Genomic DNA, 72,089 nt, shown 5'->3' with positions numbered 1-72,089 from the left:
CGCAACTTGCAAGAATCCATCGGTTCAACTTGCGGGTCAGCGGCGAACGGATCGTTCGTGGCCATTCGAAGAGTAGGTCAAGCAGAGGCTGATATTACGATCAATCACAAAGGTATTTTTATATCTTATATATTTGTTTGAATCACCATCAGATCATCTAGACCCTAAGTTCCTAGGTTAACGGGCGAAATCGATGAGAAAAGTTTTGGTCTACGCGATTTCTAGTTCTGCTGCGTGTAGCAATTTCACCTAGGGGTGTAAACCCTTCCAATAGTTTTGAACCCAGGGCAATTGTTCTTATACCATTTGAAACAACCAATTACTCAGAAGGCTTAAGCCATTGGAGAAAGCGTTATTTAATCTTTTAAACTTTGATAATGCATTCGAAATCAATTTAGCTAATATTTTCATGAGTGTTTATATGGTGACCGAGCGAGCACGCTCGTGCAAGAGGCTCCACCTCTGCTGCTATTGGATCAAATATGAAGGGCGGTATGCTCGTTATACTATTTGCACAAGCATGACTGCTCGGACACCTTATAATTTCTTTATTTTCATAATCAACCTTTTTTATTATTTTAACAACGCACTGTATTTAGTTAATAAAAAATTTCTAATCTAATATGAGAGGTTACTCGGGTCGGGTTCAACCCGAAAAAGTCGGATTGGGTTGAGATCGGGTTAGGTTCTCGTTCGGGTTGCATTTTCCAAGCCCGGGTTGAGTTCGGGTGGGGTTCGGGTGTAGGGCTTGGTCAATCCGACCCGACTGAAACACGACATTTTTTATCATTTTTTTATAAGCTTAAAAAATCAGGTTGGGTCGGGTTGTGTCGCGCCCCCAAACCGTATACACGGTTGAAAACTGAAATTCCAAGGGTAGGCCCGAGTACTATTCTAATGGCAACTTATGAGGAGGAAAAATTAGGTTTCTAACAAGTTTTAAGCTTTTGAAAACTCTAACCCAATTTTGAAGATTTAGGAGATCAAAAAGGCAATTAAGCATACAAGTTAAATCCAAGTGCAATGCAAATGTAAAGCAAGAGATAAGAGAGAGTGCACCCGAGATTTAAAGTGGTTCGATCCTCAAAACGCGAGGCCTACTCCACTCCACCAACCAAACCCGTTGATGGCTTCACTATGTTGATCTTCTTAACTTCGGTGAAAATCGGTGCCAATTACAATTCCAACTGCCTTTAACCTTGGTGGCAATCCTCACCACGGAGAGTGGGCTTTGCTTCTCCGAACACTCGCCCGAATACAATCGTTTGAATAAGAAAGAAAGAACAAAAAAATCCCTCACAAGGGTTTACAAGGTTTGTAGAAGATGTACAAATTTGAGCCTAATGATCCAAATCCTAATTTTAGAGGATGAGAGGCATAAACAAGCTTGATTCACTCTTAGGATGTTCAAATAGAGTTTTTGAGTGTTAGGATGCATTATTAGGAAGTTTAGAATCCACATATATACATAGAAAACCCAAATATGACCGTTTGGGGGCATAGTCGTAATTCTGGCAAAGTTCCCCAACGGATATATTTTTTCCCGTTATAGTGTTCTCGGAGTTCCGAGAGATTTTCTCGGAGTTCCGAGAATTGAAACAGAAGATGGAAAATGTTACTGGACCAAATCTTGGAACTCCGAGAAATTCTCTCGGAGTTCCGAGAAACCTATTTCCAGCAGATTTTTAATTCTTGTTTCTTAATTGTTTTGGGCTTCCAAATCTTCACCAAGTGGGATTGTTATGAGGGTTCCAAATTGTTGGAACACCACAAGGACAACCACTTAAGCATTTAGGGTGTGTGGATACTTATTTATGCCTCTTAAACTTAAGCTAGGATTGGATCAATACAAACTAAAAAAAAGACTTAAAATGGTCTTCACTTGCAATGATTCAAGTCTCAGAGTCTTGGATTTTCGACGACTTTGGCCTTCCGAATGTGGTCAAATGAGTGCTTCTTGGCCTCAATCCAAGTAATCTTGTCTTAACACAATCATGATCTATAACTTAGACATTCAAACACATTAGTGATATAAAATCACTTGTGTATTGGAATCATCAAAAGAAGATGGGAATGCCAAGGTGGGAACCATTGGGCTTACAAGAACATAACAGCACCGTACACCTGCAAAGTAAACTCTACAAGAATACAAGGCTACAAGACAAATATCAAAGCCATTCACAACTATCTAATTCATAATAATATTAAAGATTCAAAATAACTAAAAACTTAACAATCTTTTCTCTCTCTCTCTCTCTACCCATAACAATAAATCAATAAAGTCTTAATCACATATTCAAATCAATACTCACTGTCTAAATCAAAATAAATAACTACTAAACGAATTGTGGAAATATCCTATGCTTCCACTCCCTCGCCAACGTCACGAGGTTCCAAATCTATAAATTGTTTAACCACAGTAAGCCGAAGCCCAATACATATTAAAAGCTAATAAAGTGCGGAATAGCATGCCAATAAGATCAAGAAATAGTGAATGCGAGGAAGTAACGTCCAAATCTGAGGCTCTCATATGTTCCAAACTTATCAAAGGAGACTCAAGTTCAAAGGTCATTATCGAATAGGAGAAATTCACAAGCGCAAATGTCACAGTTCTTATGGACCGAAGTTCAAAGAGATTCACCTATCAAAAGGGGTTCAAAGGGAGTCAAATTCTTATAACACTTTTTGTCACTAGCTTAGTCACATAATACAATAATATATACCACAATATAGCGTGGTTCTAATGACATGTTATTTTGCACGAACTATCCGCGATGTCGGAGCTAGTTCCTGGTTCTTTTTTACATACCTGTCGACAGGTTCAACAAATATCCCCCATTGGCGGGATCTAAGTTCTTATATTCACATGTAAGCTAGGGCCTTATTGCCCTTACTGGCTAGGGGCTTTTTCTGAAGTCACAAATCTAAGCCTCATGGAGTGTTCAATGTTCATAGGTTCACATGGGTATCAATTCATGGGTTCACATGAGTATTAAAAGCATGTCTTTGGTGTTCCAAGTTCTTAGTTCGAAGGTCAAACAGTTTGAAACATATTCAAAGTCGAAGGTTCTTGTGGACCCCGATCCGGGAGAGAGGTGGGGGACAAGCCCCCAGCGGCCTCTTGGATCATCCACGTGTGAAGGAGAGCTCTACCAAGGAACTCTCGAAACGGATGCCACCCTCATAGCATAGCACGAGTGGCGATATAAAAGAGATACCTTTCGATTCGGGAACAAGTCCGGATTCGAAACGTACCTAAACAAACTCAGAGTCGCCATCCATGGTATACGGCCATGGATCCTCAAACAAAATAGGCTCCGTATACCATAGATAACCAGAAATATATATGGGTCCGTGCCTGATTACGAATGGAGAAGGTCTTAAGAGCACCCCCAATTCGTCCGAGTGCAAGCACTTGGTCTCTTATGCCATCTATTATTAACTTCAAAGAGTTTCGGGCGAAAATCATATGAAATAGGAACAACCTTCAGAAATCGTCTACCTAAGCATGCATTTCCTGAAGATAAAGAAATAAGCATACACAAAATGAAATGAAGAATGTGTCACCTAAGCAAAGCTATGTTATGAGTGACATGCCTAATGGGTGTCTAAGTTCTGGTGGACATGCACAGGCAAGCTACAGCTAAAGGTATAGTATCAGTACAAGAAAGGAAATCTAAAATTAACAGTTGATCATGAATAGTAAATGAAATAAGGAACAAACAAAACTGCCAGGCAAATAATAGAAGAATGAAATAAAACCTATGGCGTGCACATAGCGCCTATCTACAATGGGGCGAATACGTAGCGCCTAATATAAAATCCTAACACATCCCATCTAGAAAGCAGTAAATGACAGATAGAAAATGCAGAAATAAAAACCTACGGCGTGCACATAGCGCCTATCTACAATGGGGCGAATACATAGCACCTAATATAAAATCCTAACACATCCCATCTAGAAAGCAGTAAATGACAGAGAGAAAATGCAGAAATAAAAACCTACGGCGTGCACATAGCGCCTATCTACAATAGGGCGAATACATAGCGCCTAATATAAAATCCTAACACATCCCATCTAGAAAGCAGTAAATGACAGATAGCAATTGTAAAAATAAAAACCTACGGCGTGCACATAGCGCCTATCTACAATGGGGCGAATACATAGCGCCTAATATAAAATCCTAACACATCTCATCTAAAAAGCAGTAAATGACAGATAGAAAATGTAGAACTACCGTAAAGTGTTACAACTAAGAAGATAAACCTGCGCAATGAGCAAACATCAGTGGACGATAGTAAAGGATAATAATCAGTAACCTAATAAAGATAAAGAATTACAGCTAAACATGCGAGAACTACAGCTAAGCAGGTAAGAACTACAGCTAAGCAGGTAAGAACTGCAACTAAGCAACTAGGTAAAACATATAAGCAGGTAAATGTTACAGCTAAGTACGTAAGTAAGGAAATGCACACACGCTACCATGATCTTACGCGAAAATCATCAACAAAATACAAACACAAACCCTAAAGTACTATTAACAAAACCTAAGACTCTAATGCTTCAGCCCGAGTCTTCGGATGATCTGATATTCATCCAAAGAAGCCTACGTATCCCCGCCTCCACGAGAATTAAGGCAACGTAGTTCTTCGCACCTATTCTAAGCTATGATGCCTAAGACACCTAGACCTCTATCCTAGACTCGATCTAAAAGACCAGACTAGTTATTAAAGCTTCATGAGCGATTATTTAGATTCCAGTGAATTGTGGATTTTAGGACACCCTATATGCCCTAACTAAATGCATATTAGCCCTAAACTAATGCAGGTGGTTCCTACAACCTATGTGTAACTAGGCTGTATTTCCTAAGAAAAAAAAATGGTTGACTAACGCATCCTATTCTAGTCATCAGTCGGCGATGTGGATCGCCAGCTGATCGGACGGAGGCGCTCCTATAACTCTAGAACAAACCCTTAACTCTAAAACAAACACACAACAAACAAACAACCAAACAACATATCAAAAGAAACTCCTAACTCTAAAACTCTCTAGGAGAAACTCCTAACTCTAGAGGAAGAGCTTTTCGAAAACATGTTGTATAAAAGATTTTGTATTTTTAAAAGGTTTGAAAGATTTATTTTACAAAATTTGGCTGGACTTGGGATGTGGATCCCAAGCTGCACTACGTACCTCGTGGAAGAGGATCAAGCCAACGTAGTTCGAAACGAACTCTCCTAATTAAAACCTAACAATCCAAAAGATTTAAGGTTTTTAATGTTTTCAAATGTTTTTTTGACATTTTTAAAGTTTTCAATGTTTTTGACATTTTAAATTTCTGATGTTTTTGGATTTTAAAATATTCCAATGCTTTTAGATTCTTAAATGTTTTCACCCTTCAAGGGAACACGCAAGCATAACCACAAACTAGGGCAAAGCCCTAAATCAAAAGGGGAAACCCCGAACAAACAACAAGCGTCTCAAAGAGACGAACCACAACACGTAAAGAAGTTAGTGTCCCAAGAACAATGAAAATGATCTAAGATCCCTAGCAGGTAAAAGCATCTTAAAGGATAAACTCCTATCTAACAGACGAACCAAAAAAGCTACGAGGCAAACTCCTAACATATAGGATAACCAACTCTAAATGGGAAGCCAATGAGTCCAAGACTCTCTATTGCTTTATAAGGGAGGGCAAATGAGTCAAAGACTCGCTCTAAAAAGGAGAGCTCTAACATGAGGCTAGATAAGCCTTCTAAAAGGAAAACTCTCTAAATGAGACAAGACTTGTCTCCAAAAAGGAAAACATTCTAATAAGACAAAGCATGTCCCCTAAAATGAGACTCATGGAATTTGGAAGGTCTAGACATGATTTGGAAGCGATCCTAGAAGTTTAGATGTCTAGGTTGACATATAGCACGGGTTCCACTCATTTAGGATAAAAAAAATAAAATTTGAAAGCACTCTGCACAACATGCAATTTTCGCAAATAAGGCTCTAAAATATAAAGTAAATCATGAAAATTGATCAATATATGATTTGTGACTTGCTAGCATGCTCATCATGTCTCATACAAGCATTAGAATCAATATAGGCTCAAAACAATCTTAAAAAAAAAAAAAAAAAGGTGAAATTTCCACCCAACATGTAATTTTCACCAAAAATGGTCAAAAATGCCAAACAAATCATGGGAATGATTCAATATATGATTTGTGACTTGCTAGCATGCTCATCATATCCCAATACAAGCATTAGAATCAATATAGGCTCAAAACAATCTAAAAAAAAAAAAAAAGGTGAAATTTCCACCAAACATGTAATTTTCACCAAAAATGGTAAAAAATGCCAAACAAATCATTGGAATGATTCAATATATGATTTGTGACTTGCTAGCATGCTCAAAACATCCCAAACACTCATTAAAATTGAATAGAACTCATATTGTCCATGATTTTCAAGAAATGACACAGTTATGTCATATAATGTGAAAATTGCAACTTTGCACTGACTTTTTGACTCCTCAAACATCAAAACCATCGAAAACTCTACTAATCAAAATTGTAGATCTCAGCATGAATGATCAGTTGACCATTTCGTTTGGATCTGGCCAGAAGTGGCCGGAAAATGGCCTCTTCCGATCCATCGCCATTAAAAGACATATTAGCGTTTTTACTGAAAGCTCGGGCTCAGTTTTGACACTCAAAACCTCACTTCTAGAAAAATTCGCTCAAGGACAGAGTATTAGAAAATCTTGTGAAGAACACTTTTTCTTTGTATGGCTTCGGACGAAACAGACCTGGAATAGCCTAAAAATGGCCAACAAGCTGCTGTTGCAGAAATGACAGTTTTTTCAGAAAAACTGAAGCTTGCAAGTCATTTTTGACATATTAAAAAGCATTTATGGAAAAATTTGCTCAAAAAGACAGTTTTAGGAGATATTATAACGAACACTTTTCCAGTTGACAGTTTCGAACAATTCCGAGCAGTAGCAGCCCAAAAGTTACTCGACACGATAATTTCTAAGAAACTTGAACAAAAACATCATTATGGACTGAAAACTTTAAACGGGCATAACTCTCTCGTCTTTTGGCCAAATTTGGGCCGCCATATGTCGAACTGACCGGCTCGACGAGATCTACAAGATTGAAATGTTTGTTTTTGGTGATTTCAAGCTTTAGAAATCCGAAAATAGAAAACAAAGGGCTGGACAGCAAGCATGTACAGTTTTTTTTTTTTTTTTTTTGAAACATGATTTTAGATTTTGTGCATTCTAATCGTTGTGTAAGAAATTTGAAGAAAACAAGATATTGCATGGAAGCAAAGAAAGAAACATCACAATGCCCTCTATATATCTACTGCAAAAGCAATCAAAGAAATGAAAAGATGCTCCTGAAACCAAAGAAAGGAGAGTCCATGTTCTCACCTCGTATTGACAATGAGCAACATTGTCTATCAAGTTGCATTCCAATGTCTGCTTTCGATTCCTTTGAACTTAGATTTTGCTCACTTAATGGCATAGATCTTTGCCAACCAGCAACATTGACATTCTCTGAAATTATCTGAGATGTGATTGCAATCCCTTACGCATTGACTCGGAATTTTCATAATGTTGATCTTTGGGCTGAAATTCCCACTCGGTTCCAATTCTCGCTGTTGAGGGAACTGTTGAGGAGACTGCTGAGACCACTGTTGCTGATACAAGAGGAATTGCTGTGTTTGGGTCTGATTTACATGAGGCTGAGACACTGGTGCTTGCCTGGACGGGTCCAGCATTTGGGGCACATATTGTAGCTGATCTTGTTGGTGCTGTTGTGCCTGAGGTGGCTGAATTGGCAATTGGGTCTGCGAAGAATAGTAGGCATTTAGTTGGGTCTGAGCATGAATGGATAGAGAGGGAGGTGGCAGTTGTTGAATGGGTAGTTCTTTGTAAGACTGACTCAGCTGTCCAACGGCTCTGACTGGGAGAGAGGTTGGTGTGGCTGCTTGCGATAGAAGGGCAAGAGCTAACTGTTGATTTTGAGCATCTGCCGAGTTGTCATGTTTTCTTGGATTGGACGCAGATGATGCAACTCCATCTTCAATTTGATTGGAATGTGTCATAGTGGTAGACTCTTTTTGCACAAGGTGAAGCTTAGCCAGTTCCTTCTGAGTATTAGCAAGCTCTTGTTTATCTCTCAGGATTTGTATAGACCTGTGGACTTCTGGAAGATGCTCCTCAAGTGATCTAAACTTCCCATCTGCGTTATCATGACCAATAATATACTCAGATCAAAGCTCTCCAATTGATCACTCGAGATCTCAGCAATACAATTCCAGCTGTGATACACGTCTTCTAATTCCCTCGAGAAACTGGAGTATACTGTCAGCACATTTCTTCATGGTCTTTTCAACAGTAGCAATCACATCCTTGAAGCGAGAATCATCTTGCTGGTTATACACATCAAAAGCTGGATCCAAAGAAGGATGAGATGAAAATGATGAAGTCGAAACCCTCTCTCTTGTACCTCACATCCGATCCCTTCTATGAGTGTTCTGCTATAGAATTCTGAAGTGATAATGGTGATAATAATGAATAACTTCGCCGGATTTTGAGAATGTAAATGATTGGATTTCTCTCTTCATCTTTTCTTCAAATCTCAGACCAAAGGAACCCCTGTTTATTTCAACAAAATCTTCTCCCTTTCAAACACTTTCAATCTCTTAGATCTCATAGATCTCTCATTCTAAAATCTATCAGCTCTCTCCCTCTTGGATCTAGGGTTAAAACTGGTAAAGAGCTTGGATTCAAGACTTTTAGCTTTGGATCTTGAAATTCTGAAACGGAGATGAAATGCCGGCGGCAATTGATCGGTCCGCAGAAAAAAAGATGACCGACGGCCACTCTCACTCTCTTGCTTAGAAATCTGTAAATGTGAGATTGCCGGAGAAGATGATTCTTGGCCGGAAAATAGGGAGGTAAGGACGGATTTGGGGGAAAGAAAGTGAAATTCTTCAGAGAGAATGATCGGATCTTGCCTTTAATGAAGGATCGTGAATCTCGATCTGGTTTGATCTCTTGAAGCAGAGACATCTCTTTCTCTCTCTGTAGCTTCAGATCGGAGATGAAAGAGATGCGGTGTCTAGCCGATGGTGAAGAGATGATTGGAGGTAAGTATGGGTAAAATGTCCGACGGATTTGCCGGATTCCGATAAGAAACTCGCTGGAAGAGACGATCGGTCGGATTTCTCCCTCTCTCTTTCTCTCTCTTTCTGCGAGAAATCTCAGATCCCCCTTCTCCTCCTTTTTTTTTTCGTTGGTTTTTTTATATATACTAAAACTGGACGGCTGATATTGGCACCCTCCAAATTAATAGGCGCACAAAAATCCAATTGGCGCACGAACTTGGCTCAAGCTCAATCGGGACAATCTACCCCCCTTTTATATGAAAATGATATTTTTATCTCTTTTTTCTCCCATGGACAGCCCCTACCTCGATTAATTCAACCCCCATATACACTTATACTACGATGCTCTCGAGGCTCGTTCGCAAGGCAAATCAATTCGGATTTCGACGAAATTTCGCAGGAGCCATGGTGAGACTTTAAGCTACCCCGGGGTTCAATTTGGGACCCCAGCTAACTGATTTGACGAGGCTTTGCCCAAACGACACGAACTTGGGTCCGGTCAAAATGGGGTGTCTACAGTTCTATACACTGCTCAAGAGTGATAGTCAAATTCTATTGAATTCAATAATTGAACAAACTACTGCAAGAATAGTCAAAGAGAAGTATTCATGTGATTTACAACAAATAGGGTCTCATCATGATGGCATGCTAAAAATCATGCAGTCCTAACTCAAAGCTTCTCAAGGTCTCTCATGAGGGTCCGAACATAATATCAAGGAATTGAGGTGAAAAACACAGAGAAAATCAATTACACAATATTAGTATGTTATCACGTACCTCAAAGTCGATTCGTATGCTTTCCTATTCGGAGAGCTAATCGCCTAGTAAAGTATTCAATAAACATTGCTTAAGGGTCTGAGGAGGTACCCCAAAACGAAATTCAATTTCTCATATTTTAGTCTGTTCAGACGCCCGATCATCACAGTTTGGATGTCCAAGTGACCCTTCAGACACCACTTTCGGAAGTCTCAGATTTTTCCAAATTTTCCAACTCTCGGGTTCCGTTGTTTTGGCGCCCGAGCCGGGCATTCGAGACCCCCCTTCTGACGTCCTAATACATAAGTTCAGGCGTCCGAACTTCACGATTTGAGTTTTTACCATAGACTCGTGAGTTCGCAATTTTTCACCGAATTTCACAATCTTTAGGGACCCGAATCTTCTTCGTTTAGGCTCCGAATTGCATAAGGTTGGATCTGATAGATTCCTTGTAACGAAAGGGTTCCATTAAACCCAATCTAAGTGCAAAAGAATCGTCAAACGACGATTTGAAAAGAAAATAAGATCTAGAGCAAAAGTCTCACAACTTTCAATTATAATGGCCAAACGGATTGATCTTGGGTTCGTTGGGGATTCAAGAACGTAGTGAACCACAAGGACTCCAAGATCTATCACAAAGATCACCACAAATACAATTGTATTCCCATAACGAACCTCTTCCTGAATTCGCAACACAATCTTAAAATTTCTAAAGACCAAAAACTAAATCTAAATCTTAGTTCTTACCTTGGATCGCGTTCTCATTCTCCAAGGCGGCTCCCGATCTCCTTTTCTCACTCACGATCTCTTTGGGCTAAGAAAACGTGTGACTTTAGGGTTAGGTTTCCCAAAAGACTGCTTAATGATGTACTTATAAGGAATTAATTAAATCCGTAATCTTTTATCTTTCTCAAAAGACAAAAACGCCCTCTCTTGAAGAGGGGGGCAAATTTTCGAGTGAGGGGTAGTTTGGGGTATTTCATTCCACCCCCCTTACAAAAATTTCATCCTCAGAATTTAATGCTTCACATACCTGAGTCATCAAATAGGAAGGGATTTTTCTCCCTCATTTTATCTTCGTGTTCTAAAGTAGCCTCTCGTTCAGAGTGGTTCCGCCATTGCACTTTCACATTTGGTATCATATTGTAGACACCCCATTTTGACCGGACCCAAGTTCGCTATGCTTGGGAGAAACCCCATCCGATCATTTCCGCCATGTTTCGCATTTTTCCGTGAGAGGTTGAGAGAGATTATTCATAAGAATCCAAGCGAGGGAGAATTTGGACCCGTTTGGTGGGGCCGCATTGAACATTTGTTTAAAATTCGAATCAACCGAGGGCCCACATTGTGGGGCCCACGTTGTGGGGCCCGCGTTGTGGGGCCCACATTGTGGGGCCTCAGTAGGGCCTCTTGTGAGGCCTCTTATGAAGAACAATAATGATGGATTCTCCACTAAAGAAACATGATGGGCCCTCCACTAAGAACAATAATGATGGATTCTCCACTAAGAAACATGATGGGCCCTCCACTAAGAAGAATGATGATGGATTCTCCACTAAGAAACATGATGGGCCCTCCACTAAGAAGAATGATGATGGATTCTCCACTAAGAAACATGATGGGCCCTCCACTAAGAAGAATGATGATGGATTCTCCACTAAGAAACATGATGGGCCCTCCACTAAGAAGAATGATGATGGATTCTCCACTAAGAGGGACAACATGATGAGCTCTCCACCAACACATCTCTCTCTCTCTCTTTCTCTCCCTATATATATCTTCCTTCCCATCCATAAGAAAGGGGAGAAAATGAGAGATTTATCTTCCATTATCTTTTTCTCTTCCATTATCTCTTCCAATCACTCCCTCCAATCCCTTTCCCTATATTCTTCTTCCATTATCTCTCCCAATCACCTCCCAATCCTTCCCTCTAAGAGAAAGTGAAGACGGCGGAACGGATCGGCGGCAACATTTTTTTTGGGGGTTTTCTTTGCTAATTGAAAGGGTAAGACAAAGCGTATATCCGAGGATTACTTACCCTAGAGACAAGGAGAGCTAGCAAGGTTGGTATTCCAAAACCCTCTTTCATATATCTTAAACTAGAAGCATGCTAGGATTGAATTTGTGATTTATTTTTATTTTTTCTTATTGTTATTCAAAATATGTTTTTTTCAATCTCTGAGTGTTTTGAACATTAAGAAGTGTAGAAATCTGGAATTTCGAAGAATTTTGACTTCGTTTTGACCGTAATTTGACCTTTTGAACTTTACCCTCAAAGGGGTAAAATTCTAAAGATTGAATTTAAGAAGATGTCAACATAGATCCAAAATCAATGAAAATTTAAACATAACATAATTGTAAGATTTTGAATTAGTACGAATTTCTTTATGAATTCTTGATTTGATTTAAAGGGTTTAAAAATTCATTTAACTCTAGGGGTATTTTTGGAAAAAACCAATTTTCAAAAACTCTATAATGTTTTCAAAAGTGAAATTTGGATGAAATGCAAATTAAATCTAATCTAATCTCCCGTGAATTTTTCAAGATTTTTGGTTGCTGTTGGATATTTGTTTATGATTTTTTACGTAAAATCATGCATGCTGTATTAAATCTGATAAAAATAGTAAATTGCAATGAAAACTTCTGAAAATATTTGTTTGATAATTACTACTGGAATTACATGTTTTCATAAAGTTTAAACTGATTTGGATTTGATTTACTATGTGTTTCTTTGTTAATTCATAATCTGGATGGATATTTGTAAAATCGTAAATTAATAGTAAATCATTTTTAAAATTTATGAAACTTTTACAGTAATCCTTTCTTATTGTAATACACATAATATAGAAATTTCATATTGTTTTGAATTGATTTGCTATACGTTACTGTGTTAATTCACAATCTGGACAGAAACTTTCAACATTGAAAAACTAATAGCAAACCACATTTAAAATCTATGAAATTTTTATTATAATCTTATATAATTAAGGAGAAGTTACTGTAAAAATTTCATCTTGTTCTGAAAAGATTTGTTATATGTTGATGTGTAAATCTACAATCTGAATTGAAACCTTTTAAAATCCTTGAGTAAATTGAATTAAAATCAAATTGTTTTAAAAATTTCCAGATCATAATATTCCATCACATATTCAATCATTAAATTATCAAAATAGAAACCTTAGGAATCACTGATTTCCTTTGTAAAATCCTGATGCTGTGATTAGTTTGTATGTTTTATTTTCTCATCACATTTACTCAAACTTAATCTAACAAAACCTGAAGGCATCATAGATTGCGCGAACTTATCGCACACACTTACATCACTTGCATCTAAACCCCTGCATCTCACATGCACACACGTCCTATTTTAGGAACCCGGAGTGTTATCTAGCATGGTTGACTGGGATTTCATCACCTGGTGCCTCTGTGCTAGAGAAGCATTCCACCCTTAGCCTAGTACCTTTATGGTACGTAAACGGATCTCTTGTTCACGTACTGATACGCCGGACACTGGTACAGTATATCGAACATGGATTCGCGCTAAGGGAACTCTTGGCCTTACCCCTAGATTAACCCACACATGCATGTAGTATACGAACACATGTGCATCACGTGTGTGAGCCTAGTTTAGGATATCCTACCCATTTGTGTCTAGATTAGGCCGTAGTCCATCTTCCAATGGCTACGATCGGTCCTAGGTACACAAACAAAGTCATGAGTCGAGATCCTCTCTCCACTCCGCTAGATTATGGTTAGGGTTGATGCCTTCAGGTAACACTGATAAAATGTGCGAAGATTAAAAAACTTTTCCTTTGGGGTTAGGATGTAAATCCCATTCATTTCCAAAGATCTCATAGGATTAGTCATTCATGATCCATCCGTTGAAAGCAATCTTATGCTATCTCATCTCATCTTGATCACAGATTTTCAATCTTATATTATCTGATTTGACTCGTGTTTTCATCTCTTTTAGAGAGTCTTTGACTCATTTATCCTTTAGTTGGTATTAGTGGAGTCTTTGACTCGTGTTTCTTTTCCTTTAGAGAGTCTTTGACTCATATATCCTTTAGTTGGTGTTAGTAGAGTCTTTGACTCGTGTTTTCATCTCTTTTAGAGAGTCTTTGACTCATTTATCCTTTAGTTGGTGTTAGTAGAGTCTTTGACTCATGTTTCTTTTCCTTTAGAGAGTCTTTGACTCATTTAGCCTTTAGTTGGTGTTAGTAGAGTCTTTGACTCGTGTTTCTTTTCCTTTAGAGAGTCTTTGACTCATATATCCTTTAGTTGGTGTTAGTAGAGTCTTTGACTCGTATTTTCATCTCTTTTAGAGAGTCTTTGACTCATTTATCCTTTAGTTGGTGTTAGTGGAGTCTTTGACTCGTATTTCTTTTCCTTTAGAGAGTCTTTGACTCATATATCCTTTAGTTGGTGTTAGTGGAGTCTTTGACTCGTATTTTCATCTCTTTTAGAGAGTCTTTGACTCATTAATCCTTTAGTTGGTTTTAGTGGAGTCTTTGACTCGTGTTTCTTTTCCTTTAGAGAGTCTTTGACTCATTTATCTTTTAGTTGGTGTCATTGGAGTCTTTGACTCGTGTTTCCGTTTTTAGAGAGTCTTTGACTCATCTGTTTTATTTGCAGTATTATTAGAGAGTCTTTGACTTCGTTATCTCATTTCAGTGTTATCAGTTGCTCTTATTAGAGAGTCTTTGACTCGTTTATCCTTTAGTCGCTTTTATTAGAGAGTCTTTGACTCATTTATTCTCCAGTTACTGTCATTAGAGAGTCTTTGACTCATTTGCTCTTATAATAGTATTATTAGAGCATAGTTGATTTGCCGTAAGTGTTTGATAGGTAGAGAGTTCGTTTCGAACTACGTTGGCTTGATCCTCTTCCACGAGGTACGTAGTGCAGCTTGGGATCCACATCCCAAGTCCAGCCAAACCTTTAAAAATAAAAATTTTAAATCTTTCAAAGTTACAAAAATATTCAAACCATTTTCAAAAAGATCTTCCTCTAGAGTTAGGAGTATGTCCTAGCTGTTTAGGTTGTGTTCTAGAGTTAGGAGTTTGTCTTGATTTGTATTGATATGGTATGTCCTGTCGTGTGAGTGTCCCTAGAGTTAGGAGGCCTCGAGTCGATCGGTTAGACATTTAGTCGAACCGATGGCTAGACTAGGCATATAGTCATCCCGTGGTTTTCATTAGGTTGCACGGCCTAGTTACACATAGGATTGTAGGAACCACCTGCATTAGCTTAAGGCTAATCAATCTGCATTTAGTTAGGGCATATAGGATGTCCTAAAATCCACCATTCATTGGAATTTAAATAATAGTTCAAGAAGCTTTAATAACTAGTCCGGTCTTTTAGATCGAGTCTAGGATAGAGGTCTAGGTGTCTTAGGCATCATAATTTTGAATAGGGCATCGAACTACGTGGGCTCCGATTCTTCCCGAGGCCGGGATACGTAGTGCAGCTAGGATGGATGGTCATTCTGGTCCGAGTCCAGTCTTGCATTAGAGTTAGGCATGTCACCCATAACCTAGCTTTGCTTAGGTGACACATTTTCATTTTATGTGTTTATTTCTTCATTCTCAGGAAATGCATGCTTAGGTAGACGATTCCTGAGGATTGTTCCCATTTCATATGATTTTTACCCAAACTTCTTTGGAGTTAATGAAAATGGCATAAGAGACCAAGTGCTTGCACTCGGGCGAATTGGGGGTGCTCTCAGACCTTCCCCATTCGTAACCAGGCACGAACCCATATATATTTCTGGTTATCCATTGCACAGAGGATTTGATTTTAGGGTTCCATGGCCTATCCATGGATGGCGACTCTGAGTTCTTTTTAGGTACATCTCGGTTTCGAGCCCTGGCTCCTGATCAGGATGTATCTCATTCGTTTTGTATCGCCACTCGTGCTATGTTGTGAGGGTGGCATCCGTTTCGAGAGTTCCTTGGCAGAGCTCTCCTTCACATTGTGGAGATCTTAGAGGATTGCTGTGGGGACCTCGCGTCCCTCGCCACACTCGTCCTCTCAGGATCGGGGTCCACAGGCTGGCGACTCTGCTGGGGAGTTCTTGAAACATTGCCTAACTCTTTAAAAATGCCATTTTTATTAACTTTGGAGAAATTTGAGCTAAAATCATTTTAAATGGGAACTCTATCGTTAGAATCCAGGGGCACCAGGTAGGTGCGTAATTAAAACAAAGGATTCACACACTGCACATCATGCATTGTCATATTTTTTTATTTTTTATTTTTTTTATTATTATTTTTCATTGTTTTTCATTATTGGCTCCATGGGATAGATTCAATGCGTGCCTGACTGGGATGTTATTACATCCTGATGGTACTGTTGAATCTATTTCCAAGCTATGCGCCAGCGCTGCAGCATATTAAGTATGTTTCATACGCATAGTACCCATTAGATTGAGTCTGGAGCCCTACTTTGTTTTATATATATACTTACTGACCTAGTGAAGCCCAACTAGGGAGTACCCGTGTGTATATTGCATTCATATAGGGTCGAACATCTGTTGCTTACACATGTGGAGCCTAGAGGAGCTTTGCCCCATTTGTAGACTAGGGTAGCTCATTTTTACATTGCTACAACACTGTCCTAGTACACTCACCAGTCTGTCTTGAGTCGAGACTTCATTGACTCCGTTAGATTAGAATTAGGGCTGGTGCCCCTGGTTAGGATTTGTGTGTATGTGTATTTACTTATATATACTGATTATGTATATTATGGTTCTCCTCTTAGTCAGAGATTCCTTATTCCTTTCAGTCGGTTATATCCATTCCGAATTTAGATCTAGATCTAGTCAGTGGATTTTGACCGTCATTACCTTGGCCGAGTTTAGCCCTTGATCTGTTGATTATAGGGTTTGACCCATTGTTGTATATTCTCACCTTTGGTTAGTCCATCTGTTGATCACCCTTCTCTAGTAACCGTTATTCATACCTTTCGATTGAGCTAGGGTGATCCCTTGTATAGTCGTTATGCTGCCGGATTTTATCCAGAACATTTTGAGCATGACGGCTACTCTTTAGAGTCAGTTTACTTAGTCTGGACCTTGACCTCCTCGTATAGCCGTTATGCTGCTGGATTTTATCCAAAAGTATGTTAAGCATGATTGCTATCCTTTGGAGTCAGTCTGCCTTGTCTTGATTCTCATGTATACATCATTTAGTAGGATTAGATCCTTATTTGTCAACCTGTTTGTCTTGAGATCTGGCCGATAGCTCGTTTGCTGTCCTTATGACCATGGTCTATCATTTCATCTCATATTGATCGTACAGTTGTTGATATCCATCATTCAGATTTTAGATCTGGTCTTTGACCCTACTTTTGTCATTCTTATGGCCATGGTCTATTATCTGAGCCATTGATTTTTTGATCCATGTTTACCTATCATATATCTTTTACCCTTGGATCATATCGAAATCATTAATGGAAAAGTTTGATCTTACCTGTATTCTTTGAGTGCATGATCATTGCTGAGATCGAAATTTATTTTGATTATGGATGTTTATCGTTCCTGACTCTTTCATTCCCAAAAAGAAGAGCAGTTATACTCAAATGAGACTTCAAGGTGTGGATTGAGAATTCATTGAAACCCTGTTGATGTAGGTCATAATATCACTGTCTATTTCGCTTTGACCTTCATAGACAGTATTTCTTTGATTTTTAGAATAAAATACCCTTTGGTGTATTTCAAGATTACTCTTTTCTCTGTTTGTTCAGAATCTTTATCCCATGACTATTGATCTAATGTGTGTGCTTCCAAGTCAAGGGCGAAAGACCATTTTTTCTAAAGACTGACTATTTCTAATCATACTTGATCCAGGCAGTCTATTGTTTTACCCACATTGTCAACATAAGCCTTTTGTTGCCCCATTTAACCTAGACCTTGTGGAGTTGCCTTTTCTGTGATTTCTACTCCGGGATTGAACTTTATAGTTATCATTATCATGAGGAAAGGTGTATCACCTATAAGCTTTCAGTGTCAGTTCACTACCTTTGAAGAAGTGTCCTGTATCTTTAGATTTGTCTTTCATTGAGTGTACATCAACTTTCTTCTCTCTAAGTTGAAAAAGTTCAGTTACGTAGATGTTAAAAAAAAAAAATGAAGTCATGTCTGTCAATCTTTCTTATACAGAGTCAGTATTCTGTTTTCTATCAGAACTGTTGAAGAGCCCATTGAGGTGTGTCAAAAATCATCAATGTACTTACAGTCTTCAATTCAATAAAATTGTTGATTTCGTATCTTTGATACTCTATGATTCACTCTTAGATCTAATGTTTAAACAACTAAAGACCCCCTTCTCGGATGAGAATGCAGACGAAATTCACCTCGAGATCTGAAAGATGGTCGAACGAGAGGAAGAGCGTCAAGCATAGCCACTTAAAGAAGAAATCAAAGCCATTGATAGTGGTATCGAAATCCGAAACTCGGGATGGATGGATTGGAAAAACTTTATCTCCTAAGGAGCGCAAAGAATTGATAAACCTGTTTAGAGGGGTTTGAGGTAGTTTTGCTTGATCCTATAAGGATAAACCAGGGGAATGCCCTGTCGTTGATCAAAGCAAGACTTCATCTGCTTTAGACATCCAGTTGAGGAATAAAATTTTAAAGAGATAAGCGTCAGGCATCCTGTGGAGCTGATGAGATATTGAGAGAAGATTTTCAGACAGAGTTGTGGAATCTTGAGCATAAATTCAAGATCTTTGAGACGGGAGTGGAGCACAGTGGTTGAAGTTTCGCCAGAAAACCACCAGACTCCTCAAAAAAAAAATTCAAAGGCTTTGAACCTTAAACAAAAGGGCTTGTACATCAAATACATCAGGAGGCCATCCTTGATCGTTTGAGCTTTTATAGCCAAAATCCTAATGTTTTAAAATCCATTTGTAAACCCTTTGGGCCAAAAGCAAAATTAAAACAACTTCTTTTCAAACACATTATAAACCCGGGGCATTTATGCACCCGAACTACGTCGGACCTGATCCCCACCTCTTCAGGGGTACGTAGGCAACTTGATTAATTCAAGTTCGGTCAAACCTTGGGATAAAATCCCCTTTGAAAATTTTGAAGCTAAATGCTAAACCATTCTTTGAAAAATCCCAAAGCGAACTACGCGGATCTGATCCTCCATCTTTGGGGTATGTAGGTAGTCTGGCTAGACCAGATTCGGTTCAAATCTTTAGAACCTTAGGTATTCAACCCTTTCGAACCCAAGCCCACCTAGAAAGTCCTTCTGGTGAAACAAGCAAAGGTTCGAGGCGAATGAAAAGAAAAACAGAAAGAAAAGAATGAGAGTCTGAAGACCCACTAGGTTGAAAACCCGAAAGGGCGGCCTAGAGATATACATTTGCTAAGTTAACAGCCAAAAGAGTTAGCTTATGCAAAAAGTCAGGGTAGTGGTCTGCTGGATTGAAAACTTGAAGAGGTAATCCAGTCAAGGGCAAAGACTTCCCATGAACAGTTGAGTTGAATAGAAGCAGAAGGAGTTCCTCAGTTACGTAGAATTCCCAAGTTTGAGTACAAGCAAAAGTTGAGATAAGTGGTCTTTCAGACTGAAAGCTTGGAAAGCAAAAGTTATGACTTCTTTTGAAGAGAGAAATCAGGGAGACGGAGAAGCCACCTCTGCACAGGGCAGAATCCTGGAATCCGAGTAGTGTCAGCGAGACTTATTTTGACACCTTTTTAAACTAGGGGCATTAAGACCGAGCAATCCGAAAGGGGTAACAACCATGACGGAGATCCCGATGGAGGAAATTAGGTCATCTTGACATAGTTTTTGAGAGTGCTCTAAGAGTGGCTAACCTTACCATAACAAAATAACACATTTTATCTAATGGTGAATCAAAATTTAGTCAAGTCCCTTGAATATTGTAAGTCTTCTTTGAAAGAGTCATCAGAAGTCTGTTTCTGGTTTATCATTGTTTTTCTTTTAGAATCAAAAGTGTTTGGCACTGGAGAGAATGGGTGTATACCTTCCAAAGTGAAAAGAAAATTCAAAGTAGATCCTGGTTTAAGAATCAAAGAAGGGCAAGAGATTTGTTATTCAGACCTGCCTGAAACATCAAAGCCTCAAGCACTGAGCAAAATGAAGAATTCTTACATTCAGCCTTTGTGGAGATGGTTTTACCACTATACCAAAGAAAGAACCCATGCAAACTCAAATTTTTTCTACTTACCTTGCTTTTGCCTTCTTAAGACTTTGTCATGGAAGCACATCATACTAGGGGCATCTTTTATGACTTACGTCATAAAAGATATTACACAATGATAACTGGGATATCTATTCTTAGCAAATAGAAAGCAGCGAAGCTTGAACATGGTCTTTGAGTTGAATTCCTTGATCCAATTGTTTCTTTTGGAGTCAGTTTCAGAAACTTTAATTCCCAGCGGAGTATAAAATCTACTCCTGCATCCTTCAAACCTCATCAAAATGCTTCTCACCTGTTAAAGAGAGTCAGCACCTGAAAATCTCATCAATCTATTTGAGTTTTGCTTTCAGCAAAGATCATGCGCTCCTAGTTATTCTTGGTAAGAGATGACTGGCCCATTAGTGAAATCGATCAAAGATGGTAAATTCTTCATTCCTTTTGAAAGATTTTAACAGAGTTTGAAATTACCGAACTTGCGTTACGCGGTTTGGTCTTTTTGAAAGATTTTAACAGAGTTTGAAATTACCGAACCTGTGTTACACAGTTTGGTCGTTTTGAAAGTTTTTAACAGAGATAGAAATTACCGAACCTGTGTTACACGGTTTGGTCCTTTTGAAAGATTTTAATAGAGATGGAAATTATCGAACCTGTGTTACATGGTTTGGTCTTTTTGAAATGTTTTAATAAGGAAAATATTTCCGATCCTGTGTTACACGGATTGGTCTTTTCTTCCTTCTCCCGGGTATTTAGTACCCCGATGATTAGTAGTGTAATGTCAAGTAGTGACTTACCTAATCATCGTTCCGCAATGTGCAGCTTCTTAACGAGTTAGGAGTCATGTGTATCTGCGAAGAGGTTTGTAGGGGACTGTTTAGCAGGACCTACGAATTTGGGTTTATGTGGAACTGTTTAGCAGAACCGCGTGATCCGGAGTGATTCGCTACCTTGAAAGAGAGGAGTCAGAGTTACTCGGATAGTTAAACAGATTTATTTTCAGTAATGATCTGTATAACTATCGCTAGGCTTGAGACTTAGTCTCGCCTCTGGTACTTAGTACCCAGATGATTAGTAGTGTAATATCAAGTGGTGACTTACCTAATCATCGTCCCGCAATGTGCAGCTTCTTAACGAGTTAGGAGTCATGTGTATCTGCGAAGAGGTTTGTAGGGGACTGTTTAGCAGGACCTACGAATTTGGGTTTATGTGGAACTGTTTAGCAGAACCGCGTGATCCGGAGTGATTCGCTACCTTGAAAGAGAGGAGTCAGAGTTACTCGGATAGTTAAACAGATTTATTTTCAGTAATGATCTGTATAACTATCGCTAGGCTTGAGACTTAGTCTCGCCTCTGGTACTTAGTACCCAGATGATTAGTAGTGTAATGTCAAGTGGTGACTTACCTAATCATCGTCCCGCAATGTGCAGCTTCCTAACGTGTTAGGAGTCATGTGTATCTGCGAAGAGGTTTGTAGGGGACTGTTTAGCAGGACCTACGAATTTGGATTTACGTGGAACTGTTTAGCAGAACCGCGTGATCCGGAGTGATTCGCTACCTTGAAAGAGAGGAGTCAGAATTACTTGGATAGTTAAACAGATTTATTTTCAGCAATGATCTGTATAACTATCGCTGGGCTTGAGACTTAGTCTCGCCTTGGTATTAGGTGTTTGAGTTTAGCTCAAATACTCGAATACCCTAATAATTGGTCAAGTCTTTGACTGATCGGCATTTTTTAAAAAAAAAAATTTTAATTCTTTGAGTGTTTGATTTTGAACTTGTTTTGGACGAGTTTTGATACATTGGTCTTTGGCCTATTTTTGCAGGTTTCTAAAAAAAAAAAAAAAAAAAAAAAAAAAAAAACTCTTTGAGTGTTTCGAATTATACTTGTCTTGGACAAATTGCAATGTGGTTTCTAAAAAATTAAAAAAGAAAATGGAAGCTCTTTGAGTGATTGAAGTGATTAACTTGTTTCTTTGGCTGGTGCTCTTGGAGCAATTGTTATGTTTACTTTGGCTTAGCCTGATATATAAAAAAAAAAAAAAAAGAAAAAATGTTTGTGTTTTTGTAATCGTTCGTTCGTTTTTTATTAATTAGTCGAGTCATGAGTATTAGGGAGAGACTATCTCTTTGAGATGTCTTAGTTGCCGAGTTAAGAGTCGGTGAGAGACTATCTCCCTATTGTTAGTAGAGTTTTATCTTTGTGAATATCGTTTTAAAACTGAAAACCCAAAAATTTGCTTTGTTTTGGTTTCGGGTCAGTCAAAATGTGTCGTCTGTTCAGCTTTGCCATTCGCGTGTTACACACGCTCTGCCAAAGAGGGGCATCTGTAGACACCCCATTTTGACCGGACCCAAGTTCGCTATGCTTGGGAGAAACCCCATCCGATCATTTCCGCCATGTTTCGCATTTTTCCGTGAGAGGTTGAGAGAGATTATTCATAAGAATCCAAGCGAGGGAGAATTTGGACCCGTTTGGTGGGCCCGCATTGAACATTTGTTTAAAATTCGAATCAACCGAGGGCCCACATTGTGGGGCCCACGTTGTGGGGCCCGCGTTGTGGGGCCCACATTGTGGGGCCTCAGTAGGGCCTCTTGTGAGGCCTCTTATGAAGAACAATAATGATGGATTCTCCACTAAAGAAACATGATGGGCCCTCCACTAAGAACAATAATGATGGATTCTCCACTAAGAAACATGATGGGCCCTCCACTAAGAAGAATGATGATGGATTCTCCACTAAGAAACATGATGGGCCCTCCACTAAGAAGAATGATGATGGATTCTCCACTAAGAAACATGATGGGCCCTCCACTAAGAAGAATGATGATGGATTCTCCACTAAGAAACATGATGGGCCCTCCACTAAGAAGAATGATGATGGATTCTCCACTAAGAGGGACAACATGATGAGCTCTCCACCAACACATCTCTCTCTCTCTCTTTCTCTCCCTATATATATCTTCCTTCCCATCCATAAGAAAGGGGAGAAAAGGAGAGATTTATCTTCCATTATCTTTTTCTCTTCCATTATCTCTTCCAATCACTCCCTCCAATCCCTTTCCCTATATTCTTCTTCCATTATCTCTCCCAATCACCTCCCAATCCTTCCCTCTAAGAGAAAGTGAAGACGGCGGAACGGATCGGCGGCAACATTTTTTTTGGGGGTTTTCTTTGCTAATTGAAAGGGTAAGACAAAGCGTATATCCGAGGATTACTTACCCTAGAGACAAGGAGAGCTAGCAAGGTTGGTATTCCAAAACCCTCTTTCATATATCTTAAACTAGAAGCATGCTAGGATTGAATTTGTGATTTATTTTTATTTTTTCTTATTGTTATTCAAAATATGTTTTTTTCAATCTCTGAGTGTTTTGAACATTAAGAAGTGTAGAAATCTGGAATTTCGAAGAATTTTGACTTCGTTTTGACCGTAATTTGACCTTTTGAACTTTACCCTCAAAGGGGTAAAATTCTAAAGATTGAATTTAAGAAGATGTCAACATAGATCCAAAATCAATGAAAATTTAAACATAACATAATTGTAAGATTTTGAATTAGTACGAATTTCTTTATGAATTCTTGATTTGATTTAAAGGGTTTAAAAATTCATTTAACTCTAGGGGTATTTTTGGAAAAAACCAATTTTCAAAAACTCTATAATGTTTTCAAAAGTGAAATTTGGATGAAATGCAAATTAAATCTAATCTAATCTCCCGTGAATTTTTCAAGATTTTTGGTTGCTGTTGGATATTTGTTTATGATTTTTTACGTAAAATCATGCATGCTGTATTAAATCTGATAAAAATAGTAAATTGCAATGAAAACTTCTGAAAATATTTGTTTGATAATTACTACTGGAATTACATGTTTTCATAAAGTTTAAACTGATTTGGATTTGATTTACTATGTGTTTCTTTGTTAATTCATAATCTGGATGGATATTTGTAAAATCGTAAATTAATAGTAAATCATTTTTAAAATTTATGAAACTTTTACAGTAATCCTTTCTTATTGTAATACACATAATATAGAAATTTCATATTGTTTTGAATTGATTTGCTATACGTTACTGTGTTAATTCACAATCTGGACAGAAACTTTCAACATTGAAAAACTAATAGCAAACCACATTTAAAATCTATGAAATTTTTATTATAATCTTATATAATTAAGGAGAAGTTACTGTAAAAATTTCATCTTGTTCTGAAAAGATTTGTTATATGTTGATGTGTAAATCTACAATCTGAATTGAAACCTTTTAAAATCCTTGAGTAAATTGAATTAAAATCAAATTGTTTTAAAAATTTCCAGATCATAATATTCCATCACATATTCAATCATTAAATTATCAAAATAGAAACCTTAGGAATCACTGATTTCCTTTGTAAAATCCTGATGCTGTGATTAGTTTGTATGTTTTATTTTCTCATCACATTTACTCAAACTTAATCTAACAAAACCTGAAGGCATCATAGATTGCGCGAACTTATCGCACACACTTACATCACTTGCATCTAAACCCCTGCATCTCACATGCACACACGTCCTATTTTAGGAACCCGGAGTGTTATCTAGCATGGTTGACTGGGATTTCATCACCTGGTGCCTCTGTGCTAGAGAAGCATTCCACCCTTAGCCTAGTACCTTTATGGTACGTAAACGGATCTCTTGTTCACGTACTGATACGCCGGACACTGGTACAGTATATCGAACATGGATTCGCGCTAAGGGAACTCTTGGCCTTACCCCTAGATTAACCCACACATGCATGTAGTATACGAACACATGTGCATCACGTGTGTGAGCCTAGTTTAGGATATCCTACCCATTTGTGTCTAGATTAGGCCGTAGTCCATCTTCCAATGGCTACGATCGGTCCTAGGTACACAAACAAAGTCATGAGTCGAGATCCTCTCTCCACTCCGCTAGATTATGGTTAGGGTTGATGCCTTCAGGTAACACTGATAAAATGTGCGAAGATTAAAAAACTTTTCCTTTGGGGTTAGGATGTAAATCCCATTCATTTCCAAAGATCTCATAGGATTAGTCATTCATGATCCATCCGTTGAAAGCAATCTTATGCTATCTCATCTCATCTTGATCACAGATTTTCAATCTTATATTATCTGATTTGACTCGTGTTTTCATCTCTTTTAGAGAGTCTTTGACTCATTTATCCTTTAGTTGGTATTAGTGGAGTCTTTGACTCGTGTTTCTTTTCCTTTAGAGAGTCTTTGACTCATATATCCTTTAGTTGGTGTTAGTAGAGTCTTTGACTCGTGTTTTCATCTCTTTTAGAGAGTCTTTGACTCATTTATCCTTTAGTTGGTGTTAGTAGAGTCTTTGACTCATGTTTCTTTTCCTTTAGAGAGTCTTTGACTCATTTAGCCTTTAGTTGGTGTTAGTAGAGTCTTTGACTCGTGTTTCTTTTCCTTTAGAGAGTCTTTGACTCATATATCCTTTAGTTGGTGTTAGTGGAGTCTTTGACTCGTATTTTCATCTCTTTTAGAGAGTCTTTGACTCATTTATCCTTTAGTTGGTGTTAGTGGAGTCTTTGACTCGTATTTCTTTTCCTTTAGAGAGTCTTTGACTCATATATCCTTTAGTTGGTGTTAGTGGAGTCTTTGACTCGTATTTTCATCTCTTTTAGAGAGTCTTTGACTCATTAATCCTTTAGTTGGTTTTAGTGGAGTCTTTGACTCGTGTTTCTTTTCCTTTAGAGAGTCTTTGACTCATTTATCTTTTAGTTGGTGTCATTGGAGTCTTTGACTCGTGTTTCCGTTTTTAGAGAGTCTTTGACTCATCTGTTTTATTTGCAGTATTATTAGAGAGTCTTTGACTTCGTTATCTCATTTCAGTGTTATCAGTTGCTCTTATTAGAGAGTCTTTGACTCGTTTATCCTTTAGTCGCTTTTATTAGAGAGTCTTTGACTCATTTATTCTCCAGTTACTGTCATTAGAGAGTCTTTGACTCATTTGCTCTTATAATAGTATTATTAGAGCATAGTTGATTTGCCGTAAGTGTTTGATAGGTAGAGAGTTCGTTTCGAACTACGTTGGCTTGATCCTCTTCCACGAGGTACGTAGTGCAGCTTGGGATCCACATCCCAAGTCCAGCCAAACCTTTAAAAATAAAAATTTTAAATCTTTCAAAGTTACAAAAATATTCAAACCATTTTCAAAAAGATCTTCCTCTAGAGTTAGGAGTATGTCCTAGCTGTTTAGGTTGTGTTCTAGAGTTAGGAGTTTGTCTTGATTTGTATTGATATGGTATGTCCTGTCGTGTGAGTGTCCCTAGAGTTAGGAGGCCTCGAGTCGATCGGTTAGACATTTAGTCGAACCGATGGCTAGACTAGGCATATAGTCATCCCGTGGTTTTCATTAGGTTGCACGGCCTAGTTACACATAGGATTGTAGGAACCACCTGCATTAGCTTAAGGCTAATCAATCTGCATTTAGTTAGGGCATATAGGATGTCCTAAAATCCACCATTCATTGGAATTTAAATAATAGTTCAAGAAGCTTTAATAACTAGTCCGGTCTTTTAGATCGAGTCTAGGATAGAGGTCTAGGTGTCTTAGGCATCATAATTTTGAATAGGGCATCGAACTACGTGGGCTCCGATTCTTCCCGAGGCCGGGATACGTAGTGCAGCTAGGATGGATGGTCATTCTGGTCCGAGTCCAGTCTTGCATTAGAGTTAGGCATGTCACCCATAACCTAGCTTTGCTTAGGTGACACATTTTCATTTTATGTGTTTATTTCTTCATTCTCAGGAAATGCATGCTTAGGTAGACGATTCCTGAGGATTGTTCCCATTTCATATGATTTTTACCCAAACTTCTTTGGAGTTAATGAAAATGGCATAAGAGACCAAGTGCTTGCACTCGGGCGAATTGGGGGTGCTCTCAGACCTTCCCCATTCGTAACCAGGCACGAACCCATATATATTTCTGGTTATCCATTGCACAGAGGATTTGATTTTAGGGTTCCATGGCCTATCCATGGATGGCGACTCTGAGTTCTTTTTAGGTACATCTCGGTTTCGAGCCCTGGCTCCTGATCAGGATGTATCTCATTCGTTTTGTATCGCCACTCGTGCTATGCTGTGAGGGTGGCATCCGTTTCGAGAGTTCCTTGGCAGAGCTCTCCTTCACATTGTGGAGATCTTAGAGGATTGCTGTGGGGACCTCGCGTCCCTCGCCACACTCGTCCTCTCAGGATCGGGGTCCACACATATGTCGCTGAAGCACATGGTCTTTCTGGTCGATTATGCGAATTGGTTGCTCTTAAATGTCAAATCTTCTCGAATCTGCATGGGCTCAATCGTACTCACTTGGTTCAGATCTGGCACAAATTTTCTCAACATTGACATATGGACATGGTTTAAAATTTCGACCAAAATCCGAAATTTCGGATACCGGTGGGGACCGAAACCGAAAATTTCTGAAATTCAATTTTTATCCATTTACGAAATTTCGGTAATTTTGGTAATTTGGGTCCAAAATTTCGGTTTAATGACATTATTTATTAAAAAAATAAAGTGTTACAAAATTTCGGCGGAAATTTCAAAATTTCGGTCCGGAATTTGGAACCAAATTACTAAATTTCGGACCGAAATTTAGGCGAAATCCGAAATTTCCGTTTTTGGTGGGGTCCGAAACGGTTACCGAAACCGAAATTTTAAACCTTTCATATGGAAAACCTTATGCACCGTGGATAGGGCTGGTGGCAAAGCCAATCTGTAAGCCACCTTCCCAACTCTTTCAAGAATTTCAAAAGGGCTCACATATCTCAGACTGAGCTTTCCTCTAACACCGAACCTCATAACACCTCTGATCTGGTAGGTGATACTTTCAAGAACACATGATCTCCAACTTTGAATTCCAATTCTCTTCTTCTGACATCGGTGTAGCTCTTTTGCGGACTTTGGGCCGCATGAAGGCTTTCTTGAATTATCTTAACCTTATCAATTGCTTGCCGAACCAAATCAGAACTCATCAGTTTCCTTTCACCCACATATCCCAACATATGGGTGATCTACATTTTCTGCCGTACAAGGCTTCAAATGGAGCCATATACTGGCTTGGTAGCTATTATTTGTAGACACCCCCATTTTGCTCCGCTTTAATCAATGAAGTGGTTAGTGTCTTTCTATCGATTTTCTAGTATTTTTTATTTTCGTGTCCATCTCTTACAATCTTTTCGGTCGTTTTCGTCCTAATATGCATTTTTACGCTAAGTGTTGAGGAGGGTTGTTTACAAGAATCTAAACAAGAGAGAAGTTGGACCCATTTGGTGGGCCCGCGTTGAGAATTTTGATCAAGCAAGTGCACCCTGCTTTTTTTTTAATGGGAAACATGAGTTTTGAGCTTATTTGGATCCGAAAAATATCCGTTGTAGCCCATTAATCAATGGTTTGGATCATTTATTTAGAATGATTTTGGCGGAACAACTTAAGGCTTTGTGGTTCAACAAATGGGCAATTCGGATCGTCCCTTAGAGATAATCTGCATGGCACAACTGATTTCATTGTGGACCATCAACGGAAGGTTCGGATCATATCATGTGAGTACAAATTTTGGGTCTAACCAATTTACATAGTGGCCTAGCAAATGGATGGTTCGGGTCATACTATGGAGTGGGGCATATGATTTTATGCAAGTTCAAGTTTTAGTCACAATTCGGATTGCGGTCATGTATGGGACCCATATAATTTTTAGTCACAAGTGCATATAATTTTGCGCATCATGATTTATAGTAGGGCTCCCCAGCTTCATTTGTGTTGGACATGGTTGGGGCCACCATGATTAATCTATGCAACTATGGACCCACTATTTTCTTTGTATGGATGGTGCCACTATCATTCTGAACTTCATAATCTGACGTGTGGGGCCCATGATTAAAAGCATTGGAATTTAACGGAAAAGGATTTGTGCGGCACAATCTACATATGTCCGGCTCATCCAATAACGGTCTGGCTCAACTTATGGAAATACTTGAGGGAGGCGTAATCAATTATGGTTTGGCCTATTAAATTGGACAGTTAGGATGATCTCATGGAAGTGGCTTTGGGAGCAATACATTTGTGAACGATAGGTTGCGGGGCACACCTAGTTTACATTGTGTTCCATCAATTGGACAGTTAGGATTGTCCGATAGAAATGGCTTAGGAATATAACCCATTTGCACTATGGCTCATTTATTTGGACGGTTTGGATCATCTTATGATGCCGACTGTATAATGTTTCTCTCTCCCTCATGCTTATCCGTATACCATAGTAGGGCCCACTATATAACGATTATCAAATATTTGAATTTAATGGGGTTTGAGATTTCGGCCATATCGTGTGGGACCTACTTGAGTGTTGTCTTTTTCTTTGGATTAGAGGCAACCTTGTGAGTTCCCCTTTCTTATACAAATCTTATATAAAGAAAGATATATATTAAATCTATAAAAAAGGGGACGTTGGGTCATCATAGAAGGAAGATGACCTCACAATTGGAGTTACAGGTAGATCACTTTCTTTCTCATAGGAAGCCATAAAAGACAACTTGGGAAAGGAGAGTGGGTTTGCATGGGAACTTTCTCTTTCTTTCTCACAAAGGAACCGACCAATTCTCTCATTCTTTTTCCACTCCCCGTGTAGGTCCCACTTGGAGTTTAAGAATTACATAAGATCTTTTAGCTTTCTATACTTAGTCGAATTATAGTTGGGAAGGAATTTTTGAGGTTGCCGTTTTGATAAAATTCACGTAAATGGGAGTTTTGGGACAACCTTGAATAATGTTGGCAACTCCCTCTCATTCTCATATTATAAAAAGAAAGTTGCTATGTGGGGTTGATGAAAAAAAAGAAGGTGACATTGATTTTTCTATTATTTCTTTTCCTGGACGGAAGGGAAAAAGAGGATACAAATACTATGGCATGTGAATAAAAGAAAAGGACTTTTCTTGGAAAGAAAAAGAGGCTGGGTAGTAGAAAAAAGAAGAAGAATAAAACCTCTCCCCTCCCATATTCCATAGCCGAGCCTCATGTTGCTTAACCCAATTCATCTATCCCCATGATACCGATACCTTCTCCATTCATTAATGTCACACCTCATTCGATCCACCGATTTTTGATAGCTTAGCCAATCCCTACTTCTTCTTCTTTTTTTCCATTAAAAGCCACCATCTACTTTTCTTCTCCCACCTCTATTGCTACGTATAGTAGCACTCCCCTACTATCTCATCTCGTCACCGAAACCTCTCATCTCATCTACTGAGAGTCTGAAATAATTTGGAGGGTTTCCCTATGCGGATATTTCACAATCCATCAACCCGCTGGCCTTGTACTTCTATCTCTCTCTTGGTGGTGTTCAAGCGCTTACTTCATTATCTCTCGCTGGGCCGAATTAGCTCCAAATCAAGTAGGATTGAGATTCTTCATCAAAGCGATTCATCTCCTCCAACTTCGAATTTTCTATAGCATATAAAAGAGTGCGGCAAAGCGTATACCTCGAATTTACGCATCCTAGAGACAAGGAGCACTACCAAAGGTAGGTTCACTCTTCTCATTTTTTTCTAGAATTATTCCATTTTTTTACGTATTTTTGCATGATTTTAGTATTTACGCTCATTTAATTCAATAATATATGGGTTGGCTCAAAATCGGGTTTACATGAGTGTTTCAAAGTCCAATTCGTCTCAAAATTTAATGCAATGATCTATTTGATGGGACTAAAAGAACTATCGGATTGGATCAAGCGTTGGGTCTAAGGATTTCTAGATTTGAATGAAGTTTGAAATTTAATTTGAATTAATGACCGGAATATTAGGAGATTGGAAAAAATAGCTACCTTAGGATGATCTGTTTCTTGGAATATTATAATTTTTTTGTGTTCATCATATCAGAAAAATGTTAAAGGACATCTTTCAAAGTCATAATTTTCTCAAAAATCATGTTTAAAAAATAGAAAACTCTTAAAAGACATCTTTTTGAAGAAGAAAAATGGAAAATATACCAAATAAGTTCTAAAATTAATGAAATTTTGTAGTAAAATAATATGATGCTGATATATTCTGCCATGAATTTTTAATGATTTTAGGATTCTATTTGGTATATCGTTTGATATTTTCTTTTGAAACAATCAGATTTTGTGAGGTTTTTTATTAATATCAAATCATAACTAAAATTTTCAAAAATTTTACAGTAGTCTTATATTATAAATATCATATTATTGTAAAATTTTCAATTTATTTGGAATTTTTTTCCTAGGGGATGCTGTGTAAATTCATAATCTGATCAGAACCTTTAAAAATCTGAAATTGATATTAAATTATATTTAAAATTCATGAAATTTTTACAGTAGACTATATTCATTCATATCTTATTACTGTAGAAATTTCAACTTATTTCAAATTTATTTTCAATGAGTTCATTTGTAAAATCATCCATGTGATCTGAAATTGATAAAATCAATTAAAAATCGAAATTAACCAAAATCATTATGAAAATTTTCAGAGAACTTTAATTTGCTGTCACGTATTCATTCCTTAAGCCGTTGAAACAGAAATCTTAGGAGTCTTAGATTTCCTTTGTAAAATGGCCCTACTAGGATAATTTAGATGCCGAGATCGTAACCATAATCGTATGCTAATTGCGATCAATCCAGCATAATTAGAGTGGGTAAATTATAGTATGTTATTGGCTCGGAGGTCCACTGTCCACGGAAATCCTGAGAAATATGCCAGGCAATAACATATTATAACTTACGTGCTCAATTCTACGAGGGTCGAAAGCACGATTCCTTTCCATAGTTGCGATTCGAGGCCGAAATTTGTGAACCATAGAGCCTTTGGTATTCCTTAGATGCTTAGGAATGGAAAATCCTTGAAATCTGAAAATCATTAACTTCAACAAATTGAATCAATTTATCTCATGTCTTTCGAGACCGTTGGATTGCGGTTTTCATCGTAAGAACCATTAGAGCCATATTCAGGAACACTTACGTCATGTCGTGTCCTAGGTTTTAGAGAGTCCTAGAGTTAGGAGTCCAGCCTCATCACGGACGTTTGCTATGGATAGCAACCGTGCCATAGATCTAGTTACACTAGTCACCCAATCTTTTCCTAGGATGAGCCTAGTTACCTAGGATGTACGTTAACCTGCATTAGTCTAAGGGACGTCTTACACTTAGATAGGATCATATAGCATCTTAGATGAAGTCCTAGGATAATAAAACCTTCAACTTGAACTAAATAATCTCTCTTAAACTGTTGAAACAGTCAATCCAGTCTAGATCGGTGTCTTAGATGAGTTAGGCATAAGTAGCTTAGCTTAGGTGCACCGAACTACGTCGACTCTGATCCCAGTGAGGCTTGGGTACGTAGGCAGCTTGGATGCTTGATGGCATACCAATCACAAGTCGGCCCCACACATAAGTGGTGGGGTTTTGTATATTAGTTTTCTTATAAATTCTTAATTAAAATATGTAGGATTTTCCTCAAACTAGCATTTTAGGAGAACTTTCACTTAGATTGAATTCAAACAAATTAAGAAAATCAAAATACACATTTAGGAATTACATTGAAATTAGATCTTAGGATGTATGTCACATAGTTCGCACATTAATATAGAGTTAAATGAGCCATTTAAAAGAAATTCAAAAGAGTTAACTTTTTAGAATTGAAGACCGATTATCGGGCAGGAATGGTGCATGTGGTGGTAACTCCTCATACCTTCCATTCTCGTAACCAGGTAACGAGTCTAGATTTCTGATTAATTATGGGTCCTAGATCTCTCATCTAGGTAGCGACTCTGTCACTCTCTTTTGCGTGGAATTCGGATTGCCTTAGTGATCCCAAGTTCACGGAAAAGATGAATTAAATCACACCTCGCTAGGCTCGACGGCTTACCCCTGCCCTTATGGGTACTGGGTTGCACGTTTGTTTGCACCTTATGGCTTGGTTGCTGCTTGCTTGGTTGGGTAATTAAAATCAATAATAAAAAGCACACGCCATTCGCGTGGGTACGAGAGACCAAGAGAGAGCGTGGCAACGCGCTTCATTCCCCTCTCGCGGGATCGGGTCCCACAGTTTGCAAGTTATTGTATGAAAACTCTACAAGGGGCAGGTGGTCATCCCACGATCCCATCAAATCCATCACACTGGCTCGCAACATATCTTCCAGAATCTGAATGGTTCTCTTGGATTGCCCATCCATCTGGGAGTGGAAAGCAGTACTAAAATTAAGGGCGGTTCCTAAGGCTTGGCGCAAGCCGTTCCAAAACTGCGACACATAACGAGTATCGCGTTCTGATACGATAATCGCAGGCACTCCATGGCATTTAACAATCTGTTCAATGTACAACTTAGCCATCTTCTCTAATGTCGTCCCAGTCTTTATAACCACAAAATGAGCCGATTTTGTCAACAGATCAATAATAATCCAAACCGAATCATTTTCCGAGCATGTACGAGGCAAGCTAGTAACAAAATCCATGGTAATTTCTTACCATTTCCACTCAGATATGGAAAAAGGTTGCAATGACCCAACCGTTCACTGATGCTTGGCTTTAATCAATTGACAAGTAAGGCATTGAGACACATATTGTGCTATGTCCCTCTTCATATTATTCCATCAAATGTTTCCTTTCAAGTCTTTATACATTTTTGTACCGCTAGGGTGCACAGTGTAACTGGTGTTATAGACTTCTTTCATTATCTCTCATTTCAATTCTTCATTGTCTGCAACACAAAGATGGTTACCAAATCTTAAGGATCCATCTTATTGGATTCAAAATTCCAAAGTTTCTTCTTTCAATTTATCTTTAATTTTTCACAACTGAGGGTTAGATGCCTGCGCAGTCTGGATCCTTTCCAATATAGTAGGTTGAACACAAAGTACAACTATCTGAATGTTATTCTCTTACACACGTATTTCAATTCCGCCCTTCTAAGGTCCTTCAAAATATGTTTCTATTTTGTAAGCAAGGTTGCAATGTTAACAGTTGATTTCCGACTAAAGGCATCGGCTACTACATTGGCCTTGCCCGGAGGATAGCTTATTGTTAGGTCATAATCTTTTAATAATTTCAACCACCTTCTCTATCTCATATTCAGTTCCTTTTGAGTAAAGATATATTTCAAACTCTTATGATCAGTAAATACTTCACAAGTCTCCCCATAAAGGTAATGCCTCCAAATTTTCAAAACAAAAATTACAGCTGCAAGCTCTAGGTCATGGGTTGGGTAAGTTTCCTCATACGGTCTCAACTGAGGGGAGGCATAGGCAATGACCTTTCCATTCTGCATCAGGACATAATTCAAACATCTCTTAGAGGCATCACTTTAAAGAGAAAATCCAACTCCACTGACCAGTAAGGTGAGGATGGGAGCCGAGACCAACCTATTCTTTAATTCTTGAAAACTTCTCTCACAATCTTCCGTCCAAATAAACCGAACTCCTTTTCGGGTCAAGTAAGTCAATGATGTAGCGATACATAAGAAATCTTCTACTAATCACTGATAATAACCACCAGCCAACCCCAAATCTACAAATCTCAGCTACACTGTTTGGTCTTTCCCATTGTGCCACTGTCTCAATTTTTTAGGGTCCACAGAGACCCCATCTTTTGAAATCAAATTCCTAAGAACAAAATGGAGTTCAACCAAAATTTTCCCTTCTTCAATTTCCCAAATAGCCTTTCTTTCCTAAGACTTTCCAAAGCAATTTTCAAATGTTGTTCGTTCTCCGCTTCACTTTTCGTCAATAAAAATGACCACAAATTTATCCAAGTAGGTTCTAAATACTCTATTCATAAGGTCCATGAAAGTTGCGGGGGCATTTGTTAACCCAAATGGCATGACAAGGAATCCATAATGTCTGTAGCAGGTACATAAAGCATTCTCAGATACATCTCAGATTTTATTCTGAGTTGATGATATCGAAACGAAGATCAATTTTTGAAAATAGACATGCCCCTTGCAACTGATCAAAAAGATCATCTATTCTTAAAAGTGGGTACTTATTCTTCACTGTAACTATATTTAGCTCTTGGTAATCAATACACAATCTCATACCACTGTCTTTCTTCTTCCTGAACAACACAGGTGCTCCCCAGGGTGACATACTGGGTTGCACAAAACCTTTCTCTAATAGTTCTTCTAATTGTTCCTTAAGTTCTTTCATTTCAACTGGGGCCATCCGATACGGAGCCTTAGATATAGGTGTTGTACCAGGTACCAAATCGAAATAAAATTCCACTTCTCTATCCGAAGGTAATCCTGGAAGATCCACAGGAAAGATGTCTAGAAATTCACACACTACGAGAATGTTTTCAATACATAGGTCTCTTGGGTTCAAATCACTAATTACAGCCAAATAAACTTCACAGCCTTGTCAAAGGAATCAACTAACATGTAGGGTTGATACAATCATACGAGTTGGGTTTGCACCACTCCCCACAAAGGAGAATTCCTTTTCACTAGGAATTTGGAAATTCACAACTTTCTTATGACAATCTACAGAGGCATAATGGGCGGATAGCCAATCCATACCCAGAATCATGTCAAAGTCTTTAAGTTCTAACCATATCAAGTCAGCTAATAATTCTCTATCACAAATTTTGATGGGACGCATCTTACTAACTCTATCGGAAATCACATCACCTCCTACTGGAGTACTAACACATATATCAAAGTCCAATGGTACTGGAGGTAAAGCATGCATAGAAGCATATGCCGTTGCAATAAAGGAATGAGTAGCACCAGAATCAAATAAAGCATATGCATACGAGGATGCAAAAGATAGTATACCCGCAACTACTGTGCTAGCGGCCTGAGCGTCTTGCTGAGTGAACGCATAAAGACGACCTGGAGTCTGAGTTCTATCATTCTTTTGTTGGCATGTAGTTGCTACTGATGCCGCTCGGTTCTGGTTAGACTGATTTTGAGCAGTTTGAGTACGTGCTGGCTGCGGTCTTTAAACAGACTGAGAGTCTCCCACCATCATAGGACACTCAGCAATCCTGTGAGCCACCTGGCCACATTTGAAGCAAGCACCCAACGTCCATCTACAAGTCTCAGTAGGGTGGCCCTTACCACAATGTTCACTTCGAGGCGCATTGGATTAAGGAAGTCCAAGATTTGTCTTTTTATTTCCTTGGTTATGATTTCTCTCTTCCCATGGCCTGCCACAAGGCCCCTGATAAGTATTCTGCTTTCGTATCTGTTGATTAGGGACAGGAGCCCCAGAAGTCTTTCCATGTCGATGGTCGTTATCACGACCCCTCTTCTTTTGATTCTTAGCGGTAAGTTCTCTAGATTACAAATGCACTGCCTCCAATTTCTTAGCTCGATCTACTAACTCATCATAAGTTTCAAGAGCATCGGAACCAGCGATCCCTTTCTGCAAGCACATAGCTAAGCCATGTTCAAACTTATCTTTCTTAACTGCTTCATTCGGCGCCAAAGCAGGAAAATGGCGTGCCAGTCTATCAAATTCAGCTTCATACTCTTCAACTGTCATGTCCCCTTGTACTGATTTAACAAATTCTCACCGCATCTTGTATAATGTGCCATGGGGAAAGAACTTAGCCAGGAATTCCATCCTGAATGTTGCCCAAGTAATGGGTGCATGATTATTTTCATACTTTCGTTCAACTCCTTTCCACCAGTGAAGGGATCTCCCTTCCAACATATAGGTCGCATAGCTGACAATATCCTCAATTCCTTATTCATGTTGCAACCCATTGCTTTAAATGATTTCTCAGCATTCTCTAACCATGATTTGACATCATCAGCCGTAGTGACATCTCTAAAGACTTTTGGTGCCAACCTCATAAACTCTACCTCATAAACTCTGAAATACCAAACACCTGGTGGGTATGTTCCGTGTTCTGAGGTTCTGGTGCAGGTTGTCGTTGCCGGTTTGCCATACCGACAAAAGTTCTCATGAAGTTTCTCATCTCGACTCGTTCTTGTTCAATATCATTCTAAGGTGTCACGGGCTGAGGGACTACAGCCGGTCCATCCTGTGCTACAATTTGTTCTTCAGGGTTCAGATTCCGAGGTTGTTCTTTATGGTTTTGTGGTGCTTGTTCCAATTGCTCATTTGGTATTTCTGCTTGTTCTCTGTCAACAATCTCGTCAAGGGCCATAGTGCGGTCTCCCAATGGAGCTCTAGTCTATAATTCATACTTCTTGTCCATTCTCAAACTCTTGTGCTTCCTAAGCGGCCCCGGGTGCATTCGAGTTCATAACTGGATTCTAATTGTGAGACGGGTTCATGTGTTATCTAGGCGTCCCTAGTATGCACGAACCCATCAAGCACTCCCTATTTTGCTCCTTGTCTAAGTCCCAAAATCTCACTCTTATGGTTCTAATTCTTATTTTACCTAGTACCTAAAGACGAGGCTCTGATACCACTTTACTGTCACGCCCCCAAACCGTATACACGGTTGAGAACATAATAGTGTCGTAGACTTGCAAAGTATCTACATGCATACAAGGCTACAAGACAAATATCAAAGCCATTCACAACTATCTAATTCATAATAATATTAAAGATTCAAAATAACTAATAACTTAACAATCTTTTCACTCTCTCTCTCTCTACCCATAATAATAAATCAATAAAGTCTTAATTACATATTCAGATCAATACTCACTGTCTAAATCAAAATAAATAACTACTAAACGAATCGTGGAAATATCCTATGCTTCTGCTCCCTCGCCAATGTCACGAGGTTCCAAATATATAAATTGTTTAACCACAGTAAGCCGAAGCCCAATACATATTAACAAACTAATAAAGTGCGGAATAGCATGCCAATAAGATCAAGAAATAATGAATGCGAGGAAGTAACGTCCAAAACTGAGGCTCTCATATGTTCAAAAATTATCAAAGGAGATCCAAGTTCAAAGGTCATTATCTAATAGGAGAAATTAACAAGCGCAAATGTCACAGTTCTTATGAACCGGTTCAAAGGGAGTCAAATTCTTATAACACTTCTTGTCACTGGCTTAGTCACATAATACAATAATATATACCACAATATAGCGTGATTCTAATGACATGTTATTTTGCACGGATTGTCCGCAATGTCAGAACTAGTTCCTGGTTCTTATTTCCATACTTGTCGATAGGGCCAACGAATATCTCCCTTGGCGGGACCTAAGTTCTTATATTCACATGTAGGCTAGCGCCTTATTGCCCTTACTGGCGAGGGACTTTTTCTGAATTCACAAATCTAAGCCTCGTGGAGTGTTCAATGTTGATAGGTTCACATGGGTATCAATTCATAGGTTCAGATGAGTATCAAAAGCATGTCTGAAATACAAGTGTGACAACCCAAGAGGGGGGGTGAATTGGTCAATTAGAAATTTTAGGCTTAATTAAGGGAAGATTAAAAATTAATCTATTTAATTAAGCACTAATTAGTCTAACCCTTGTTCAATTAGGTACATCAATAAAAGCAGAGGTTTAGACATTCTAATCATGCACATTTTCTAACCCTTGTTTAATATACATTATAATGCTATTAGGGTTTAAACATTCTAATCAAGTGCATTTACTAACCCTTATTTAATTAAAAGCACAAATACGAGTTAGGGTTAGAATTTACCAATCACCACACGTGCAAGAGAGAGAGAGAGAAAAAGCATCCACAAGGCACAAGATTTATACTGATTCAGTCTATCACAAAACCTACTCCACTCTTCCAAGTTTTCCTTCTTGGGATTTTACTAAAAATGATGAAATCGTACACCCGACTCCTCCATATCCAAAGGGAACAAATCCTTTTTGCACGAAGCCATAAGAGGGAACACACCCTCTTATATGATTCACCTTTGTTAACGAGCCGAATCGGAGACCCTCGCCATGTCTTCTCAATTCTTAACGGGCTGAAGAGAAAGCCCTCGTCTTCACCTTTGTTAACAGGCCGAAGAGAAGATCCCCATCTTCACAATTCTTACCAGGTCAAAGAGAAGACCCTCATGAAGAACAAAGAATAAAAATAAAAACTCTCAATGCCTCTTAATAGGCGGATTACAGCTTTAATAGCTCACAATTACTCCAAGAAAATACAAATGTAAATCCCTATGGAGTGCATATTGAAAGAATGTTGAAATGAAAGTTCAAAGAGGTTTTGCTTTTGATTTTGAAAGGTTGAAGCTCAAGAGAAATGGGATTTGATCTTTCTCAAATATTCAAAAGCTTGTTTAGATAGGTTTTAATGGTGTATATATAGCTCATTTGAAAATATGACCGTTTGGGGATAAAACTGTAATAAACAGGGTTGAAAAAGACAACCTGCGAAAGCCCCAATGGCTAGTTTGCTCGACCGCGAGGTTGACAGGGCCACAGCGATCGCGGGCGCCCTTTTCTATTTTCAAATTTCTTACTGTCGTGGTCTACCGGCCTCATGGCGATCGCCCAGCGAGGGGTACCTGTTCGTTCAAAAATTTGGCTCAAAAACCTATCTCGGTCGACCGACCCATGGCGGTCGCCCGCCCAAGTCCATGACGGATTGTTCTGTTTGAAACAGACACATATCCGTGGTCGCCCGGATTGACCCGGTCGACCGGCCCGATAATTTTCGGGATGTCCTAGAATTCCAGGTAACATCTCGCGGTCGCCCGGAATAGCCCGGTTTCCGGGCGACCGGCCCTGTATAAAATTTTATTTTTACTTTAAAAGTTTAGGGGCTTTTGGGCCATGGTCTTTGGGCTTAAGTCTAGGTTTTCAAACAAATTTTTGGGTGTGTGTATGGTTTTCAAAGATGTGAAAAGTTAAGTATGAAAACCATTTGAAAACTTTTTGAAAGTGCATTTAAACATAAAATCAAGAGGACTCTAAATACATTCTAAAAATGAATACCATGAGTCTTCTTGGAATGTATCGGCTTCTTTGCACTTCCTTGGACTTCTTCTGCTTGGGTGAACATCTTGACCTTGTCTTGGCTCTTGTGACTTGTCCTCTAATCTTCAATGCATGTTGAGGTACATGAGGTGTCACCATAGCATGTTCAACTCCAAGCTCTTTCTTGACACTTTGTTAGAAACTTGTGGATTCTTCAACTTCGAGCTTCTTTGACTTGATCATCTCCAAATGGTGATGTCTTCACTGTATGTACAAGCTCTTGGTTCCTTTCATCCTTGATCCACAACCCATGTGTTGAATTGAGTTGTGTAATGACGATTATGACATGAAATTCCTGTATACAACACAACACCTCAAAGCAACACATTAGTCCATAAATGCTAATCAATTTGAGTTTGCTAGCATCAAAATAAGAGGTAAGGCAAATGATTAGACCCATGGGAACCCTTGGGCTTACAATGTCTTTGGTGTTTGAAGTTCTTAGTTCGAAGGTCTCACGGTTTGAACATATTCAAAGTCGAAGGTTCTATACACAGGTCAAGAGTTATAGTCAGATTCTATTGAATTCAATAACTGAACAAACTATTGCAAGAATAGTCAAAGAGACGTATTCATATGAAACACAACAAATAGGGTCTCATCATAATGGCATGCTGAAAATCGAATACAATCCTAAATCAAAGCATCTCAAGTTCTCTAGTGAGGGTCAGGACATATTCTCAGGGAATAGAGGTGAAAAACACAGAAAGAATCAATCACACAATATTAAGACGTTATCACATACCTTAAAGTCGATTCCAATGTTTTCCTATTTGGAGAGTTAATCACCAGGTAAAGTACTCAATAAAAATCACTTAAGGATCTGAAGAGGTACCCAAAAATGAAATTCAATTTCTCATATTTTAGTCTGTTCGGACGCCAGACCATCACGGTTCGGTCGTCCGAGTGACCCTTCGGACGCTCTTTAGGACGTCTCTAAGATTTTTCCAAAATTTCCCAAATTTTCCAACTTTCAGGTTCCATTGTTTGTGCACCCGAGTCGGGCGTCCTAGACCCTCCTTTGGACGTCCGAATATATAAGTTCGGGTGTCCGAACATCGCGATTTGGATTTTTACCCAAGACCCACGAGTTCACGATTTTTCACCGAATTTAACAATATTTAGGGATTCAAATATCCTTCGTTTGGCCTCCGATTTGCGCAAGGTTAGATCTGATGAATTCCTAGTAACCAAAGGGTTCCATTAAACCCAATCTAAGAGCAAATGATTTGTCACGATTTGAAAAGAAAATAAGATCTAAGGCAAAAGTGACTCAACTTTCAATTCTACTGGCCAAACAGATTGATATTGGGTTCGTTGGGGATTCAAGAACGTAGTAAACCCCTGGGACTCCAAGATTTATCATAAAGATCACCCCAAACACAGTTGTATACCCAAAATGAACCTCTTCCTTAATTCGCAACACATTCTTAAAGTTTCTAAAGATCAAAAACTAAATCTAAATCTTTGTTCTTACCTTGGACCGCGGTTCGTTCTCCAAGGCGGCTTCTCCGATCTCCTTCTCTCTCTCACGATCTCTTGGGGCTGAGAAAACGTGTGAATTTAGGGCTAGGTTTTCCAAAAGACTGATTAATGATGTATTTATAGGGAATTAATAAAATCCCTAATCTTTTAGGTTTCTCAAAAGACAAAAACTCCCTCTCTTGAAGAGGGGGATGAATTTTCGAGTGAAGGGTAGCTTGGGGTATTTCAGGTTGAACTCGGGTCAAGTCAGGTTTGGGTTGGAAAAAAGGGTTCCTCTGGTCAGGTCGGGTCGAACCTCACCGGATTGGAAATCAGGTTGGGTTGGGTTCAGGGTGAGTATTATCCCTAGCAAAGCCGGTCCTTGCCCACTTAATGTGGACTCTATCACATACAAGGGGTTTAGTCGTACGGGATTTTAATGTGCGGACTTTAATATGCGGACTTTGACAAAATGTCCATGACTCTTTGGGGACTTGGACTTGAATGTGCGGACACTTGGGACTCTGGGGACTTCAACATGGACTGTTATGCATTTATAATAGAACTGACCGATTAGATTTCCACTATTCAAAAAGAAAACTAATATTGGACAACTCGGCAACCATTGAAACTGAGAGTAAAGTCAAACTTGTCATAGAAATTTTGGAAACAAGTTGGCAGCAAATTTTAGAGATTTTTCAAGAGGCCTTGTGTGCTAATCTCTGAAATTTATCAAGTAACCAAAACACAAACAGGCCCAGGGAGTTATGGCAGTATGTTAAGAGCGAAAACACATATCCCAATCCAATTCCACCATAGCTATGGTTTTGACAATTATTCAAACATATTGCGTTCTCGGATTTAAATTTTAGCCTCTGCAATTGAAATCTAAATCCTTAGGACTAAATTCCCCTAACTAGTCAAGCTGAACCAAGTATTTAAATAGCCAACTGGATAGTATAGCTTGGATTAGCCTTCTACTTAAAATCCTTAGGACTCAATTCACAAGACTTTGAGCGAACATCTAAGATGCACTCCATTTCCATTAATGAAAAGGCCTGAAACACCAACCTGAACTAAAGCAGTTGTTTCTATGCACAGAACACCTAATTTAGGTCCTTCAATTGCTAGAAATGGTGAGAAAAATGACTTCGAGAGTACTAAGCAGATGGGAATCCAATTCAACCAGAGCATAGAAGTGGACTTTGCATAGGATTCTTTAAAGAAAAAGACAAGATGAATGAGAAAAGGCAATTTTGGAAGAGCATTGCTCAGAAAACCCTACCCCATCGTGGAAAACCGGAAAACAGGAGAAGGATGGGCTGGAACGGAGGTTTTGGGTTTGAGAGAGAGAGAGAGAGAGAGAGGAAAGGGGTTTGGTTGGGGTTTTATATACAAATACAGAAAATGGGGTTTCGAGTTTAAAGGTAAGTGAAGAGAAATGGATGGTGCTGGGTTTCAGAGAAGGAAAGAGAAAAGGGTTTGGGGTTTCAGAAATGAAAGTTCGTCTTCTCTAGTGAGGCCATGAACGAAACCAATCTGATTGGTCTTTGATGAATGAAAAGGTAAAAAATGAGAGATGGAGAAGGAAAAATGACAGGGATGGGGATGGAAAAAAATGAATAAGAGAGAGAGAGAGTGGAGCATACCTCGTAATCCCTTTCTATGGTTCTTTTTCCGTGATACACGATGAGAAGGCATGGACTTCAAGTTTCACCTCGGTAGGCTGAACATTGAATGAGGTTTTTTTTTCTTATAAGCGGGGTACTTCAAGTTCGCGCGCCCGGGGAAAGGTCGTGACATCACGAAATTTCCACTAAAGGTGCATTTCATAATTCCCCAAAAAAAGCGCCTACGACTAACTGCGGATTTCAAGAATCTGCCAAATACCCCCTAAATCCACCCCCACTAACCCCCCAAGGTCAACTTTATAATTATGGTTACATACAAGATAGCCGTACTGGAGGGTGCGGAAAGGGATCCGTTAAAGTGCTTGGGCGTTCGTTGCAATAGTAATCAACTTTAAAACAAAAACGTTTTGGGCAGTTTAATGGGGGTTGTATTGATGCCACATGGGACAAAAGTATAGGAAAGGATTTCTAGTGTCAAGATCACATGGTAGCGGAAATTAATCCCCTAAATTGAAAATTAGCAGGAGTTATTGGAATAGGAAAGGCCTTAGTATGTTAAGATTTTGGTGGCCCTAAGTTGGAAACGTGGGGGTGAAATTAGCTGGAGCTATCGGAATAGGAAAGGGCTTACTTTGATGTGTTAGAGTTTCTGTCGATGCAAAAGAAAGTTTGAGCTTTAATTAGAGTAATAGCGACAACAAGACGTTATAAGTATAGATGTTTTGTTTTTTATTCGTGAATTCTTAATGCCACGTTGGAATGTAATTGACTTGTGGGAGGAAGGGGAGGGCTGCCATGTCACAGTGAAACAACGCTTCCTCCTTATAATGAATTTTTATATGGCTAAGCCCTTATAGTCCAGTATTTTCCAATAATAAGTACTGTACGGACCCTACTATAGGACGATCCAAACTGTCCATGTGATGGAACACAGCGTAAATAGGTTGTGCCCAAACAATCATTTCAATACCGTCCGATCTATGAAGAACTGCATATTATTGAAACCTCTATAGATCCGAGGGCTAGGATCATCCTATGGAAATGATTTTCGGGGCACAACCTATTTGTGTTGTGTTCCATCACATGGATGGTTTGGATCATCCTATGATGTGGTCATTACAGTCTTTTTTAATAACAAGGTACTCCTATAAGGGCTTACACCATATAAATTATAAAACCTCCCTTATATATAATATATAGACTTATTACAACTTACAACCCTTTGGCGTAAACAACTAGACCCGTGAAGAGACCTCTCCAAAATCCAAATAGGAGACCTAGGAAAAGAGCTGAGAAAGAAAAAAGGAAGAGCTTAGTTTGTTCCGTCGGATGATGGCTGGAAGCAGCTACGCGCCGTTTAGCGTGGCCGTCGCCGTTGTGGGCCCTCAATTCTGCGCATCTTATCCCGTGGATCTCATCGTTACGGAAAAGGCTCTGAGCATTACTCACGGAGATTACGTCGTCACCGATGTTAACGGGAACGTGGTGTTCAAAGTCAAAGGGAAATTGCTAAGCCGCAGAGACAAGCGAATCTTGGTAGATGCTGTTGGAAATCCTATCGTTACTATGCAACAAAAGGTCCCATCTTCTTTTCTTTCCCCCTTTTCAGCAAGAAATCAACTTATAGGGATCTTATATTTGAGAAATTATATGGTATTTATAGGGATATTTGAGAAATTATTATAGGGATCTGATATTTGACCTGATATTTATAGCCACACACTTTTTTTTTTTTTTTGTGTATATACCTTTTGATTTGTGTAATACTGCCTGTTTCTTTAGTATCGCCGATCACAATGGAGAGGCCTAGAAGGGGCGTTCTAGGCTGTTCATCCGCTCAATCAACGCTTGCAAATAGGGAAATGATATATTTGTCCTCTTTTATTCCCCGGGCCACCTCCTTGTACTATATAAGAGTAGTCATAAATACACTAAAGGAGACTGGCGGCCAAAATATAAAACAAATAAATAAAGGAAAAATTATTAAAAAAATGCAAAGTTTTACTTATATTGTGAAGAAAGGGTAGGGATTTTAAATTTATAAAAGAGGGGGCTGTTAGGTACGAAATTTTGGGTTTTAGGACAAATATACCCCCTTGCTTTTCCCACCACTTTTTGAGCTCTAATCCCTATGTATTCTCACCTACCCATTTGACCTTTTTGTTTTTTCTTTCCTAAGCTTTTCCAACGTGAAAACTCCATTGACAAGTTATCCAAGCTCCATTGCCATTGTAGTTTCCAAAAAAAAACTCTATTGCCAACGTTTCGAAGCTCTATTGCCACGTAGTGTTGAAGAAAAACTCTATTTGCAACGTGATAAAGCTCCATTGCCATTGCAGTTTTGGAAAAAAAACTCCATTGCCAACGTGATAAAGCTCCGTCTCTACTGTTATCCGTCGGATTTCTGACGTTTGTTTCGGACTTCTGACTCGGAAGTCCGAACCAACCTTCGGATTTCCGACGAAAACCAGTCGATTTGCCATTTCTACTGGCTTCCATTCGGAAGTCCGACCATTGGTTCGGACTTCCGACTCGGAGTTTAAGGCAGGGTTCCCTAATGGTTCCGGGGTATAAAATGTGGTTCCCTAGTGGTTCCGGGGTAGAAAATGTGGTTCCCTATTGGTTCCAGGGTAGAAAATGTCATTCCTTAGTGGTTCCGGGGTAGAAAATGTGGTTCTCTAGTGGTTCCGGGGTATAAAATGTGGTTCCCTACTGGTTTCGAGGTATAAGATGTGGTTCCCTAGTGGTTTCGGGGTATAAAATGTGGTTCCATGTTGGTTCCGGGGTATAAAATGTGGTTCCCTAGTGGTTCCGGGGTAAAAAATGTCGTTCCTTAGTGGTTCGGGGGTAGAAAATGTGGTTCTCTAGTGGTTCCGGGGTATAAAATGTGGTTCCCTACTGGTTTCGAGGTATAAGATGTGGTTCCCTAGTGGTTTCGGGGTATAAAATGTGGTTCCCTAGTGGTTCCGTGGTATAAGATGTGGTTCCCTAGTGGTTCCGGGGTAGAAAATGTCGTTCCCTAGTGGTTCCGGGGTATAAAATATAGTTCCCTAATGATTCTGTGGCATAAGATGTGGTTCCCTAGTGGTTTCGGTGTATAAAATGTTGTTCCCTAGTGGTTTCAGGGTAGAAAATGTGGTTCCTTAGTGGTTTCGTGGAATAAGATGTGGTTCCCTCATGGTTCCGGGGTATAAAATGTGGTTCCCTAGTGGTTCCGAGGTATAAAATGTGGTTCCCTAGTGGTTCCGGGGTATAAAATGTGGTTCCCTAGTGGTTCCGGGGTATAAATGTGGTTCGGAAGTCCCCGTCGGACTTCCGAATATTTATTCGGACTTCCAAATATAATCCAAAAGCATAACCCATTCTACTGTCTCCGTTCGAACTTCCGAACAATTATTCAGACTTCCGAATTTAAGCCAGAAGGATACCCCATTGTTCTGTCTCAGTTCGGACTTCCGAAATTCGGTTCAGAAGTCCTAGTTGGACTTCCAAACAATGATTCAGACTTGCGAATCAAAGCAAGAAGAATACCCCATGTGGTACCGGAGCCTATGTTATGGTTCCAAAAGGCTTAAAACACTCATGATCAATTTCAAAATACTATTAGAATGTCCCAATCACAAGTAGCACTCTTGGAACTATCATTTAGACTCTTGGAACCACTTAACACCTCGGAACAACTATAATATGGTTCCTAAGTGGTCCCGGAACCTATGTAATGGTTCCAAAAGGTTTAAAACACTCATGATCACTTTCAAAACCAATTTCATACTATTAGAATGTCCCCATCACAAGTACCACTCTTGGAACCATAATTTGGACTCTTGGAACCACTTAACACCTCGGAACAACTATAATATGGTTCCCAAGTGGTTCCGGAGACTATATATTTTTTCTAAAATGTTTAAAACACTCATGATCAGTTTTAAAACCAATTTCATACTATTATAATGTCCCAATCACAAGTAGCACTCTTGGAACCATAATTTAGACTCTTCGAACCACTTAACACCTAGGAACAACTATAACATGGTTCCCTAATGGTTCCGAGGCCTATGTAATGGTTCCAAAGGTTTAAAACACTCATGATCAGTTTAAAAACCAATTTCATACTATATATTCGGACTTCCGAGCGAGTTCGAAAATGGCAAAAAATAATTCTCATGTGCTTAGAAAACCAATGACACAATCATGAGTACTTTTATAACCAATTTCATACTATTAGAATACCTGAACCACATGTAGCACTCTTCGAACCATAATTTAGACTCTTGGAACCGCTTAACACCTCAGAACAACTACAATATGGTTCTGAAGTACTTCCGGGGCCAATGTAATGGTTCCAAAAGATTTAAAACACTCATGATCAGTTTAAAAACCAATGTCATGCTATTAGAATGTCCCAATCACAAGTAGCACTCTTGGAACCATCATTTAGACTCTTGGAACCACTTAACACCTCAGAACAACTATAATATGGTTCCCAAGTGGTTCTGGAGCCTATGTAATGGTTCCAAACGGTTTAAAACACTCATGATCAGTTTCAAAATACTATTAGAATGTCCCAATCACAAGTAGCACTCTTGGAACCATCATTTAGACTCTTGGAACCACTTAACACCTCGGAACAACTATAATATGGTTCCCAAGTGGTTCCGGAGCCTATGTAATGGTTCCAAAAGGTTTAAAACACTCATGATCAGTTTCAAAATACTATTAGACAATCACAAGTAACACTCTTGGAACCACTTAACACCTCGGAACAACTATAATATGGTTCCCAAGTGGTCCCGGAACCTATGTAATGGTTCCAAAAGGTTTAAAACACTCATGATCACTTTCAAAACCAATTTCATACTATTAGAATGTCCCCATCACAAGTACCACTCTTGGAACCATAATTTAGACTCTTGGAACCACTTAACACCTCGGAACAACTATAATATGGTTCCCAAGTGGTTCCGGAGACTGTAATTTTTTCAATTGTTTAAAACACTCATGATCAGTTTTAAAACGAATTTCATACTATTATAATGTCCCAATCACAAGTAGCACTCCTGGAACCATAATTTAGACTCTTCGAACCATTTAACACCTCAGAACAACTATAATATGGTTCCCAAGTGGTTCCGGAGCCTAGGTTATGGTTCCAAAAGGTTTAAAACACTCATGATCGATTTCAAAATACTATTATAATGTCCCAATCACAAGTAGCACTCTTGGAACCATCATTTAGACTCTTGGAACCACTTAACACCTCGGAACAACTATAATATGGTTCCCAAGTGGTTCCGGAACCTATGTAATGGTTCCAAAAGGTTTAAAACACTCATGATCAGTTTCAAAACCAATTTCATACTATTAGAATGTCCCCATCACAAGTACCACTCTTGGAACCATAATTTAGACTCTTGGAACCACTTAACACCTCAGAACAACTATAATATGGTTCCCAAGTGGTTCCGGAGACTATATAATTTTTCCAAAATGTGTAAAGCACTCATGATCAGTTTTAAAACCAATTTCAGACTATTATAATGTCCCAATCACAAGGAGCACTCTTGGAACCATAATTTAGACTCTTTGAACCACTTAACACCTCGGAACAACTATAATATGGTTCCCTATTGGTTCCGGGGCCTATGTAATGGTTCCAAAGGTTTAAAACACTCATGATCAGTTTCAAAACCAATTTCATACTATTAGAATGTCCCCATCACAAGTACCACTCTTGGAACCATAATTTAGACATACTTGGAGCTATGTTTATCACCCAAGTAGTTTAGTAAGTAATGGAATTTTTTTTTCAAAGAACAATGGCTGTTTTTTACGTTGGCAATGGCTGTTTTTCGTCAACCCAGGTATTGGCAATGGCTGTTTTTCGTCAACCCAGGTATTGGCAATGGCTGTTTCTCACGTTAGAACTTGCTTGGGGACGAAGAAAGAAAAGAAAAGGTGGTAGGTGAAATATATTAGGGATTAGAGCCTACATAGTTGGTGGGAAAAAGCAAGGGGGGGTATTTTCATCCTAAATGGTCTATTTTCGTACCTGACAGCCCTTTTTTTTATAGATTTGAAATGTCCATCCTTTGTTCACAATTTAGCATAAACTTTGCATTTTTTTAATGATTTTCCATAAATAAACGATGCTAGGAAGCACCAACTTGTTTTTATTAGTTTTTATGATGATAGGCAATGCTAGACCCATTGTGAATCCAACCCATTGACTTTGGTCAAACTATGATCAAATGGTCCTTAAGCCATTAATTACGCTTTTATCGAAAGGGATCTTTATGATTTTATAATATTATTTTCTTAAGGGCGATGATATTTTCACTCCCCTGTAGTACACATTTGCCCCCCTTATAACGTGAATAGGGGGCAACTTTAACGCTTTTTGACGTCAAATCACGTTAAAAGGGGGGGCGAATGTGTACCGCCGGGGGCTGAAAATATCATCGCCCTTTTCTTAATTAAGTTGTTGGACACCAACTGTTGGAAGTATAAGCTTGACCACTTGGACTTTTGGAACCCATTACATGCACGGAGCTTGCCATGCACTCATTGAATTTTCTTAACTTGGAACTTTGACTTGACTTGACTACATTGAAACTCATTTTGTTGGAGTTAATGGCCTGGGGACTTAGTTTTATGTTTTGGAATTGTGCAAGTCTTTTACTTTACCTTTGTTAATGTGTTAATGGTACTTAGGGAAGCTAAATTTAGTTATGAAATGTTAATCTCGGATTTGAAGTATAGACTATATTTTGGGTCATGCATCTTCTTTATTTGTAAGCCATTCTGGTGAAATTTGAAGGCTTTTCAGCAGTATAACAACTTCGGGTTGTTTCTTTGTGTGTTAGGCATCAAGAGAACAATTTTCTTCTCTTGAAACTCATATTCTCCCTCCAACCTAAGTTGGTTTCATTCCAACAAAGTGGTATCAGAGCGTAGGTTGAAGGTTTATCATGACTTGCAACAATATGTTGCAACCTCAACTTCCTCGATTCAATGGCAAGAACTACAACCAATGGAGCATTCAAATGAAGGTGTTGTATGGATCTCAAGATCTATGGGATATTGTTGAAAATGGCGTTGGAGAACCAAAGGATTAAGCGGCTCTCACTACACAACAATGCAATGAGTTGAAAGACAATCGGAAGAAGGATAAGAAGGCTTTGTTCTTTATCTATTGAGCGGTAGATGAAGTCTTTTTTGAACAAATTTCATCGGTGATTTCGGCAAAAGAACCATGGGATACACTCTATACATCATACATACGAGAAGACAAAGTAAAGTTGGTAAGATTACAAACTCTTAAATGTGAATTTGATTCATTAAGGATGAATGATTCGGAATCGGCTAAAGACTTTTTCAATCTTGTTATTTCTCTTGTAAATCAATTGAGAATAAATGGTGAAGATATTTAAATTCGAAGGATTTTAGAGAAAATCCTTAGAAGTTTGACTCGAAAATTTGAGTATATTGTTGTTGCAATTGAAGAATAAAAGGATCTAACATCTTTATCCTTAGAAAGTTTTTTGGGATCACTCCAATCCCATGAACTACGAATGAAGCAATTTGATTCTTCTTCTCTAGAACAAGCTTTTCAAACTCAAGTCTCTTTGAGTTGGTTTTAGAGGAAGAGGAAGAGGAAGAAATTCTTTTCGTGAAAGAGGGAGAAATGGTGAAGAAATCAAGAAAAAGAAAAAGATGAAAGTGGTTCTTCTACAAGACGAAGAGGGAGAGGAAGACCCTTATCACAAATTCAATTTATCATCGCAAAAATTATGGCCATACGGCCATATCATGAAGTATTGTAAAAAGAGGCTGGCGGAAGAATCTAGTTTTATGCATGAGAAGGAAGAAAGTAAAGAAGAAGACACTATTTTTCTTGCTTGTAATATGCAAGAAGTGGCTCTTGATGAGACATTGTATCTTGATAGTGGTTGTCGTAACCACATGACCGGCAACAAAGGCATGTTTGTAAAGTTGGATGAATCTCTTCAAAGTAAAGTTTGAACGGGTGATGATAAGAGGCTTTCCGTAAGGTGAAGTGGTGATATTCTCATCCAAACAAAAAAAGGTGTCAAGCGCATCTCCAATGTTTTCTATGTTCCCGGTCTAAAGCATAATCTCTTTAGTGTTAGGTAAGTTTTAATGAAAGGGCATCATGTTCATTTCAAGGAAGATATATGCAAAATCAAAGACAAAAATTATGTCCTCATAGCTAAAGTGAGAATGACTCAAAACAAGATGTTTCATCTAAAGTTTCAAAGTGAAGGTCTCCTTCAACACCATTGTCAAAGATATGTCATGGCTATGGCATCTTCACTATGGTCATTTGAGCTTTAACACTTTATCTCTCATGTACAAGAAGCATATGGTGAGAGGCATGCCTAAAATCAACTGCTAAGATCAAGTGTGGGAAGGATGTGTGCATGGAAAGCATCAAACAGACTCTTTTCTCATTGGAAAGGCTTGGAGGGCATCAAATCCTCTTGAGTTATGCATTCAGATTTATGCGGGCCTATGCAAATAGTATTAATTAGAGGTAATCGATATTTTATTACCTTCGTTGATGATTATAGTAGAAAGACATGGGTTTATTTTCTTAAAGAAAAATTGAAAGTCTAAGGATGCTTTAAAACTTTCAAGAGCTTGGTTGAAAAACACATTGGTTTCATGTTGAAAACTTTGCGTTCCGATAGAGGTGGTTAATATGTTTCTCATGAGTTTGAGAACTTCTTGAAGAGAATGGGATTCGTCATCAACTTTCCACTCGGTACACACCTCAACAAAATGGGTTACCCGAAAGAAAGAATCGGACGATTATGGAACTAGCTAGAAGTATGTTGAAAGCCAAAGGAATGCCTAATATGTTTTGGGCGGAAGCTGTTGCACGTACTGTCTATCTCTTGAACCGGGCTTCATCAAAAAATGTTTAAGGTATGACTTCTCAAGAAGCTTGGAGTGGTCATAAGCCTTGTGTTTCTCACTTGAGACTTTTTGGTAGTATTGCGTACTCTCACTTGCCGGATGAAACAAGAAGAAAGTTGGATGATAAATTGGATGATAAATCTGAAAAATGTGTCCTTGTTGGGTATAGCGAAAGTTCAAAAGCATACAAGTTGTTCAATCCTATGACTAAGAAGCTTGTCATGAGTAGGGATGTGAGGTTGAATGGAGAAGAATCTTGGAATTAGAATCAAAGTGAGAAGAAGAAATAAGTTTTCGTAGATATGGATGAAAACAAAGATACTTATGATGGTGGAATTGAAGAAAATGTAGAGGATAAGACTCCTTTTAACTCTCAATCTTCTTCGGCTCCATTTTCTTCGTCGTCTTAAACGAGCCTTGACTCCCTTCCAAAGAAGACAAAAAAAAGTATAAGAGAAATTTATGAAAAGTCTAGAAGAATTACCGATGAAGAGTTGGTGAATTTGCTTTGTTTGCCAATGCCAATCCAATTAGTTTTGAGGAGGCATGTCAAGAAGAAAAGTGGAAGCAAGCAATGGAGAAGAAATGTATTCTATTCAAAGGAACAATACTTAGGAGCTAATGGAGTTTCCAAATGGGCAAAAGACTATTGCTATGAAGTGGATATACAAGGCAAAGTTGAATGCAAGTGGTGAAGTTGAAAAGTATACAGCTCGCTTAGTAGTAAAAGGCTACAAGCAAAGGTATGGCATTGATTATAAAGAAGTGTTTGCTCCCCTTGGTCGTCTTGAGACAATTCATATGGTTCTAGCTCTGGCGGCACAAAATAGTTGGAAAGTTGTCAAATGGATGTCAAATCGGCATTCTTGAATGGGTTTCTTGAAGAGGAGGTGTATGTTGATCAACCTTCCGGTTACGTGGAGAAAGGTGAAGAAAGCAAAGTGCCGATTGAAGAAAGCTTTATATGGCTTGAAGCAGGCACCAAGGGCATGGTATAGTCACATTGAAGGATATTTGATGAAGAACGGTTTCAAAAGGTGTCCTTATGAAAATAGCCTCTACATCAAAGAGTGCATCCAAGGTGACTGCACGCACTAGCTTGGTGGAGCCCGTGATCCTGCGCTCACAAAGAAAGCGTCAGTGGGCCCAGAGTTATGGCTCCGGGCGGCCACTTCGACACTCAAGTCAGAGATGGGCAACACAGACAAAGGACGATGAGAAAGGGTGAGGGCCAAGACGAGTTACCAGCAAAATATAGTAGTTGGAATCTGCCTGCTTGAGTGTGTAGACGCCCTTTTATAGGGGAGGAGGCCCACGATTCCCATGACGCCAGTCATGCCCTTGACTTTGGGCGCATGGGGCGTAATGGGCGGGGGTTATAATTATGGGGATGTGATTCCCTGGAATTCTAGGCGGAGATGGAGGGTGGTGATCTTGGCGGGAATCTTTGAATTGAGACAGGGCGCGCTTAGTGTAATGGTCATCCGGATTGATCGTACGGTGGCGGGATTTTCGCGATTATGTCCGACATTCTTGGAAGTCGGTACCGTCGATGATGCAGGGTCTTTGCACGGCGTGGGGTGCAGGTTTAGTGGAGGGTTGGAAGGTTGGGTCGGTGCCGATGGTTCCTTGCTCTTTATTTGGGGAGTTTTGAGGTTTGAAGTTGTTGTGAGGGTCGGTACCGTGCATACCCATTTTACCCCCAACATACTGCCCCCTTACTTCCTTGTGCCGTTATACGGGTCGAGGAAGTAGCACTGTTTCAGAGGTTGCTCATTACCGATACGATATTCTGATGGTGGTTCAGAGGGAAGACACGTCATTTTGGCGGGAGTATAAGGCTTCATTTGTGGATTCAAAACATTGCATCGTTGTTTGGGGATTTGAAACGACGGCTCCTTGATGGGATTTTTCATAATGGTGTGCGTTTTCCGAAGCAATTCCCGCTTTTAGTTTTCATAAATGTGCTTTGAAAAACGGCGGGACTATTGAATGTCCCGCCTAGATTTCCTGCTTTTATTTTTTCCTATTTAAAGGAGCGAAGGGGGTTTTCTCAGGGTGCTTTTTCATTCGCTTCATCTTCTTCTTCATTTCTCTCTTCCCTCTTTCCAATATGTCGCAAGAGCAAGCTGTGGGGGATCAACCGACGGCTTAGTTATAAATTCCGTTCCGGTCGCCGTTCCGTTTTGGCTACTGGAACGGAACGTTTCGGTGTTTCGGCCGTTTCGTTCGAAACTTTCCGTTCCGCTCCGGCGAGGGGAATTTTACAAAAAAAAAGTTAAAAATATGAAAAAAAATTCAGTGGGTATGGTGAATTTTTTAGAATTTTTGTTCCATTCCGACGAGGGGAATTTTTGGGAATTTTTTGAATCTTTTTTGAATTTTTTGCAAAAAGACGAAAATAGCCCTCCAAACAGCACCCCCACGGTCATAAAACGAGGGTAAATATGTAAAATACACTCCCCAACAGCCATACGGGCATTTCTGTAATTTTTTGGATTTGTTTTGAATTTTTTTAATTTTTTCCAACTTTCCAACCCCATTCCGGCCGGAATAGGGGCTTTCGCCCATTCCGGCCGGAATGACCGGAACGGACCGGAATCTGGACCGGAACGGAAAATATAGGCATTCCGTTCCGGAACCGGAATTCCGGTGCGTTCCGGCCGGAACGGAACGGAATTGATAACTAAGACCGACGGCGATTATTCCGGTGGTGGAAGTGAATTCCCTGTCGGGAAGCAACGAGGAGCATCATGATCGCGTCGAGGAGCCAATGGCTAAGAGGACATGGAGGTCCGGAGAGGGGAAGGAAATAATGGAGAAATCCATTTCGCCGACGGCGATTGCTCCGGTTATTGACTCTCCAGTGAGTGGAAAAGGGGGAAGGGAGGGGTCAAAGAAGAGGAGGGTGGAGCCTGATGATTCGTCGGAATCTGATCAAGGCCCTTCGGTGGTTGTGACGTGTCTCCCTTTCGACAGGGTCCACGGTTACGCGGTGAACTTTAAGAGGTCGTTGAAACATTTCAAGACGAGGGGATATGGTGTGGCCAATGAGCTCGTTTTGTTGGGGAAGGAGGGCGCTCGACTGAAGGAGAGGGTCGAGGAATTGGAGAAGGAGAATGGGTCTCTGAAAGCCCGTCTCCAAGAGCTATCTGGAGAGGCTCTGATGGTCGGTACTGAAGGATGTCCGAAGGGGGACTTTCTTAAAGAAGATCTGGAGGAAGATCCCGAGGATGATCCGAGCGAGTGATCAGCCATAATCCCGATAACGGCACCACCAGGATCGAGCTTCCTTCTGGAGCCAAGAAGATTGTGCCAAGTGAGTGCCGTGGCATTATGGGTCGGAGAGCTTTGTGTTTTTCTTTTGTAGCTCTGTAGAGTCTTAGTTGCACGTGTTTTTCTATATTTCTTGTCATTGGCCTATAAGCCCTCCTTTTGTAGAAATTATCATATTCGAATAAAGAGCAGGTTCTTTTTGTACTCCGTTGTTTCCGCATTGTAGCTTTTGTGTTAGTCCGCACAGATTGATGTAAGGTCCTTGATGTGGTAGCATAATTAGTAGGTACCGAGTGATGTGAGAGTCTACACGACCTTGTTTTCTTCAAGTGTTTCCCTGCTTATTGGTCGGTACCGAACCATAAGTATGGTTATGCGGTTGGTTTTAGCCTTGGCAAGTTTTCTGGGATGTCTCAGGGAGATTGTCGGTATCGAAGCCGACTGTGTGTTGGGGCCATGCATTCCGGTACCGAACTATGAGAGTCTACACGACCTTGTTTTCTTCAAGTGTTTCCCTGCTTATTGTTCGGTACTGAACCATAAGTATGGTTATGCGGTTGGTTTTAGCCTTGGCAAGTTTTCTGGGATGTCTCGAGGTGATTGTCGGTATCGAAGCCGACTGTGGGTTGGGGCCATGCATTCCGGGACGACCCTCGGTACCGTGAGAAATTTCCTCGGTCTTTGCCTTGCGAGTTATTGATTATGGAGTGACGTGTCATCCGGAGATCTCTCGAAAGGACAACTGCTTACCCTAGCCTTTTCCCGGGTTTTTTCCAAAAGATCAAGGTTGCTTCTCATGTGGTTGGAGTTGGCCTACTCATCATATGCTTCGAGTCTCGTGGAATGGGCACCAATTTCAACTTCTTACCCTCCGAAGGCGAGGCTGAAGGGCGACTCTCTGGTAGCAGTTTTTGGAGTGGTGCGATATGCCCAAAGTACGTTTGGCAGTTCCTCGGCCCACAATCCTCGGGCGTTTTCCACGCGTTTCTTGAGTCCTTGGAGGAGGATCCGGTTGGTCACTTCCACCTGCCCATTGGCCTTGGGATGACCGACCCAGGTAAACCTTTGCTCGATACCGAGTCTTCCACAAAAGTCTTTAAACTGCATGCTCGCGAACTGGGTCCCGTTGTCGGTGACCAGAATCCTGGGAATCCCAAATCGACAAATGATATCGTGGTAGAAGAAGTTTTCGGTTTCCTTTGAGGTGATCTTTTTCACCGCCTTGTGCTTGACCCACTTGGTGAAGTAATCGATAGCCACATACATCATTCGATGCCCTCTGGTAGAATTCTGGAATGGGCCCAGTAGGTCCATGCTCCACATGGCAAAGGGGATGGGGCTGGCTATCGGTTTGTCGGCGGCTGCTCGAAGGCGCGGTATCGTCGCAAACTTTTGGCATTGTTCGCATCTTCTGATGAAGTCCGAGGCATCTTGTTGGAGCGTTGGCTAGAAGAATCATCGGCGGAGGATCTTGTGGGCTAGGACTTTTCCCTCCAAATGATCTCCTCAGATTCCTTCATGGACCTCCCTCATTGCTAGGTCTGCAGCCATAGGTCGGAGACATTTGAGTAGGGGCCATGCGAAGGAGCGCTTGTAGAGCGTCTGACCGGATACCCGGAGAAGGCGTCCATGAAGCTCAACATTTCGTGTCCTGCGGTAGCGTCGATGAGGTGGTCGATCCGGGGGAGCGGGTAACAGTCCTTCGGTCAAAAGCCTTGTTGAGATCTGTGAAATCGATACAGATTCGCCACTTCCCGTTCGACTTTTTCACCATTACGACATTGGCGAGCCATTCCGGGTACCGGATTCCCCTGATGAAACCGGCACTGAGGAGCTTGTCTACTTCTTCTTTGATATGCTTTTGTCTTTCCACGACGAAATTACGCTTTTTCTGCTTAACGGACTTGTAGCATGGGTTCACATTTAACTTGTGAACTACAACGTCGAAGGGGATTCCTTGCATGTCTGAAGCGGACCACGCAAAGACATCTGAATTAGCCCTAAAAAATCCACAAGATCGGAACGGGCTTTACCTGATAGGAGGGATCCAATTTGGACCGTCCGCTCTTCTAATTCGAGGAAAAGGAGGATTTTGGAGAGTTCTTCGACTGGTTCTCCTCTTGTCATCTCGATTCGAGGGTCGGTCCCGCCTATGGAAAAAGATTCTTTGGCTGCCTTCTTCTTCTTCAGCAGGCTGGCGTAGCACACGCGGGCCTTCTCTTGGTCGCCTCGGACGTCCCCGATCCTGCTTCTTGTTGGAAACTTTATTTTTAGATGGGCAGTGGAGACCACTGCCCCCAGTTCATTTAACGAGGGTCTGCCGATGACCGCGTTGTAAGTTGAAGGCACGCACACCACCAAGAAAGTTTGCATGATAGTTCTCTAGGCGGGGTAGGTCCCGAACGTCACTGATATCTTGATTTTTCCTCGTACTTTAATTTCTCCTCCGAAGAATCCAAAGATGGACCAGTCTACTGGTTCTAGGTTATCAATGTGCATTTCGTTGAAGGCACTCTGATGAAGTACGTTGATAGAGCTTCCGGTGTCTAATAAGATTCTGCCCACGTTGAAGTTGGCGATGGCGAGGCGGACTACTATAGCGTCGTCATGGGGTCGTTGTATGTTCTTGTAATTCTTTTCAGTGAAAGTGATGGGCAAATCGTCCGTCGGCTCCGCCCGTGGATTCAGTAGAACCTGAATTCTGATATTACTTCTACCCCCCTCCCCTATATATAGGGGTCGGGCAAAATTTCGCAAATTACGAATTAATTTCGCAATTTGCAAAATTTTGTCCTATAGGGGGGTATTTTCGGAACTTCGACATGCCATAACTCCTCGTTTGGACTCGAAATCGCGCGGTGTCAGATCTGTTGAATTCCTTGTCCGAGGAGCATCAAATGAGTCTAATTTCAAGCTTTGAATTGGTGTGTAAATTTTGGTGTGTAATAAAAAAGGAGTTTTCCGGAGTCTTTCGGGAGTATTCGGAACTTCAACAAGCCATAACTCCTTTGTTTGGACTCCAAATCGTGCGCGGTCGGTAGGGGTGTAAATGGATATTCGAAAATTCGATTACCATCCGCATCCGAATCCGTTTAAAGCGAATATTATCCGGATCCGTTTCAAGCGGATATTATCCGAATCCGTTTATGAGATATCCGGCTCTTAGCGGATGCGAATCTGGTAAATGGTATATCCGATCCGTTTAACATCCGAATCCAAGAAGTAAATTCTTTTTATTTATTATTAATAATATCATTAATATTTATTTTTAGTAATGACACACTATCTTTTGTTTCTAAAAGAAAAGTAAATTTTCTTTTTAGAAAAAACAAAAACAAAAAGTGTTTTGGGTAGGAAATGAAGTAATCTCTCATTTTAAGGGCATTCTTGGAGTTTGACATGGCTTCTTTATGAAGCAACAAATGTGGGCTGTAGGATGAAAAAGACAAATGGATGATGGTGATTGAAAGAAGATGTCATAGTTTCTAGAGAATTCTAGAGCAAAAAGGCCATAGTCATTTATGGTAAATGGACGGCTCAGATCAATTTTCCAACTTAGGGTTATATAAAAACCCAAAATGCAATTAAAAGAGGGGACTTCTAAGGTTTGCAAGGAGAAGCAAGAGAGGAGAAATGAGGAGGCTGAGACACCATCTTCGGCATTCCTTGGTGCCTCCAATCCCACCAAAATCCACTGCCGCCCCTCTCCACCTTCTCACAGCCACTTCCATCACCGCCAGTCACCTCCATCTCTAACCCAATCATCATCTCCATCCTCATTTCTCTTCATCTTCCACAATCAACACTCCCACTTCCACTGTTCAAAATAGCCCAAACCCATTCCATCATATACATAAAAAAAGAAAAAATCCAAAGACCACTACCACTATCATCATCCATCCCCACCGCCTCTCTCTCTCTCTGCCTTTGTTTTAAAAGGAAGAAGAGAATCTCATATATTTTAGGGTTTGAGAGTTAATTTTGTGAAGAGAAGGTAGAGGTATGGTTTTAGGGTTTGGAAAATTTATTCGAGGAGTAAGAATGAGAAGAAAGATAAAGTGCTGCAGTAAAATGTTTGAATTGACCGGATAAACGGATACGGATAATATCCGAATTCGAAAAATATCCGACGGATACGAATTCGGTAATAGATATTAAATATCCGTCAAATTCGAATCCGAATCCAAATTCGGATATAGCCATACCCGATTCGAATTCGATCCGTTTACACCCCTAGCGGTCGGATCCGTTGGATTCCTTATTCCAAGGAGAATCTAATGAGTCGAATATTGCAAGCTTTTGGGTGAAGTGTTTTTAGGTAAAAACGTATGTTTTTGACTCAAAGTTAACTTTTCCTTGAAATGCCGTGTGTAAACGGGCTTTTTGACTGTGCCGAAAAAGACGGGTGCCATGTAAAAATGGGCTTTTTGTTGTAACATTTAGGATAAACTAATTTTTGAGAAATCCTCCGAGTTTCTTAACCTAAAGAGAGAGATCGAGAGAGAGAATAGGGGCTCTGGGACTCGTCATGAGACTCTTTCTCACGACAACCTATCATTAGTACCACCTTGACAAAATTGGGTGTCTACACATAGCGCCTCCATTGCTCTTGATATGCAGATTTGTTCGCCGTGCTCTCATTCATGGGGAGGCCCTGTTGAATCGCTCTCGCTATTGTGCTACTTCATGAGAGCTGCTCTTTTTTATGGCCATTGATCTTGATGTTGTTTCCTGTGGCCGTTGCTGTCCTTTTTAGTATTATGCTTTCATTATGTATTTACCACACCAGCTTGAGGAGTGTTATACCAAGCTGGATTTGTTTATGGGCTTATTTTACTTTTTTGATGCATGTTCCTTTTTGTTGTACCTTTTAGTTGTTGTTGTAGTCTCCCTAGTAGCAAGCTGGAGTTCCACAGTGTATACACTCCAGCTTGAGGGGGAGTGTTGAGTGTATTAGAGGGTAGTTTAGTCATTTATTTATGTTGAGGGTATTATTGTCATTGTACTTTGGATGCCCTAGTTGGGCCTTATATATACATCATTTAGAGGGACAGCTCCTTAGTGGAGTCTCTCACCATCTTCTCTAGTCCTCTTCTCCTCCTTCTCTAACCCTAGCTTCATTCTAACACTTCCATCTCTTCCACCTCTTCCTTGTCTTATAAGAAATCAATTGCATTTTATTTTCGCCTCACGCTTTCCTTTTGGTGAAAGAAAGGGATATTTCTACCTCCTTTTGTTTTGGTAGGTAAGCTGGGATCGAACTTGAGACCTCAAGGTTGAGAAACAAAGGCTCAAACGTTGAGCTACAGGCCGAACCATTTTTATTTTCTTCTTCGAGCCATGCTGTCCTCGATTTTTGTTTCCAACTTATATCCCTCGGTGTATTATCTGTTGGAGAAGAATTGTATCTATTGGAGATGAAATAATAGAAACCAGTTTGCTTCAAGGCGCGAAATCGCTTTCCTTAAGACAGATTTCGCCCCTACTAGAAGTGTGCAAAGGGGATCCGCGAATTGCCTCCAAGATACAATAAAGCCAGTAGGAAATTCCTACTAATATCTGACGAAATGCCCGTAGAGGATAACAAGCCTTAGAGAATCAGTCTAATTATTGTTTCTACAGTATAACAATAATTAGATAAACAACAATGAAACAATATGTAAAAAGACTTTGGTGGGATAGAAAAGAGTGTAAAAAATGCACTAGAACTTTTAGAATTGCACCAGAAATGGGTAAATTCATTTCTGTCATGAAATGGCTGGGTTCTACTATTTTTATAGGGCCTCTGGTGACTTTTCATTGTGAAAAGCACCCCAGTATAGGGTCTTTCCAGTTCGGTTTGAATTCTGGTCGTTAGATCACGCCCATTCGCGATTCAACGATCCAGATCAATCTTGGAGTGACTGTTGGGATATTTAAAACCCCTTCCTCTCCCGTAACCGTTAGATCACGACCGATCGTCAATCTACGGTTCGGATCATACCTGATCGCCTCTTGACCGTTGGGAAGTTACTCCTCATGATCCAGATTGCAACCGATCGATCCGACGTCTCAGATCGCACCCGATCGGGCACTAGTCGTTGGCACATCCGAGCGCGATCCTACGGTTTGGATCGCACCCGCTCGGAACCACCATCGGATCACTACGATCTCGATCAACGGCTCAGATCGAATCTTGTAAAATTAAAGGCTCCAATCGTTCCTCGCTACGATGCGGCGTGCAACGTGCAAAGTGCACCTAAAAAGAGCCACTATGTGTCCTATAGCCCATTTTGCCCACGCCACACATGCGAGTGTGTGAACGGTGCGTTGCACCGTCCCGCGAGTCCACCCATGGCTAATACTTGTGCAACAAAGCAAGATAAAAGAGTGGGTAAAGTAATATATACCCATCTTCAACTTTTCTCCCAAGCAATGTGGGACTATCTTTTCAATGCAATTCTACACTCTTTCTAAAAGCAAAAGCAGAAAGAAACTTTTTCAAAGAAAAGTTTCTTTTTCCAAAACAACTTTAAGAAAACATTTTCCAAAACTAGTTTTGACCACAAAACACATGATTTTGAAAAATCTCTAACATTCTCATACTCGATTTGTTTTTCTTTCCAAGGCCCCGAGTCTTTCCCTTCATACTCAATCAAGATAGGCTTCCTCTTCTACCGTAGACTTTTATAGGTTTGGTTCTCTTTTATTCTATGCTAGGGTCCCCATCATTGATGAGCCACTGCCCATATCTATCTGATTGGATGATTCCTACATTTTTTATTGACTAACTTTTCTGATTAATGAGATTTTGCTCCACGGTCTGTATGACAGTGTGCATCCACAGATACACAATTATTATCACAGTAAATGGGCCACACCATGGTAGAGAATGGGTGTGCTTCTGGGAAAAAAAACCCTCAAATGAAACTAGGAATTCTGGTAGATCTTTCTAGGAAGCTTAGACACTTGAAGCATTTTTTGTGTTAAGTCTCTTTGAAAATCTATTCAAATGTTCTTTTTCCTTTCTGGAAAATGATTCCCAGTTGTCTGATAATGATTTTCTTCAGTTCAAGAAAACACTTTTTCGATTGGCTGTTAATAGATTTTTGGGGCTTGTGAAGCCTTTTAGCAGGTAGAAAAGTGATACTAGTGTCACTACTAAAACAGGGGCAGTGAGAATATGGATTGCCTTAATTTATTTTCTTCTTATTTGTCTCCTCTTCTTTCTTGTTTCTTGTTTCTTGTTTCATGTGTATTTCTAGATCATGAGTGCACATAGACGATGGAAAGCTTATAGAGGAGATAGCACAGCCGACAAAGATCTACTATTTAGTGCCAAGAAGTCTTCTCTGATTCAGTTCAAGACATCGTTGGATGTATTCTTAGCTGCGAACACAAAGGAAGATATTTGTGACTTTAAGATACACGGAAGCTATTTTGAGAGAGCGTGCACTATTTCCAGGGGAGATTCTACTGTCATTGTTGCACAAGTAAGAAACATGGGTCCCTTTTGTCTGTTATTTGAGCATGGAAATAAAAGGGTGATGATAAATGCTCCCTCTCTTAGCCATGAATGTGTCCCTTCAGTGGTTTTATGAATATTGAACCATCTTTTTTTCATCATAAAACCACTAGAAGGGGCCCTTTCTAGTAAAAAAAGGAAGTGAATTTGCCATTTCCCTAATAAAAGTGAGGCTATTTAAGGCTTTCTCAGTAGATGGAACGACTCAGTTCCTCCAAAATCTTCTTATACAATGCACCTACAATGAAAAATCTCTATAAGAGCAGAACCATCTGATATAAGAAGTGGGGCCTAATTAATCCCTCACCTCAGACCGATTTTTTTCCCTGTTCCTACGATAAAAAAAATTCATTCTCTTCACAAAATTAGGAGGTAGAACCCATAAAGATTTCTTTTCCGATTCATCCCTGGAATTGGACACCTCATTCAAGAGTTTTTTTTTACCAGAAAGTCCCATTAAATGCAGATCAGTTGGGACCCACTTGCTATCACTATCCAATCTTGATTCAAAACTCTTAGATTGATTGCCCCCTTAGAAGTTTTGCCAATAAGTTAGTTTGTTTCTCTTCTTGAAACTACTTCTTACCAACCAACTAGATGACCTTAATCCTTCATCCTTGGGTCTCCCATTCTGCAGATGCTCTGGCTTGAAAGTCACCATGATCAGACAATCTTAAATACTCCATTCCAGGCCTGCTCAAAGATGGTTAACCAAAACATTATGCAATATTTATAGTCTAACTCCTCCGGTTGAGAATGGCTAGGATTGTTTGGTTGAAAGTTTTTGAAGCTAATGACATCTACATTAGTTAAGTGTCATGCCCCAAACCATCACCAAGGCTTGGAACATAACAGCTCTACATACCTGTAAAGAAGACTCTACAAGCATACAAGGCTAACGGTATAACAGAACCATCTCAAAATATCTATATTAATTCAAATCCATAATCATCCATAAACTAATTAATCTCATAATCTCCAAGTGTTTATCCTTCACTCTGTCCACCCCATAAACTGAATAAAGTATTATTAAAAACCTGTCAATCAAATACTCACTCTAACTAATTTAAAATAACAATCTTCTCCCTCGTGATACTCTCCTCTTTCCGCTCCAACTCCAAACTAGAATCACGTCTCAGGATATGAAATTTGTATACCATGGGTGAGCCAAAGCTCATGTGAAGTAATAAGAACTACACTAACAGATAGAGTATCAATAACAGAGATAATATGGTCATAATCAAGTTTCAGATGGTTCTTTGATACAAATATCAATGTCAGAGTTCAATACATCTTGGGTTCAGAAAGAGCTTAGTTTATTATTGTTCAGAAATTCAACTGTCGACAGTTTCTTGGTGAATTATGCATTCCCCACTGACTTGGGTCCCGAATTGGCCAATAGTTCATATTGTTCAGTCTGCCAAGTGTATTATGCATTCCTGAAATTCCAAAGGTGGTCCCGAGTACGGCAACTTATGAGGAGAGAGAAATTAGGTTACTAACAAGTTTTAATTCTTTTGAAAACTCAGACCCAATTTTGGAAATTAAGAGATCAACAATAAAATTCAATTACACAAGTTAAATCTAAAGTGCAAATGCAAATTAAGGAGCAAGAGTAAGAGAGATTGCACCCGAGATTTAAAGTGGTTCGGTCCTCAAAACGCGAGGCCTACTCCACTCCACCAACCAAACCCGTTGATGGCTTCACTATGTGATCTTCTTAACTTCGGCGAAGATCGGTGCCGATTACAAATTCCGATTACCTTTAACCTTGGTGGCAATCTTCACCACGGAGAGTGGGCTACGCTTCTCCGAACACTCGTCCGATACAAGTTCTTAACTAAGAAAGAAAGAACAAAAAATCCCTCACAAGGGTTTACAAATTGTAGAAGATGTACAAATTGAGCCTATAGATCCAAATCCTAATCTTAGAGGATGAGAGGCATAATCAAGTTTGGTTCACTCTTTGGATGTTCAAATGAAGTTTTACAGTGTTAGGATTGATAGTTGGGAAGTTTAGAATGCCCATATATATAGGAAAACCAAAATATGACCGTTCAATGGCATTGTGGGAATTCCAGCAAAATTCGAAACGGCTCTTTTTCCGACCGTTGTAGTGTTCTCGGAGTTCCGAGAAAAAATCTCAGAGTTCCGGGAATACTAACAGAACTTGAAAAAATGTCTACTGGACCATTTCTCGGAGTTCCGAGAATTCTCGGAGTTTCGAGAAAAACTCTCGGAATTCCGAGAAGCCTATGTTGAGTAGATTTTCATTTCTGTTTTTAGGCTTCCAACTTAACACCAAGTTGGGATTGCTATGAGGGTTCCAAGGTGTTGGAACTCCACAAATACAATCACTTATATATTTAGGGTGTGTGTTTAATTACTTAATTATGCCTTTCAAAATCCTAAACTAGGATTGGATCTTAATACAATCTAATATAACTTGATCTTCAATGGATTCTTCAAGTCTTCATTTGTCTTGGACTTCGATGTCTTTGGCCTTCATGATGTAGTTCAATGAGAGCTTCTTGGCCTCAATCCAAGCAATGTTGTCTTAGCACCAATGTGATCTACAACTTAGACAATCAAACACATTAGTGATTATAAATCACTTGTGTATTGGAATCATCAAAATAAAATGGGAATGCCAAGGTGAAAACCATTGGGCTTACAATCTCCCCCTTTTTGATGATGACAAGCACAAGAGATTTTCCAATAAAAAGCACATATATTTTTCCTAATACTAAATTATCTCCCCCTTTGGCATCAATTAAAAAGATTGGAGTAAAAGAGAAACAAAGGGATGAAATATTCAATTTAATGCTCCCCCTTTTTCAAGGAAAAAGACAAACCTAGAACTCCCCCTATTTAGAATTTTTATTCAACATAAGAGGGGATATTTAATTAACTTTGAAAAAGATATTCAATTTTAAGCATTAGCCCCTAATCTAAGCATATATGATGAAAATCATATGGGGGCTTTGGGAACCCAAGATTTTTTGGTTCCACCATAATCCCTAATCTTAGATGCACATTGGAATTGGTAATGACCATTTATTCCACAATAATGGCATCTAATATGAGGGTTAGATACGCTAGTCCTATCATATGCATGTTTAGGTCTTTGACTAGTCTTCTTTAAGATTATGTCAATAATTTTGTCACCATTTAAGAATCCATGGAGACATAATCTTAACCTTTCATTTTCATTATGAAGATGGGTTATTTGATTTAGAAAATCATTAAATTCATCTTCGTAAAATTTGGAAGAGCTTGCCACATCTTGGAGTTTTGCAATTTGGCAAGATTTCTCATCCAAACAACCCTTAAGGGTTTCAATCTCAAGTTTAAAATTTTCAAGTTGTATTTGAGATTTGGAAGAAAATTCATTTTACAAAAAATTAAGTTCATTTTCTAATTTTGAAATGGATTTTTTTTGAACTTTATTTTTAGAAATTTGAGAGTGCAAGGTTGAGCACAATTCATCATATGATATTTTTTCACTATCACTACTAGATGAATAACATGAAGGGTTAGAGTTTACCTTGTCTTCATGGGTGAGTGCCATGAAGCAAAGATCGTCTTTCTTTTCTTCCCCTTCGCTTGAACTCTTTCCCGAGGTGCTAGTAGCATCCCATCCGGCGGCAAGAGCTTTATGTTTCTTCCATTCCTTCTTTCCCTTGTATTTTGAGGAAGATGACTTGAGAAGTGGACAATCCGGTCTTTTGTGTCCGGCCTTCTTGCAATTATAGCACCTTATTCCTCCTTCTATTTCACTTTCTTCTTTCTTCTTCGTTTTATCCTTTTTATGTTTCTTTCTCCATAAGCTTTTAAATTTCCTTAAAGCTTCTTCTTCATCGCTATCCGCCTCGCTAGAGGATGATGAGTTTGCTTTGAAGGCTTTTAGAGCTAGAGATCGACTCTCTTTCTCTTTCTCTTTCGGCTTCTTCTCCTCTTGTCGGCTAGTGAGGAGCATCTCATGGGTGATGAGAGATCCTACAAGCTCCTCCATGGTTAGCGTCTTGAGATTCTTTGATTCTTGTATGGCGGGTTACCTTTGGATCCCAATATGGAGGAAGAGACCTAAGCAACTTACTCACAAGCTCATCAGTAGGATAAGATTTACCAAGATTTGCTAATTCATTAGAAATTTTAGAAAAACGGGTATACATTTCGGAAATGCTTTCGTTTTGATCCATTCTAAACATTTCATATTTGCTCTTTAATAAGTTTATTTTGGAATCCTTAACTTGAGATGTTCCCTCATGGGTAACGGCAAGTGTATCCCAAATAACCTTGGCGGAATAAAAAAGAGCAACTCGATTAAACTCCTCCGTAGATAAGGCGCAAAACAAAGAATTTATAGCTTTGTAATTTAAATTTGCATGCCTTTTTTCTACGACATTCCATTCTTCAAATGGTTTGGAAGGCAACATGTATCCATTTTCAACAATGTGCCAAAGTTCCACATCTATCGAAAGGAGATAGATGCGCATCGTTGTCTTCCAATGTCCATAGTTAGACCCATTAAAGAAGGGAGGTCTAGTTGTGGAATGGCCCTCCGGAAGTCCGGTTCCATTTCTATCCGCCATTTCACAATTAGAAAGTTGCCAAAGATCTTATGATCTTTCCCTTGATGAAATTTTTAAAGAAAAATTTACCAAAGATTTATAGAAAAGAAAATCTTTTAAGAGCCTTTGCTCTGATACCAAGTGAAATTCCAAGGGTGGTCTTGAGTACGGCAACTTATGAGGAGAGAGAAATTAGGTTACTAACAAGTTTTAATTCTTTTGAAAACTCAGACCCAATTGTGGAAATTAAGAGATCAACAATAAAATTCAATTACACAAGTTAAATCTAAAGTGCAAATGCAAATTAAGGAGCAAGAGTAAGAGAGATTGCACCCGAGATTTAAAGTAGTTCGGTCCTCAAAACGCGAGGCCTACTCCATTCCACCAACCAAACCCGTTGATGGCTTCACTATGTGATCTTCTTAACTTCGGTGAAGATCGGTACTGATTACAAATTCCGATTACCTTTAACCTTGGTGGCAATCTTCACCATGGAGAGTGGGCTACGCTTCTCCGAACACTCGCCCGATACAAGTTCTTAACTAAGAAAGAAAGAACAAAAAATTCCTCACAAGGGTTTACAAATTGTAGAAGATGTACAAATTGAGCCTATAGATCCAAATCCTAATCTTAGAGGATGAGAGGCATAATCAAGTTTGGTTCACTCTTTGGATGTTCAAATGAAGTTTTACAGTGTTAGGATTGATAGTTGGGAAGTTTAGAATGCCCATATATATAGGAAAACCAAAATATGACCGTTCAATGGCATTGTGGTAATTCCAGCAAAATTCCAAACGGCTCTTTTTCCGACCGTTGTAGTGTTCTCGGAGTTCCGAGAAAAAATCTCGGAGTTCCGGGAATACTAACAGAACTTGAAAAAATGTCTACTGGACCATTTCTCGGAGTTCCGAGAAAAACTCTCGGAGTTCCGAGAAAAACTCTCGGAGTTCCGAGAAAAACTCTCAGAGTTCCGAGAAGCCTATGTTGAGCAGATTTTCATTTCTGTTTTAGGGCTTCCAACTTAACACCAAGTTGGGATTGCTATGAGGGTTCCAAGGTGTTGGAACTCCACAAATACAATCACTTATATATTTAGGGTGTGTTTAATTCCTTAATTATGCCTTTCAAAATCCTAAACTAGGATTGGATCTTAATACAATTTAATATAACTTGATCTTCAATGGATTCTTCAAGTCTTCATTTGTCTTGGACTTCGATGTCTTTGGCCTTCATGATTTGGTTCAATGAGAGCTTCTTGGCCTCAATCCAAGCAATGTTGTCTTAGCACCAATGTGATCTACAACTTAGACAATCAAACACATTAGTGATTATAAATCACTTGTGTATTGGAATCATCAAAATAAGATGGGAATGCCAAGGTGAAAACCATTGGGCTTACAATTCCCCACTAGCATGGGTCCAGAAATAAACTTAAGCTTCCCAAGAATTGTCAATATTCAATAGTGGGCTTCAATAAGAAATTGAATCAATACAATAATAAGTCAAACGATTTGATAAAAGTGCTTTTAGCCTCAAACATTCAGAAATCAATACCATACTAGGTTCATAGTTCAATGGGAAACATGGATATCGATAATATAATGCGTGCGTAGATCAAAGAATCAAATAGTATTCAAGATGGTTTACGAATAACCCGTCAGAGTAATCCCTATTAGTCACCTAAATCATGGTTTAAGAGTTGAGTCAGTCTCGAAGTCGTCCTTGAATTCCCTACGGTTAACAGTAAGGGCGTTTCACAATCAATCTCTATTGGACATCTCCTTGTATTAACTACGTGTTCTTAGTCAATTCAATCATTAGTGGGTCTAAGAAACAAGTCAGAATAATTTACCCCAAATTCAGAATTAAATAAATAAATTTCCAAATTCCAGCGGGTTCGGAATCCCGAACAGGGTCTTCGTACGTCTGAACTCATCCTTCGGAAGACCCTTCGGACGTTTCTGAGAATTGCCGAAGAATTTCTTGCTCTCGGGTTTTTCAAACTCTTCACCTTCGGGCGGCCGGATCGGACATCCGAACACCCTTCGGACGTCCGAACACCTCTCTTCGGGCGTCCGAGACTCGCGGGCCGAGTTTTCTTCCCAGGGTCGTGAATTACAGATTTTCTACCCGATTTCCACAAACTTCAAAGGGTGAATTACAGGGTCGAAACTTATTTGTTTGAACTCCGTTTCGCACGAGGTTGGGTCCGACGGACTCCGATTGACAAGGAGATTCCATTAAACCCAATTTCACGCATCAATACTCAATAAACAGAGATTACACCGAAGCCCTAAGATCTAAGTCAAAACCATAAATTCCCAATTTTCAAAGCCCAAACTTATTGCTCTTGAATTCGTTGGGGACCGAGAAACTAATCGTTCCACAAGAAATCCAAGAACAATCGTATTAATCGTTTCTAATGGGATTCAACCTTCGAACTTTCCCTTCTAATTACATTATTCCTCTTTTAGGATTCCATTACTCTTCAAGGAATCAATTTAGAGTGCGGATCTTACCTCAGTCTGCGTTCTCCAATCCTTGTTCTTGATTTTCCTTTCGTTCTCCACGAAAATCTCCTAGGGTTGCAGAAACGATTAGGGCTTGCTTTTAGTCTCCCTGATCTCCTTAATGTATATTTATAGGCTTCTTAAGAGATCCCTAATCAAAGCCAATTCCTCAAGACAAAAACGCCCCTCTCCAAAAGAGGGGGACGAATTTTGTTTAGGGGGTATTTGGGGTATTTCATTAAGCCTCTACGGATGAAGCTTATAATGCGTTTCTCACATCAGCTGCTTCTCATATTATCACTCCTCATTGTATAGATGCTGTAGCTTGAAAGTCACCATGATCAGACAGTCCTAACAATTAAATCAGAGGCCTCCTCAATCTCAAAGATGATTAACCAAAAGTGTGAGCAATATTAAATGTCAAATTTAATGTAACTTCCCATCTTTGTTGTCTTAGAACTAGAGTTGACAATTGTTCTTCTCTTTAATGGAGGCCTTCGATAGTATACTAGGTGCCCATCAAGATCCCCCCTTTGGTTTCCTTTGAAAACCTTGGTACTGGCTTCTACCTTATCTGTAGCCCATAATCATAATTACATGAATCCATAGGTGTAAATAATCGTACCAATCTGTCTATGTAGATTGTTACTCCACCTTTAATCGGATTATTTGATTTTGGTACCAATTATCATCTGTTGGATCAACCTTCGAAGCTAATCGAAGGCACAGCCTGCCAACATAATTAATGAGAATCACGACACAACCACCAACTTTTGTTAATTTGAGTGCAAGTTAATTAGATCAAATAATTTAACATTAGATAAAGTAAGTTGACTGAAGTAATTAGTTTCTCTAGTAAACTCAAGTAGTTATATTAAACGCTTACCAATGGTGATGCAGATGAGCCGAAAATATACGGCAAAGAACATTCTGCTTGGGAAGGACACATTTGGAGTGACAATTTACCCCAATGTTGATTATGCTTTCATTGTTGCTCTCATCGTGATCTTGGACGAGATTAACAAAGACAGGGATGACGTAGATTAATGGATAAATGTTTCCTCTCGCTACCCTGTTCTCATTTGTTGTGGTATGGGATTGCTAATATTTTCTATCTTATGAAAGTTATTAAGGTGTACCCATATAGCTTTATGCAATAAACATGCTTATGTTATTTGCAAACATGTTTTTTTCTTGTGGTTGTGTTGTAAGCTGACCAATGCCAGTATTGAATGTGAAAACTGTCTGTGGCTATTTTAGAATGTTACAGATCTGAGAGATTCCAGATCTGCTCAGCTAGTGTTTCACAAATAAAAAAAAACAGAGGAAGAAGAAGAGAAAGAGATGCAGGGAAGAAAATTATTACAGATCTGAGAGATTTCAGATCTGCTCAGCTAGGGTTTCACAGAGAAAGAAACAGATGAAGAAGAAGAGAAGAAGAGAAAGAGATGCAGGGAAGAAATTGTTCTGGATTATTCTTGTCCTTAGCCAATGAGGGTGACTCTTCTTATAAGGGAAGATGTCACTTTCAGTTGGTTACAATCTACTGACACTGATTGATTCCTTTCTTCACTAACATATTCTCTCTTTGCTTACTACTAATTATGCTATTAACTACTTCTAATTATTCTTTGATCCTTAAGCTAATTAGCAACATAATCCTTCATCCATCTTGGTTGTTGTTTAACCCTTTCTGCCCTGTTATGCTTCTGAATCTCCTCGTCATCATTATTGGGTCGAGCCGGATTGCTATCATTGCCTACCCCTTGAAGATTAACCTTGTCCTCAAGGTTTAAGGAGGGGTAATCCTGTTTCAGCTGATGAAGATTTTCCCATGAAGTATCTTCGGGTAAGAGGCCGGTCCATTGTGCAAGTACTTGGCTGACAGGTTGGCCCATTTGAAATGCAGTGCGTGTACCCACAATTGCCAAAGGTTCAATGACAAGTTGGTTGGATATACTGTGAGGAGGTAGGGTACAATGTTTGGAGGGGATGGACCATAATATGGTTTTAACAGGGAGATGTGAAAAACAGGGTGAATTTTATTGTCTTCTGGGAGTTTTAATTTGTATGCAACTTTGCCAATTCTGGATTCTATTTCGTAAGGCCCATAGAAGCGTTTACTGAGCTTCTGAGATATCCTGTGAGCAACGGATTGTTGTTTGTAAAGTTGAAGCTTTAGCAATACCCAACT

The 72,089-nt window shown here is 39.4% G+C and overlaps 1 protein-coding gene across 1 annotated transcript; it reads left to right on the top strand.

Annotated features, from left to right (window-relative positions):
- Nucleotides 1–44,285: 44,285 nt before the first annotated feature.
- On the top strand, nucleotides 44,286–71,079 carry LOC143880238 (protein LURP-one-related 15-like). Its single transcript, XM_077383067.1, has 3 exons — nucleotides 44,286–44,669; nucleotides 62,552–62,779; nucleotides 70,796–71,079. Exons 1-3 carry the CDS (start codon nucleotides 44,421–44,423, stop codon nucleotides 70,940–70,942), a joined length of 624 nt encoding a protein of 207 aa, XP_077239182.1. The 5' UTR covers nucleotides 44,286–44,420; the 3' UTR covers nucleotides 70,943–71,079.
- Nucleotides 71,080–72,089: the final 1,010 nt, after the last annotated feature.

The sequence above is a fragment of the Tasmannia lanceolata genome, unplaced genomic scaffold (genome assembly GCF_043159265.1).
Source record: "Tasmannia lanceolata isolate RefF3 unplaced genomic scaffold, GAP_Taslan_0.1 ptg000006l, whole genome shotgun sequence".
Classification (NCBI taxonomy): Eukaryota; Viridiplantae; Streptophyta; class Magnoliopsida; order Canellales; family Winteraceae; genus Tasmannia; species Tasmannia lanceolata.
The sequence above is the reverse complement of the archived record's forward strand: the minus strand, read 5'-3'. Positions and strand labels throughout refer to the sequence as shown.

Coding starts and splice junctions, on each gene's coding strand:
- LOC143880238 (XM_077383067.1), top strand. CDS start 44,421: ATGATGGCTGGAAGCAGCTACGCGCCGTTTAGCGTGGCCGTCGCCGTT. Junction 44,670..62,551: donor TCGTTACTATGCAACAAAAG/GTCCCATCTTCT, acceptor GTGTATTTCTAG/ATCATGAGTGCACATAGACG. Junction 62,780..70,795: donor CTACTGTCATTGTTGCACAA/GTAAGAAACATG, acceptor ATGGTGATGCAG/ATGAGCCGAAAATATACGGC.